Below are 72,089 nucleotides of genomic sequence, written 5' to 3' on the forward strand. Positions count from 1 at the left end.
GGAGGGAGTGAGGGGCCACAGCTTTGTGGGTGGCCCGGTGTGAGTGGGGTTCTGCTGGCCTTTCTGCAGGAGTTGCCAGGCTGCCGCCTGTAAAGAAGAGGATGTGTCACCCATACCTTCCGCTGGAATTTCTCTCCGGACAGAGGTGAGGAAGGAAAAAAGCAGTGGGGGCCGGGACAGGAGGGGTATCTCAGGCAGGTCAATGGAAAGCTTCTGGAAGAGCGCCAGGGTCCAGGACCAGTGTGCTGGCTGGCCTGCAAGCACCAAGTTGGCCTGCGTGCTGTCGCTGGTGTGGCTCCACGGTCCTTCCTCTAGGCTTTCAAGCCCTTGTACATATTCAGGTGTTTTACCTGGAAAGGGTGGGAACAGTTCAGCAGCAGCTGGCCTGGGGTTCAGCTCACATTTACTCACAGATGCCTCGGCACGGTCCCCCAGCTTTGCAATGAGGACGCTCCTTGCGTGGGGGGTGGGTTGCTGGCTGTATGGGAGATGATTCCCCACCTCTGACCAATTTCAGAATTGTTTACCAGTGGAACAAGTGCCCTGATAGGGTTTTCCCCTGTATAACTCGTGGGTTCAGGATTTTTTTTTCTTTTATGGTTCAAGTTAGATTTTATTCCTCTTTTATGTATTTATAGATATAAGCATGGAAATCATTCATTCCTATAAATACATCTGTGTGACGGGAAGAACTTTTTTCTGTTTTATTTTTAAATTTTATTTTTTAAAATTTTGAAATTTAATTTTATTTATGTTTTTATACAGCAGGTTATTATTAGTTATGTATTTTATGCATATACATGTTTACAGGTCAATCCCAATCTCCCAACTCATCCCACCACCACCACCCCATGGCTTCCCACACTTGGTGTCCATACATTTGTTCTCTACGTCTGTGTCTCTATTTCTTCCCTGCAAACCAGTTCATCTGTACCATTTTTAGGCTCCACATATATGCATTAATATACAATATTTGTTTTCCTCTTTCTGACTTACTTCATTCTGTATGACAGTCTCTCGTTCCATCGATGTCTCTACAAATGACCCAGTTTCATTCCTTTTTATGGCCGAGTAATATTCCATTTTATATATGTACCACATCTTTATCCACTCATCTGTCTGTGGGCATTTAAGTTGCTTCCATTACCTGGCTATTGTAAATAGTGCTGCAACGAACATTGTGCTGAATGTGCCTTTTTGAAATACGGTTTTCTCTGGGTATATGCCCAGAAGTGGGATTGCTGGATCAGATGGTAATTCTATTTCTAATTTTTTTAAGGAAACTCCATACTGTTCTCCATAGTGACTGTATCAATTTACATTCCCACCAATAGTGGAAGAGGGCTCCTTTTGTCCACACCCTCCCCAGAATTGGTTGTTTGTAGATTTTCTGATGATGCCGATTCTAAAAGGTGTGAGGTGATACCTCATTGTAGTTTTGATTTGCATTTCTCTAATAATTAGTGCTGTTGAGCAGCTTTTCTGTGCGTCTTGGCCATCTCTGTGTCTCCTTTGAAGAAACGTCTCTTTAGATCTTCTGCCCATTTTTTTTGGGTTGTTTGTTTTTTTAATATTAAGCTGCATGAGCTGTTTATATATATTGGAGATTAAACCTCTGTCCATTGATTCGTCTGCAATGATTTTCGCCCATTCTGAGGGATGCCTTTTTCCATTCCCGAGTTTTTTAACAAAAAAGGAAAGAAAGGAAAAGAAGCAGAACACTAATGTGCGTAAAATATGCCTTTTGAAACGGTCGTTTTGAAATATGGACGTCCTTTGAAGTTTTTGGTCGATATGTGACCCCAGGATTTGTTTTCAGGGCAGGTGTCATTTACAGGCATGCAATGATTTTGAATATCAACTGACCATTAGCGTTGGGATTAAAGCTGCTGTTGTGTGAAACGGCCACAAGGTGGCAGCAGTTCACCCTTACCCAATCTGGTTACTAGGGCAAGAGAGCCTCAGTGGAAGTGGTGTTCTAGATTGGAGTTTAGAATGGAATGTACCAGGAGAAAGCCGCTCACGTTTGTCTCACTACTTCTTGTTCGTGTTTTTAATTTAATTTTTTATTTTTTATTACAGCAAGTTTGATTACAATGTTTGGCTTGTTGTAGGTGTGGAAGATGTGGTTCTTTTACACATATACAGATGACTGTTCTTCCTGGGATCCTTTTCCCATGTACGTTATGACAGAATGTTGAGTAGTCCTCTCTTGGTATTCTGTAGGTCTTTGGTGATTATGTATGTCACCTGTGTTTGTATATGTCTGTTAACCCCGATATCGTAATGAAACCAATCCTCACACCTTTCCATTGGTGAACCATAAGTTTGTTTCATGAATCTGTGATTGCCCTTCTCCGTGGAAATATCTGCCCTGGTATCCATTTTTAGGTAACACCTATAAGTGATATGATAGGATATGTGTCTTTCACTTTCTGACTTACTACAAGTCACGTGATTACTTCTAGACTCATCTACGGTGCTGCAAATGGCATTGTGTCCTTTTTTCCCTTGGCTTCTCTTCTGCCTTAGCGGGGTCCATTTTCAACAATGTGATTCCCTGAGGGTTGTGGATTAGCTGACCTGGGCAGCCTTACCCTGCCGGCCCGCCCTCCCCAGGTGTGCCTCGTTGAGGTCAATATAAACAGAGCTCCAGGCAGCAATAGCCCCTGAAGCTGTGCCTGACTCCATATTCTCTGCCCCGTCAGCAGTCTCGGGGCTGTGCTGGTGGGAGGGAGTGAGGGGCCACAGCTTTGTGGGTGGCCCGGTGTGAGTGGGGTTCTGCTGGCCTTTCTGCAGGAGTTGCCAGGCTGCCGCCTGTAAAGAAGAGGATGTGTCACCCATAACTTCCGCTGGAATTTCTCTCCGGACAGAGGTGAGGAAGGAAAAAAGCAGTGGGGGCCGGGACAGGAGGGGTATCTCAGGCAGGGCAATGGAAAGCTTCTGGAAGAGCGCCAGGGTACAGGACCAGTGGGCTGGCTGGCCTGCAGGCACCAAGTTGGCCTGCGTGCTGTCGCTGGTGTGGCTCCACGGTCCTTCCTCTAGGCTTTCAAGCCCTTGTACATATTCAGGTGTTTTACCTGGAAAGGGTGGGAACAGTTCAGCAGCAGCTGGCCTGGGGCTCAGCTCACGTTTACTCACAGATGCCTCGGCACGGTCCCCCAGCTTTGCAATGAGGACGATCCTTGCGTGGGGGGTGGGTGGCTGGCTGTATGGGAGATGGTTCCCCACCTCTGACCAATTTCAGAATTGTTTACCGCTGGAGCAAGTGTCGTGATAGGGTTTTCCTCTGTATAACTCGTGGGTTCAATTTTTTTTTTCTTTTATGGTTCAAGTTAGATTTTATTCCTCTTTTATGTATTTATAAATATAAGCATGGAAATCATTCATTCCTATAAATACATCTGTGTGACGGGAAGAACTTTTTTCTGTTTTATTTCTAAATTTTATTTTTTAAAATTTTGAAATTTAATTTCATTTATGTTTTTATACAGCAGGTTATTATTAGTTATGTATTTTATGCATATACATGTATACAGGTCAATCCCAATCTCCCAACTCATCCCACCACCACCACCCCATGGCTTCCCACCCTTGGTGTCCATACGTTTGTTCTCTACGTCTGTGTCTCTATTTCTTCCCTGCAAACCAGTTCATCTGTACCATTTATAGGCTCCACATATATGCATTAATATACAATATTTGTTTTCCTCTTTCTGACTTACTTCATTCTGTATGACAGTCTCTCAATCCATCGATGTCTCTACAAATGACCCAGTTTCATTCCTTTTTATGGCCGAGTAATATTCCATTTTATATATGTACCACATCATTATCCACTCATCTGTCTGTGGGCATTTAGGTTGCTTCCATTACCTGGCTATTGTAAATAGTGCTGCAACGAACATTGTGCTGAATGTGCCTTTTTGAAATACGGTTTTCTCTGGGTATATGCACAGAAGTGGGATTGCTGGATCAGATGGTAATTCTATTTCTAATTTTTTTAAGGAAACTCCATACTGTTCTCCATAGTGACTGTATCAATTTACATTCCCACCAATAGTGGAAGAGGGCTCCTTTTGTCCACACCCTCCCCAGAATTGGTTGTTTGTATATTTTCTGATGATGCCGATTCTAACAGCTGTGAGGTGATACCTCATTGTAGTTTTGATTTGCATTTCTCTAATAATTAGTGCTGTTGAGCAGCTTTTCATGTGCGTCTTGGCCATCTCTGTGTCTCCTTTGAAGAAACGTCTCTTTAGATCTTGTGCCCATTTTTTGGGGTTGTTTGTTTTTTTAATATTAAGCTGCATGAGCTGTTTATATATATTGGAGATTAAACCTGTGTCCATTGATTCATTTGCAACGATTTTCACCCATCCTGAGGGATGCCTTTTTCCATTCCCGTTTTTTTTAACAAAAAAGGAAAGAATGGAAAAGAAGCAGAACACTAATGTGCGTAAAATATGCCTTTTGAAACGGTCGTTTTGAAATATGGACGTCCTTTGAATTTTTTGGTCGATATGTGACCCCAGGATTTGTTTTCAGGGCAGGTGTCATTTACAGGCCTGCAATGATTTTGAATATCAACTGACGATTAGCGTTGGGATTAAAGCTGCTGTTGTGTGATACGGCCACAAGGTGGCAGCAGTTCACCCTTACCAAATCTGGTTACTAGGGCAAGAGAGCCTCAGTGGAAGTGGTGTTCTAGATTGGAATTTAGAATGGAATGTACCAGGAGAAAGCCGCTCACGTTTGTCTCACTACTTCATGTTCGTGTTTTTAATTTAATTTTTTATTTTTTATTACAGCAAGTTTGATTACAATGTTTGGCTTGTTGTAGGTGTGGAAGATGTGGTTCTTTTACACATATACAGATGACTGTTATTCCTGGGATCCTTTTCCCATGTACGTTATGACAGAATGTTGAGTAGTCCTCTCTTGGTATTCTGTAGGTCTTTGGTGATTATGTATGTCACCTGTGTTTGTATATGTCTGTTAACCCCGATATCGTAATGAAACCAATCCTCACACCTTTCCATTGGTGAACCATAAGTTTGTTTAATGAATCTGTGATTGCCCTTCTCCGTGGAAATATCTGCCCTGGTATCCACTTTTAGGTAACACCTATAGGTGATATGATATGATATGTGTCTTTCACTTTCTGACTTACTACAAGTCACGTGATTACTTCTAGACTCATCTACGGTGCTGCAAATGGCATTGTGTCCTTTTTTCCCTTGGCTTCTCTTCTGCCTTAGCGGGGTCCATTTTCAACAATGTGATTCCCTGAGGGTTGTGGATTAGCTGACCTGGGCAGCCTTACCCTGCCGGCCCGCCCTCCCCAGGTGTGCCTCGTTGAGGTCAATATAAACAGAGCTCCAGGCAGCAATAGCCCCTGAAGCTGTGCCTGACTCCATATTCTCTGCCCCGTCAGCAGTCTCGGGGCTGTGCTGGTGGGAGGGAGTGAGGGGCCACAGCTTTGTGGGTGGCCCGGTGTGAGTGGGGTTCTGCTGGCCTTTCTGCAGGAGTTGCCATGCTGCCGCCTGTAAAGAAGAGGATGTGTCACCCATACATTCTGCTGGAATTTCTCTCCGGACAGAGGTGAGGAAGGAAAAAAGCAGTGGGGGCCGGGACAGGAGGGGTATCTCAGGCAGGGCAATGGAAAGCTTCTGGAAGAGCGCCCGGGGCCAGGACCAACCTGGCTGGCCTGCAGGCACCAAGTTGTCCTGCGTGCTGTCACTGGTGTGGCTCCACGGTCCTTCCTCTAGGCTTTCAAGCCCTTGTACATATTCAGGTGTTTTACCTGGAAAGGGTGGGAACAGTTCAGCAGCAGCTGGCCTGGGGCTCAGCTCACGTTTACTCACAGATGCCTCGGCACGGTCCCTCAGCTTTGCAATGAGGACGCTCCTTGCGTGGGGGGTGGGTTGCTGGCTGTATGGGAGATGCTTCCCCACCTCTGACCAATTTCAGAATTGTTTACCACTGGAGCAAGTGCCCTGATAGGGTTTTCCCCTGTATAACTCGTGGGTTCAGGATTTTTTTTTTCTTTTATGGTTCAAGTTAGATTTTATTCCTCTTTTATGTATTTATAGATATAAGCATGGAAATCATTCATTCCTATAAATACATCTGTGTGACGGGAAGAACTTTTTTCTGTTTTATTTTTAAATTTTATTTTTTAAAATTTTGAAATTTAATTTTATTTATGTTTTTATACAGCAGGTTATTATTAGTTATGTATTTTATGCATATACATGTATACAGGTCAATCCCAATCTCCCAACTCATCCCACCACCACCACCCCATGGCTTCCCACACTTGGTGTCCATACGTTTGTTCTCTACGTCTGTGTCTCTATTTCTTCCCTGCAAACCAGTTCATCTGTACCATTTTTAGGCTCCACATATATGCATTAATATACAATATTTGTTTTCCTCTTTCTGACTTACTTCATTCTGTATGACAGTCTCTCGATCCATCGATGTCTCTACAAATGACCCAGTTTCATTCCTTTTTATGGCCGAGTAATATTCCATTTTATATATGTACCACATCTTTATCCACTCATCTGTCTGTGGGCATTTAGGTTGCTTCCATTACCTGGCTATAGTAAATAGTGCTGCAACGAACATTGTGCTGAATGTGCCTTTTTGAAATACGGTTTTCTCTGGGTATATGCCCAGAAGTGGGATTGCTGGATCAGATGGTAATTCTATTTCTAATTTTTTAAAGGAAACTCCATACTGTTCTCCATAGTGACTGTATCAATTTACATTCCCACCAATAGTGGAAGAGGGCTCCTTTTGTCCACACCCTCCCCAGAATTGGTTGTTTGTATATTTTCTGATGATGCCGATTCTAACAGGTGTGAGGTGATACCTCATTGTAGTTTTGATTTGCATTTCTCTAATAATTAGTGCTGTTGAGCAGCTTTTCATGTGCGTCTTGGCCATCTCTGTGTCTCCTTTGAAGAAACGTCTCTTTAGATCTTCTGCCCATTTTTTTTGGGTTGTTTGTTTTTTTAATATTAAGCTGCATGAGCTGTTTATATATATTGGAGATTAAACCTGTGTCCATTGATTCATTTGCAACGATTTTCACCCATCCTGAGGGATGCCTTTTTCCATTCCCGTTTTTTTTAACAAAAAAGGAAAGAAAGGAAAAGAAGCAGAACACTAATGTGCGTAAAATATGCCTTTTGAAACGGTCGTTTTGAAATATGGACGTCCTTTGAATTTTTTGGTCGATATGTGACCCCAGGATTTGTTTTCAGGGCAGGTGTCATTTACAGGCATGCAATGATTTTGAATATCAACTGACCATTAGCGTTGGGATTAAAGCTGCTGTTGTGTGAAACGGCCACAAGGTGGCAGCAGTTCACCCTTACCAAATCTGGTTACTAGGGCAAGGGAGCCTCAGTGGAAGTGGTGTTCTAGATTGGAGTTTAGAATGGAATGTACCAGGAGAAAGCCGCTCATGTTTGTCTCACTACTTCTTGTTCGTGTTTTTAATTTAATTTTTTATTTTTTATTACAGCAAGTTTGATTACAATGTTTGGCTTGTTGTAGGTGTGGAAGATGTGGTTCTTTTACACATATACAGATGACTGTTCTTCCTGGGATTCTTTTCCCATGTACGTTATGACAGAATGTTGAGTAGTCCTCTCTTGGTATTCTGTAGGTCTTTGGTGATTATATATGTCACCTGTGTTTGTATATGTCTGTTAACCCCGATATCGTAATGAAACCAATCCTCACACCTTTCCATTGGTGAACCATAAGTTTGTTTAATGAATCTGTGATTGCCCTTCTCCGTGGAAATATCTGCCCTGGTATCCACTTTTAGGTAACACCTATAGGTGATATGATATGATATGTGTCTTTCACTTTCTGAATTACTACAAGTCACGTGATTACTTCTAGACTCATCTACGGTGCTGCAAATGGCATTGTGTCCTTTTTTCCCTTGGCTTCTCTTCTGCCTTAGCGGGGTCCATTTTCAACAATGTGATTCCCTGAGGGTTGTGGATTAGCTGACCTGGGCAGCCTTACCCTGCCGGCCCGCCCTCCCCAGGTGTGCCTCGTTGAGGTCAATATAAACAGAGCTCCAGGCAGCAATAGCCCCTGAAGCTGTGCCTGACTCCATATTCTCTGCCCCGTCAGCAGTCTCGGGGCTGTGCTGGTGGGAGGGAGTGAGGGGCCACAGCTTTGTGGGTGGCCCGGTGTGAGTGGGGTTGTGCTGGCATTTCTGCAGGAGTTGCCAGGCTGCCGCCTGTAAAGAAGAGGATGTGTCACCCATACCTTCCGCGGGAATTTCTCTCCGGACAGAGGAGAGGAAGGAAAAAAGCAGTGGGGGCCGGGACAGGAGGGGTATCTCAGGCAGGGCAATGGAAAGCTTCTGGAAGAGTGCCCGGGGCCAGGACCAACCTGGCTGGCCTGCAGGCACCAAGATGGCCTGCGTGCTGTCGCTGGTGTGGCTCCACTGTCCTTCCTCTAGGCTTTCAAGCCCTTGTACATATTCAGGTGTTTTACCTGGAAAGGGTGGGAACAGTTCAGCAGCAGCTGGCCTGGGGCTCAGCTCACGTTTACTCACAGATGCCTCGGCACGGTCCCCCAGCTTTGCAATGAGGACGCTCCTTGCGTGGGGGGTGGGTTGCTGGCTGTATGGGAGATGATTCCCCACCTCTGACCAATTTCAGAATTGTTTACCACTGGAGCAAGTGCCCTGATAGGGTTTTCCCCTGTATAACTCGTGGATTCAGGATTTTTTTTTCTTTTATGGTTCAAGTTAGATTTTATTCCTCTTTTATGTATTTATAGATATAAGCGTGGAAATCATTCATTCCTATAAATACATCTGTGTGACGGGAAGAAATTTTTTCTGTTTTATTTTTAAATTTTATTTTTTAAAATTTTGAAATTTAATTTTATTTATGTTTTTATACAGCAGGTTATTATTAGTTATGTATTTTATGCATATACATGTATACAGGTCAATCCCAATCTCCCAACTCATCCCACCACCACCACCCCATGGCTTCCCACACTTGGTGTCCATACGTTTGTTCTCTACGTCTGTGTCTCTATTTCTTCCCTGCAAACCAGTTCATCTGTACCATTTTTAGGCTCCACATATATGCATTAATATACAATATTTGTTTTCCTCTTTCTGACTTACTTCATTCTGTATGACAGTCTCTCGATCCATCGATGTCTCTACAAATGACCCAGTTTCATTCCTTTTTATGGCCGAGTAATATTCCATTTTATATATGTACCACATCTTTATCCACTCATCTGTCTGTGGGCATTTAGGTTGCTTCCATTACCTGGCTATTGTAAATAGTGCTGCAACGAACATTGTGCTGAATGTGCCTTTTTGAAATACGGTTTTCTCTGGGTATATGCCCAGAAGTGGGATTGCTGGATCAGATGGTAATTCTATTTCTAATTTTTTTAAGGAAACTCCATACTGTTCTCCATAGTGACTGTATCAATTTACATTCCCACCAATAGTGGAAGAGGGCTCCTTTTGTCCACACCCTCCCCAGAATTGGTTGTTTGTATATTTTCTGATGATGCCGATTCTAAAAGGTGTGAGGTGATACCTCATTGTAGTTTTGATTTGCATTTCTCTAATAATTAGTGCTGTTGAGCAGCTTTTCTGTGCGTCTTGGCCATCTCTGTGTCTCCTTTGAAGAAACGTCTCTTTAGATCTTCTGCCCATTTTTTTGGGTTGTTTGTTTTTTTAATATTAAGCTGCATGAGCTGTTTATATATATTGGAGATTAAACCTCTGTCCATTGATTCGTCTGCAATGATTTTCGCCCATTCTGAGGGATGCCTTTTTCCATTCCCGTGTTTTTTAACAAAAAAGGAAAGAAAGGAAAAGAAGCAGAACACTAATGTGCGTAAAATATGCCTTTTGAAACGGTCGTTTTGAAATATGGACGTCCTTTGAATTTTTTGGTCGATATGTGACCCCAGGATTTGTTTTCAGGGCAGGTGTCATTTACAGGCCTGCAATGATTTTGAATATCAACTGACGATTAGCGTTGGGATTAAAGCTGCTGTTGTGTGATACGGCCACAAGGTGGCAGCAGTTCACCCTTACCAAATCTGGTTACTAGGGCAAGAGAGCCTCAGTGGAAGTGGTGTTCTAGATTGGAATTTAGAATGGAATGTACCAGGAGAAAGCCGCTCACGTTTGTCTCACTACTTCTTGTTCGTGTTTTTAATTTAATTTTTTATTTTTTATTACAGCAAGTTTGATTACAATGTTTGGCTTGTTGTAGGTGTGGAAGATGTGGTTCTTTTACACATATACAGATGACTGTTATTCCTGGGATCCTTTTCCCATGTACGTTATGACAGAATGTTGAGTAGTCCTCTCTTGGTATTCTGTAGGTCTTTGGTGATTCTGTATGTCACCTGTGTTTGTATATGTCTGTTAACCCCGATATCGTAATGAAACCAATCCTCACACCTTTCCATTGGTGAACCATAAGTTTGTTTAATGAATCTGTGATTGCCCTTCTCCGTGGAAATATCTGCCCTCGTATCCACTTTTAGGTAACACCTATAGGTGATATGATATGATATGTGTCTTTCACTTTCTGACTTACTACAAGTCACGTGATTACTTCTAGACTCATCTACGGTGCTGCAAATGGCATTGTGTCCTTTTTTCCCTTGGCTTCTCTTCTGCCTTAGCGGGGTCCATTTTCAACAATGTGATTCCCTGAGGGTTGTGGATTAGCTGACCTGGGCAGCCTTACCCTGCCGGCCCGCCCTCCCCAGGTGTGCCTCGTTGAGGTCAATATAAACAGAGCTCCAGGCAGCAATAGCCCCTGAAGCTGTGCCTGACTCCATATTCTCTGCCCCGTCAGCAGTCTCGGGGCTGTGCTGGTGGGAGGGAGTGAGGGGCCACAGCTTTGTGGGTGGCCCGGTGTGAGTGGGGTTCTGCTGGCCTTTCTGCAGGAGTTGCCATGCTGCCGCCTGTAAAGAAGAGGATGTGTCACCCATACATTCTGCTGGAATTTCTCTCCGGACAGAGGTGAGGAAGGAAAAAAGCAGTGGGGGCCGGGACAGGAGGGGTATCTCAGGCAGGGCAATGGAAAGCTTCTGGAAGAGCGCCCGGGGCCAGGACCAACCTGGCTGGCCTGCAGGCACCAAGTTGTCCTGCGTGCTGTCACTGGTGTGGCTCCACGGTCCTTCCTCTAGGCTTTCAAGCCCTTGTACATATTCAGGTGTTTTACCTGGAAAGGGTGGGAACAGTTCAGCAGCAGCTGGCCCGGGGCTCAGCTCACGTTTACTCACAGATGCATCGGCACGGTCCCCCAGCTTTGCAATGAGGACGCTCCTTGCGTGGGGGGTGGGTTGCTGGCTGTATGGGAGATGATTCCCCACCTCTGACCAATTTCAGAATTGTTTACCACTGGAGCAAGTGCCCTGATAAGGTTTTCCCCTGTATAACTCGTGGATTCAGGATTTTATTTTCTTTTATGGTTCAAGTTAGATTTTATTCCTCTTTTATGTATTTATAGATATAAGCATGGAAATCATTCATTCCTATAAATACATCTGTGTGACGGGAAGAAATTTTTTCTGTTTTATTTTTAAATTTTATTTTTTAAAATTTTGAAATTTAATTTTATTTATGTTTTTATACAGCAGGTTATTATTAGTTATGTATTTTATGCATATACATGTATACAGGTCAATCCCAATCTCCCAACTCATCCCACCACCACCACCCCATGGCTTCCCACACTTGGTGTCCATACGTTTGTTCTCTACGTCTGTGTCTCTATTTCTTCCCTGCAAACCAGTTCATCTGTACCATTTTTAGGCTCCACATATATGCATTAATATACAATATTTGTTTTCCTCTTTCTGACTTACTTCATTCTGTATGACAGTCTCTCGATCCATCGATGTCTCTACAAATGACCCAGTTTCATTCCTTTTTATGGCCGAGTAATATTCCATTTTATATATGTACCACATCTTTATCCACTCATCTGTCTGTGGGCATTTAGGTTGCTTCCATTACCTGGCTATTGTAAATAGTGCTGCAACGAACATTGTGCTGAATGTGCCTTTTTGAAATACGGTTTTCTCTGGGTATATGCCCAGAAGTGGGATTGCTGGATCAGATGGTAATTCTATTTCTAATTTTTTTAAGGAAACTCCATACTGTTCTCCATAGTGACTGTATCAATTTACATTCCCACCAATAGTGGAAGAGGGCTCCTTTTGTCCACACCCTTCCCAGAATTGGTTGTTTGTAGATTTTCTGATGATGCCGATTCTAAAAGGTGTGAGGTGATACCTCATTGTAGTTTTGATTTGCATTTCTCTAATAATTAGTGCTGTTGAGAAGCTTTTCTGTGCGTCTTGGCCATCTCTGTGTCTCCTTTGAAGAAACGTCTCTTTAGATCTTCTGCCCATTTTTTTGGGTTGTTTGTTTTTTTAATATTAAGCTGCATGAGCTGTTTATATATATTGGAGATTAAACCTCTGTCCATTGATTCGTCTGCAATGATTTTCGCCCATTCTGAGGGATGCCTTTTTCCATTCCCGTGTTTTTTAACAAAAAAGGAAAGAAAGGAAAAGAAGCAGAACACTAATGTGCGTAAAATATGCCTTTTGAAACGGTCGTTTTGAAATATGGACGTCCTTTGAATTTTTTGGTCGATATGTGACCCCAGGATTTGTTTTCAGGGCAGGTGTCATTTACAGGCATGCAATGATTTTGAATATCAACTGACCATTAGCGTTGGGATTAAAGCTGCTGTTGTGTGAAACGGCCACAAGGTGGCAGCAGTTCACCCTTACCCAATCTGGTTACTAGGGCAAGAGAGCCTCAGTGGAAGTGGTGTTCTAGATTGGAGTTTAGAATGGAATGTACCAGGAGAAAGCCGCTCACGTTTGTCTCACTACTTCTTGTTCGTGTTTTTAATTTAATTTTTTATTTTTTCTTACAGCAAGTTTGATTACAATGTTTGGCTTGTTGTAGGTGTGGAAGATGTGGTTCTTTTACACATATACAGATGACTGTTCTTCCTGGGATCCTTTTCCCATGTACGTTATGACAGAATGTTGAGTAGTCCTCTCTTGGTATTCTGTAGGTCTTTGGTGATTATGTATGTCACCTGTGTTTGTATATGTCTGTTAACCCCGATATCGTAATGAAACCAATCCTCACACCTTTCCATTGGTGAACCATAAGTTTGTTTCATGAATCTGTGATTGCCCTTCTCCGTGGTAATATCTGCCCTGGTATCCATTTTTAGGTAACACCTATAAGAGATATGATAGCATATGTGTCTTTCACTTTCTGACTTACTACAAGTCACGTGATTACTTCTAGACTCATCTACGGTGCTGCAAATGGCATTGTGTCCTTTTTTCCCTTGGCTTCTCTTCTGCCTTAGCGGGGTCCATTTTCAACAATGTGATTCCCTGAGGGTTGTGGATTAGCTGACCTGGGCAGCCTTACCCTGCCGGCCCGCCCTCCCCAGGTGTGCCTCGTTGAGGTCAATATAAACAGAGCTCCAGGCAGCAATAGCCCCTGAAGCTGTGCCTGACTCCATATTCTCTGCCCCGTCAGCAGTCTCGGGGCTGTGCTGGTGGGAGGGAGTGAGGGGCCACAGCTTTGTGGGTGGCCCGGTGTGAGTGGGGTTCTGCTGGCCTTTCTGCAGGAGTTGCCAGGCTGCCGCCTGTAAAGAAGAGGATGTGTCACCCATACCTTCCGCTGGAATTTCTCTCCGGACAGAGGTGAGGAAGGAAAAAAGCAGTGGGGGCCGGGACAGGAGGGGTATCTCAGGCAGGGCAATGGAAAGCTTCTGGAAGAGCGCCAGGGTCCAGGACCAGTGGGCTGGCTGGCCTGCAGGCACCAAGTTGGCCTGCGTGCTGTCGCTGGTGTGGCTCCACGGTCCTTCCTCTAGCTTTCAAGCCCTTGTACATATTCAGGAGTTTTACCTGGAAAGGGTGGGAACAGTTCAGCAGCAGCTGGCCTGGGGCTCAGCTCACGTTTACTCACAGATGCCTCGGCACGGTCCCCCAGCTTTGCAATGAGGACGCTCCTTGCGTGGGGGGTGGGTGACTGGCTGTATGGGAGATGGTTCCCCACCTCTGACCAATTTCAGAATTGTTTACCGCTGGAGCAAGTGTCGTGATAGGGTTTTCCTCTGTATAACTCGTGGGTTCAATTTTTTTTTTCTTTTATGGTTCAAGTTAGATTTTATTCCTCTTTTATGTATTTATAAATATAAGCATGGAAATAATTCATTCCTATAAATACATCTGTGTGACGGGAAGAACTTTTTTCTGTTTTATTTTTAAATTTTATTTTTTAAAATTTTGAAATTTAATTTCATTTATGTTTTTATACAGCAGGTTATTATTAGTTATGTATTTTATGCATATACATGTATACAGGTCAATCCCAATCTCCCAACTCATCCCACCACCACCACCCCATGGCTTCCCACCCTTGGTGTCCATACGTTTGTTCTCTACGTCTGTGTCTCTATTTCTTCCCTGCAAACCAGTTCATCTGTACCATTTTTAGGCTCCACATATATGCATTAATATACAATATTTGTTTTCCTCTTTCTGACTTACTTCATTCTGTATGACAGTCTCTCAATCCATTGATGTCTCTACAAATGACCCAGTTTCATTCCTTTTTATGGCCGAGTAATATTCCATTTTATATATGTACCACATCTTTATCCACTCATCTGTCTGTGGGCATTTAGGTTGCTTCCATTACCTGGCTATTGTAAATAGTGCTGCAACGAACATTGTGCTGAATGTGCCTTTTTGAAATACGGTTTTCTCTGGGTATATGCCCAGAAGTGGGATTGCTGGATCAGATGGTAATTCTATTTCTAATTTTTTTAAGGAAACTCCGTACTGTTCTCCATAGTGACTGTATCAATTTACATTCCCACCAATAGTGGAAGAGGGCTCCTTTTGTCCACACCCTCCCCAGAATTGGTTGTTTGTATATTTTCTGATGATGCCGATTCTAACAGCTGTGAGGTGATACCTCATTGTAGTTTTGATTTGCATTTCTCTAATAATTAGTGCTGTTGAGCAGCTTTTCATGTGCGTCTTGGCCATCTCTGTGTCTCCTTTGAAGAAACGTCTCTTTAGATCTTCTGCCCATTTTTTTTGGGTTGTTTGTTTTTTTAATATTAAGCTGCATGAGCTGTTTATATATATTGGAGATTAAACCTGTGTCCATTGATTCATTTGCAACGATTTTCACCCATCCTGAGGGATGCCTTTTTCCATTCCCGTTTTTTTTAACAAAAAAGGAAAGAAAGGAAAAGAAGCAGAACACTAATGTGCGTAAAATATGCCTTTTGAAATGGTCGTTTTGAAATATGGACGTCCTTTGAATTTTTTGGTCGATATGTGACCCCAGGATTTGTTTTCAGGGCAGGTGTCATTTACAGGCCTGCAATGATTTTGAATATCAACTGACGATTAGCGTTGGGATTAAAGCTGCTGTTGTGTGATACGGCCACAAGGTGGCAGCAGTTCACCCTTACCAAATCTGGTTACTAGGGCAAGAGAGCCTCAGTGGAAGTGGTGTTCTAGATTGGAATTTAGAATGGAATGTACCAGGAGAAAGCCGCTCACGTTTGTCTCACTACTTCTTGTTCGTGTTTTTAATTTAATTTTTTATTTTTTATTACAGCAAGTTTGATTACAATGTTTGGCTTGTTGTAGGTGTGGAAGATGTGGTTCTTTTACACATATACAGATGACTGTTATTCCTGGGATCCTTTTCCCATGTACGTTATGACAGAATGTTGAGTAGTCCTCTCTTGGTATTCTGTAGGTCTTTGGTGATTATGTATGTCACCTGTGTTTGTATATGTCTGTTAACCCCGATATCGTAATGAAACCAATCCTCACACCTTTCCATTGGTGAACCATAAGTTTGTTTAATGAATCTGTGATTGCCCTTCTCCGTGGAAATATCTGCCCTGGTATCCACTTTTAGGTAACACCTATAAGTGATATGATAGGATATGTGTCTTTCACTTTCTGACTTACTACAAGTCACGTGATTACTTCTAGACTCATCTACGGTGCTGCAAATGGCATTGTGTCCTTTTTTCCCTTGGCTTCTCTTCTGCCTTAGCGGGGTCCATTTTCAACAATGTGATTCCCTGAGGGTTGTGGATTAGCTGACCTGGGCAGCCTTACCCTGCCGGCCCGCCCACCCCAGGTGTGCCTCGTTGAGGTCAATATAAACAGAGCTCCAGGCAGCAATAGCCCTTGAAGCTGTGCCTGACTCCATATTCTCTGCCCCGTCAGCAGTCTCGGGGCTGTGCTGGTGGGAGGGAGTGAGGGGCCACAGCTTTGTGGGTGGCCCGGTGTGAGTGGGATTCTGCTGGCCTTTCTGCAGGAGTTGCCAGGCTGCCGCCTGTAAAGAAGAGGATGTGTCACCCATACATTCCGCTGGAATTTTTCTCCGGACAGAGGTGAGGAAGGAAAAAAGCAGTGGGGGCCGGGACAGGAGGGGTATCTCAGGCAGGGCAATGGAAAACTTCTGGAAGAGTGTCCGGGTCCAGGACCAACCTGGCTGGCCTGCAGGCACCAAGATGGCCTGCGTGCTGTCGCTGGTGTTGCTCCACGGTCCTTCCTCTAGGCTTTCAAGCCCTTGTACATATTCAGGTGTTTTACCTGGAAAGGGTGGGAACAGTTCAGCAGCATCTGGCCCGGGGCTCAGCTCACATTTACTCACAGATGCATCGGCACGGTCCCCCAGCTTTGCAATGAGGACGCTCCTTGCGTGGGGGGTGGGTTGCTGGCTGTATGGGAGATGATTCCCCACCTCTGACCAATTTCAGAATTGTTTACCACTGGAGCAAGTGCCCTGATAGGGTTTTCCCCTGTATAACTCGTGGATTCAGGATTTTATTTTCTTTTATGGTTCAAGTTAGATTTTATTCCTCTTTTATGTATTTATATATATAAGCATGGAAATCATTCATTCCTATAAATACATCTGTGTGACGGGAAGAAATTTTTTCTGTTTTATTTTTAAATTTTATTTTTTAAAATTTTGAAATTTAATTTTATTTATGTTTTTATACAGCAGGTTATTATTAGTTATGTATTTTATGCATATACATGTATACAGGTCAATCCCAATCTCCCAACTCATCCCACCACCACCACCCCATGGCTTCCCACACTCGGTGTCCATACGTTTGTTCTCTACGTCTGTGTCTCTATTTCTTCCCTGCAAACCAGTTCATCTGTACCATTTTTAGGCTCCACATATATGCATTAATATACAATATTTGTTTTCCTCTTTCTGACTTACTTCATTCTGTATGACAGTCTCTCGATCCATCGATGTCTCTACAAATGACCCAGTTTCATTCCCTTTTATGGCCGAGTAATATTCCATTTTATATATGTACCACATCTTTATCCACTCATCTGTCTGTGGGCATTTAGGTTGCTTCCATTACCTGGCTATTGTAAATAGTGCTGCAACGAACATTGTGCTGAATGTGCCTTTTTGAAATACGGTTTTCTCTGGGTATATGCCCAGAAGTGGGATTGCTGGATCAGATGGTAATTCTATTTCTAATTTTTTTAAGGAAACTCCATACTGTTCTCCATAGTGACTGTATCAATTTACATTCCCACCAATAGTGGAAGAGGGCTCCTTTTGTCCACACCCTTCCCAGAATTGGTTGTTTGTAGATTTTCTGATGATGCCGATTCTAAAAGGTGTGAGGTGATACCTCATTGTAGTTTTGATTTGCATTTCTCTAATAATTAGTGCTGTTGAGAAGCTTTTCTGTGCGTCTTGGCCATCTCTGTGTCTCCTTTGAAGAAACGTCTCTTTAGATCTTCTGCCCATTTTTTTGGGTTGTTTGTTTTTTTAATATTAAGCTGCATGAGCTGTTTATATATATTGGAGATTAAACCTCTGTCCATTGATTCGTCTGCAATGATTTTCGCCCATTCTGAGGGATGCCTTTTTCCATTCCCGTGTTTTTTAACAAAAAAGGAAAGAAAGGAAAAGAAGCAGAACACTAATGTGCGTAAAATATGCCTTTTGAAACGGTCGTTTTGAAATATGGACGTCCTTTGAATTTTTTGGTCGATATGTGACCCCAGGATTTGTTTTCAGGGCAGGTGTCATTTACAGGCATGCAATGATTTTGAATATCAACTGACCATTAGCGTTGGGATTAAAGCTGCTGTTGTGTGAAACGGCCACAAGGTGGCAGCAGTTCACCCTTACCCAATCTGGTTACTAGGGCAAGAGAGCCTCAGTGGAAGTGGTGTTCTAGATTGGAGTTTAGAATGGAATGTACCAGGAGAAAGCCGCTCACGTTTGTCTCACTACTTCTTGTTCGTGTTTTTAATTTAATTTTTTATTTTTTATTACAGCAAGTTTGATTACAATGTTTGGCTTGTTGTAGGTGTGGAAGATGTGGTTCTTTTACACATATACAGATGACTGTTCTTCCTGGGATCCTTTTCCCATGTACGTTATGACAGAATGTTGAGTAGTCCTCTCTTGGTATTCTGTAGGTCTTTGTTGATTATGTATGTCACCTGTGTTTGTATATGTCTGTTAACCCCGATATCGTAATGAAACCAATCCTCACACCTTTCCATTGGTGAACCATAAGTTTGTTTCATGAATCTGTGATTGCCCTTCTCCGTGGTAATATCTGCCCTGGTATCCATTTTTAGGTAACACCTATAAGTGATATGATAGGATATGTGTCTTTCACTTTCTGACTTACTACAAGTCACGTGATTACTTCTAGACTCATCTACGGTGCTGCAAATGGCATTGTGTCCTTTTTTCCCTTGGCTTCTCTTCTGCCTTAGCGGGGTCCATTTTCAACAATGTGATTCCCTGAGGGTTGTGGATTAGCTGACCTGGGCAGCCTTACCCTGCCGGCCCGCCCACCCCAGGTGTGCCTCGTTGAGGTCAATATAAACAGAGCTCCAGGCAGCAATAGCCCTTGAAGCTGTGCCTGACTCCATATTCTCTGCCCCGTCAGCAGTCTCGGGGCTGTGCTGGTGGGAGGGAGTGAGGGGCCACAGCTTTGTGGGTGGCCCGGTGTGAGTGGGATTCTGCTGGCCTTTCTGCAGGAGTTGCCAGGCTGCCGCCTGTAAAGAAGAGGATGTGTCACCCATACATTCCGCTGGAATTTTTCTCCGGACAGAGGTGAGGAAGGAAAAAAGCAGTGGGGGCCGGGACAGGAGGGGTATCTCAGGCAGGGCAATGGAAAACTTCTGGAAGAGTGTCCGGGTCCAGGACCAACCTGGCTGGCCTGCAGGCACCAAGATGGCCTGCGTGCTGTCGCTGGTGTTGCTCCACGGTCCTTCCTCTAGGCTTTCAAGCCCTTGTACATATTCAGGTGTTTTACCTGGAAAGGGTGGGAACAGTTCAGCAGCATCTGGCCCGGGGCTCAGCTCACATTTACTCACAGATGCATCGGCACGGTCCCCCAGCTTTGCAATGAGGACGCTCCTTGCGTGGGGGGTGGGTTGCTGGCTGTATGGGAGATGATTCCCCACCTCTGACCAATTTCAGAATTGTTTACCACTGGAGCAAGTGCCCTGATAGGGTTTTCCCCTGTATAACTCGTGGATTCAGGATTTTATTTTCTTTTATGGTTCAAGTTAGATTTTATTCCTCTTTTATGTATTTATAGATATAAGCATGGAAATCATTCATTCCTATAAATACATCTGTGTGACGGGAAGAAATTTTTTCTGTTTTATTTTTAAATTTTATTTTTTAAAATTTTGAAATTTAATTTTATTTATGTTTTTATACAGCAGGTTATTATTAGTTATGTATTTTATGCATATACATGTATACAGGTCAATCCCAATCTCCCAACTCATCCCACCACCACCACCCCATGGCTTCCCACACTTGGTGTCCATACGTTTGTTCTCTACGTCTGTGTCTCTATTTCTTCCCTGCAAACCAGTTCATCTGTACCATTTTTAGGCTCCACATATATGCATTAATATACAATATTTGTTTTCCTCTTTCTGACTTACTTCATTCTGTATGACAGTCTCTCGATCCATCGATGTCTCTACAAATGACCCAGTTTCATTCCCTTTTATGGCCGAGTAATATTCCATTTTATATATGTACCACATCTTTATCCACTCATCTGTCTGTGGGCATTTAGGTTGCTTCCATTACCTGGCTATTGTAAATAGTGCTGCAACGAACATTGTGCTGAATGTGCCTTTTTGAAATACGGTTTTCTCTGGGTATATGCCCAGAAGTGGGATTGCTGGATCAGATGGTAATTCTATTTCTAATTTTTTTAAGGAAACTCCATACTGTTCTCCATAGTGACTGTATCAATTTACATTCCCACCAATAGTGGAAGAGGGCTCCTTTTGTCCACACCCTTCCCAGAATTGGTTGTTTGTAGATTTTCTGATGATGCCGATTCTAAAAGGTGTGAGGTGATACCTCATTGTAGTTTTGATTTGCATTTCTCTAATAATTAGTGCTGTTGAGAAGCTTTTCTGTGCGTCTTGGCCATCTCTGTGTCTCCTTTGAAGAAACGTCTCTTTAGATCTTCTGCCCATTTTTTTGGGTTGTTTGTTTTTTTAATATTAAGCTGCATGAGCTGTTTATATATATTGGAGATTAAACCTCTGTCCATTGATTCGTCTGCAATGATTTTCGCCCATTCTGAGGGATGCCTTTTTCCATTCCCGTGTTTTTTAACAAAAAAGGAAAGAAAGGAAAAGAAGCAGAACACTAATGTGCGTAAAATATGCCTTTTGAAACGGTCGTTTTGAAATATGGACGTCCTTTGAATTTTTTGGTCGATATGTGACCCCAGGATTTGTTTTCAGGGCAGGTGTCATTTACAGGCATGCAATGATTTTGAATATCAACTGACCATTAGCGTTGGGATTAAAGCTGCTGTTGTGTGAAACGGCCACAAGGTGGCAGCAGTTCACCCTTACCCAATCTGGTTACTAGGGCAAGAGAGCCTCAGTGGAAGTGGTGTTCTAGATTGGAGTTTAGAATGGAATGTACCAGGAGAAAGCCGCTCACGTTTGTCTCACTACTTCTTGTTCGTGTTTTTAATTTAATTTTTTATTTTTTATTACAGCAAGTTTGATTACAATGTTTGGCTTGTTGTAGGTGTGGAAGATGTGGTTCTTTTACACATATACAGATGACTGTTCTTCCTGGGATCCTTTTCCCATGTACGTTATGACAGAATGTTGAGTAGTCCTCTCTTGGTATTCTGTAGGTCTTTGGTGATTATGTATGTCACCTGTGTTTGTATATGTCTGTTAACCCCGATATCGTAATGAAACCAATCCTCACACCTTTCCATTGGTGAACCATAAGTTTGTTTCATGAATCTGTGATTGCCCTTCTCCGTGGTAATATCTGCCCTGGTATCCATTTTTAGGTAACACCTATAAGAGATATGATAGCATATGTGTCTTTCACTTTCTGACTTACTACAAGTCACGTGATTACTTCTAGACTCATCTACGGTGCTGCAAATGGCATTGTGTCCTTTTTTCCCTTGGCTTCTCTTCTGCCTTAGCGGGGTCCATTTTCAACAATGTGATTCCCTGAGGGTTGTGGATTAGCTGACCTGGGCAGCCTTACCCTGCCGGCCCGCCCTCCCCAGGTGTGCCTCGTTGAGGTCAATATAAACAGAGCTCCAGGCAGCAATAGCCCCTGAAGCTGTGCCTGACTCCATATTCTCTGCCCCGTCAGCAGTCTCGGGGCTGTGCTGGTGGGAGGGAGTGAGGGGCCACAGCTTTGTGGGTGGCCCGGTGTGAGTGGGGTTCTGCTGGCCTTTCTGCAGGAGTTGCCAGGCTGCCGCCTGTAAAGAAGAGGATGTGTCACCCATACCTTCCGCTGGAATTTCTCTCCGGACAGAGGTGAGGAAGGAAAAAAGCAGTGGGGGCCGGGACAGGAGGGGTATCTCAGGCAGGGCAATGGAAAGCTTCTGGAAGAGCGCCAGGGTCCAGGACCAGTGGGCTGGCTGGCCTGCAGGCACCAAGTTGGCCTGCGTGCTGTCGCTGGTGTGGCTCCACGGTCCTTCCTCTAGGCTTTCAAGCCCTTGTACATATTCAGGAGTTTTACCTGGAAAGGGTGGGAACAGTTCAGCAGCAGCTGGCCTGGGGCTCAGCTCACGTTTACTCACAGATGCCTCGGCACGGTCCCCCAGCTTTGCAATGAGGACGCTCCTTGCGTGGGGGGTGGGTGGCTGGCTGTATGGGAGATGGTTCCCCACCTCTGACCAATTTCAGAATTGTTTACCGCTGGAGCAAGTGTCGTGATAGGGTTTTCCTCTGTATAACTCGTGGGTTCAATTTTTTTTTTCTTTTATGGTTCAAGTTAGATTTTATTCCTCTTTTATGTATTTATAAATATAAGCATGGAAATAATTCATTCCTATAAATACATCTGTGTGACGGGAAGAACTTTTTTCTGTTTTATTTTTAAATTTTATTTTTTAAAATTTTGAAATTTAATTTCATTTATGTTTTTATACAGCAGGTTATTATTAGTTATGTATTTTATGCATATACATGTATACAGGTCAATCCCAATCTCCCAACTCATCCCACCACCACCACCCCATGGCTTCCCACCCTTGGTGTCCATACGTTTGTTCTCTACGTCTGTGTCTCTATTTCTTCCCTGCAAACCAGTTCATCTGTACCATTTTTAGGCTCCACATATATGCATTAATATACAATATTTGTTTTCCTCTTTCTGACTTACTTCATTCTGTATGACAGTCTCTCAATCCATTGATGTCTCTACAAATGACCCAGTTTCATTCCTTTTTATGGCCGAGTAATATTCCATTTTATATATGTACCACATCTTTATCCACTCATCTGTCTGTGGGCATTTAGGTTGCTTCCATTACCTGGCTATTGTAAATAGTGCTGCAACGAACATTGTGCTGAATGTGCCTTTTTGAAATACGGTTTTCTCTGGGTATATGCCCAGAAGTGGGATTGCTGGATCAGATGGTAATTCTATTTCTAATTTTTTTAAGGAAACTCCGTACTGTTCTCCATAGTGACTGTATCAATTTAGATTCCCACCAATAGTGGAAGAGGGCTCCTTTTGTCCACACCCTCCCCAGAATTGGTTGTTTGTATATTTTCTGATGATGCCGATTCTAACAGCTGTGAGGTGATACCTCATTGTAGTTTTGATTTGCATTTCTCTAATAATTAGTGCTGTTGAGCAGCTTTTCATGTGCGTCTTGGCCATCTCTGTGTCTCCTTTGAAGAAACGTCTCTTTAGATCTTCTGCCCATTTTTTTTGGGTTGTTTGTTTTTTTAATATTAAGCTGCATGAGCTGTTTATATATATTGGAGATTAAACCTGTGTCCATTGATTCATTTGCAACGATTTTCACCCATCCTGAGGGATGCCTTTTTCCATTCCCGTTTTTTTTAACAAAAAAGGAAAGAAAGGAAAAGAAGCAGAACACTAATGTGCGTAAAATATGCCTTTTGAAATGGTCGTTTTGAAATATGGACGTCCTTTGAATTTTTTGGTCGATATGTGACCCCAGGATTTGTTTTCAGGGCAGGTGTCATTTACAGGCCTGCAATGATTTTGAATATCAACTGACGATTAGCGTTGGGATTAAAGCTGCTGTTGTGTGATACGGCCACAAGGTGGCAGCAGTTCACCCTTACCAAATCTGGTTACTAGGGCAAGAGAGCCTCAGTGGAAGTGGTGTTCTAGATTGGAATTTAGAATGGAATGTACCAGGAGAAAGCCGCTCACCTTTGTCTCACTACTTCTTGTTCGTGTTTTTAATTTAATTTTTTATTTTTTATTACAGCAAGTTTGATTACAATGTTTGGCTTGTTGTAGGTGTGGAAGATGTGGTTCTTTTACACATATACAGATGACTGTTATTCCTGGGATCCTTTTCCCATGTACGTTATGACAGAATGTTGAGTAGTCCTCTCTTGGTATTCTGTAGGTCTTTGGTGATTATGTATGTCACCTGTGTTTGTATATGTCTGTTAACCCCGATATCGTAATGAAACCAATCCTCACACCTTTCCATTGGTGAACCATAAGTTTGTTTAATGAATCTGTGATTGCCCTTCTCCGTGGAAATATCTGTCCTGGTATCCACTTTTAGGTAACACCTATAAGTGATATGATAGGATATGTGTCTTTCACTTTCTGACTTACTACAAGTCACGTGATTACTTCTAGACTCATCTACGGTGCTGCAAATGGCATTGTGTCCTTTTTTCCCTTGGCTTCTCTTCTGCCTTAGCGGGGTCCATTTTCAACAATGTGATTCCCTGAGGGTTGTGGATTAGCTGACCTGGGCAGCCTTACCCTGCCGGCCCGCCCTCCCCAGGTGTGCCTCGTTGAGGTCAATATAAACAGAGCTCCAGGCAGCAATAGCCCCTGAAGCTGTGCCTGACTCCATATTCTCTGCCCCGTCAGCAGTCTCGGGGCTGTGCTGGTGGGAGGGAGTGAGGGGCCACAGCTTTGTGGGTGGCCCGGTGTGAGTGGAGTTCTGCTGGCCTTTCTGCAGGAGTTGCCATGCTGCCGCCTGTAAAGAAGAGGATGTGTCACCCATACATTCTGCTGGAATTTCTCTCCGGACAGAGGTGAGGAAGGAAAAATGCAGTGGGGGCCGGGACAGGAGGGGTATCTCAGGCAGGGCAATGGAAAGCTTCTGGAAGAGCGCCAGGGTCCAGGACCACGCTGGCTGGCCTGCAGGCACCAAGTTGTCCTGCGTGCTGTCACTGGTGTGTCTCCACGGTCCTTCCTCTAGGCTTTCAAGCCCTTGTACATATTCAGGTGTTTTACCTGGAAAGGGTGGGAACAGTTCAGCAGCAGCTGGCCTGGGGCTCAGCTCACGTTTACTCACAGATGCCTCGGCACGGTCCCTCAGCTTTGCAATGAGGACGCTCCTTGCGTGGGGGGTGGGTTGCTGGCTGTATGGGAGATGCTTCCCCACCTCTGACCAATTTCAGAATTGTTTACCACTGGAGCAAGTGCCCTGATAGGGTTTTCCCCTGTATAACTCGTGGGTTCAGGATTTTTTTTTTCTTTTATGGTTCAAGTTAGATTTTATTCCTCTTTTATGTATTTATAGATATAAGCATGGAAATCATTCATTCCTATAAATACATCTGTGTGACTGGAAGAAGTTTTTTCTGTTTTATTTTTAAATTTTATTTTTTAAAATTTTGAAATTTAATTTTATTTATGTTTTTATACAGCAGGTTATTATTAGTTATGTATTTTATGCATATACATGTATACAGGTCAATCCCAATCTCCCAACTCATCCCACCACCACCACCCCATGGCTTCCCACACTTGGTGTCCATACGTTTGTTCTCTACGTCTGTGTCTCTATTTCTTCCCTGCAAACCAGTTCATCTGTACCATTTTTCGGCTCCACATATATGCATTAATATACAATATTTGTTTTCCTCTTTCTGACTTACTTCATTCTGTATGACAGTCTCTCGATCCATCGATGTCTCTACAAATGACCCAGTTTCATTCCTTTTTATGGCCGAGTAATATTCCATTTTATATATGTACCACATCTTTATCCACTCATCTGTCTGTGGGCATTTAGGTTGCTTCCATTACCTGGCTATTGTAAATAGTGCTGCAACGAACATTGTGCTGAATGTGCCTTTTTGAAATACGGTTTTCTCTGGGTATATGCCCAGAAGTGGGATTGCTGGATCAGATGGTAATTCTATTTCTAATTTTTTAAGGAAACTCCATACTGTTCTCCATAGTGACTGTATCAATTTACATTCCCACCAATAGTGGAAGAGGGCTCCTTTTGTCCACACCCTCCCCAGAATTGGTTGTTTGTATATTTTCTGATGATGCCGATTCTAACAGCTGTGAGGTGATACCTCATTGTAGTTTTGATTTGCATTTCTCTAATAATTAGTGCTGTTGAGCAGCTTTTCATGTGCATCTTGGCCATCTCTGTGTCTCCTTTGAAGAAACGTCTCTTTAGATCTTCTGCCCATTTTTTGGGGTTGTTTGTTTTTTTAATATTAAGCTGCATGAGCTGTTTATATATATTGGAGATTAAACCTGTGTCCATTGATTCATTTGCAACGATTTTCACCCATCCTGAGGGATGCCTTTTTCCATTCCCGTTTTTTTTAACAAAAAAGGAAAGAAAGGAAAAGAAGCAGAACACTAATGTGCGTAAAATATGCCTTTTGAAATGGTCGTTTTGAAATATGGACGTCCTTTGAATTTTTTGGTCGATATGTGACCCCAGGATTTGTTTTCAGGGCAGGTGTCATTTACAGGCCTGCAATGATTTTGAATATCAACTGACGATTAGCGTTGGGATTAAAGCTGCTGTTGTGTGATACGGCCACAAGGTGGCAGCAGTTCACCCTTACCAAATCTGGTTACTAGGGCAAGAGAGCCTCAGTGGAAGTGGTGTTCTAGATTGGAATTTAGAATGGAATGTACCAGGAGAAAGCCGCTCACCTTTGTCTCACTACTTCTTGTTCGTGTTTTTAATTTAATTTTTTATTTTTTATTACAGCAAGTTTGATTACAATGTTTGGCTTGTTGTAGGTGTGGAAGATGTGGTTCTTTTACACATATACAGATGACTGTTATTCCTGGGATCCTTTTCCCATGTACGTTATGACAGAATGTTGAGTAGTCCTCTCTTGGTATTCTGTAGGTCTTTGGTGATTATGTATGTCACCTGTGTTTGTATATGTCTGTTAACCCCGATATCGTAATGAAACCAATCCTCACACCTTTCCATTGGTGAACCATAAGTTTGTTTAATGAATCTGTGATTGCCCTTCTCCGTGGAAATATCTGTCCTGGTATCCACTTTTAGGTAACACCTATAAGTGATATGATAGGATATGTGTCTTTCACTTTCTGACTTACTACAAGTCACGTGATTACTTCTAGACTCATCTACGGTGCTGCAAATGGCATTGTGTCCTTTTTTCCCTTGGCTTCTCTTCTGCCTTAGCGGGGTCCATTTTCAACAATGTGATTCCCTGAGGGTTGTGGATTAGCTGACCTGGGCAGCCTTACCCTGCCGGCCCGCCCTCCCCAGGTGTGCCTCGTTGAGGTCAATATAAACAGAGCTCCAGGCAGCAATAGCCCCTGAAGCTGTGCCTGACTCCATATTCTCTGCCCCGTCAGCAGTCTCGGGGCTGTGCTGGTGGGAGGGAGTGAGGGGCCACAGCTTTGTGGGTGGCCCGGTGTGAGTGGAGTTCTGCTGGCCTTTCTGCAGGAGTTGCCATGCTGCCGCCTGTAAAGAAGAGGATGTGTCACCCATACATTCTGCTGGAATTTCTCTCCGGACAGAGGTGAGGAAGGAAAAATGCAGTGGGGGCCGGGACAGGAGGGGTATCTCAGGCAGGGCAATGGAAAGCTTCTGGAAGAGCGCCAGGGTCCAGGACCACGCTGGCTGGCCTGCAGGCACCAAGTTGTCCTGCGTGCTGTCACTGGTGTGTCTCCACGGTCCTTCCTCTAGGCTTTCAAGCCCTTGTACATATTCAGGTGTTTTACCTGGAAAGGGTGGGAACAGTTCAGCAGCAGCTGGCCTGGGGCTCAGCTCACGTTTACTCACAGATGCCTCGGCACGGTCCCTCAGCTTTGCAATGAGGACGCTCCTTGCGTGGGGGGTGGGTTGCTGGCTGTATGGGAGATGCTTCCCCACCTCTGACCAATTTCAGAATTGTTTACCACTGGAGCAAGTGCCCTGATAGGGTTTTCCCCTGTATAACTCGTGGGTTCAGGATTTTTTTTTTCTTTTATGGTTCAAGTTAGATTTTATTCCTCTTTTATGTATTTATAGATATAAGCATGGAAATCATTCATTCCTATAAATACATCTGTGTGACTGGAAGAAGTTTTTTCTGTTTTATTTTTAAATTTTATTTTTTAAAATTTTGAAATTTAATTTTATTTATGTTTTTATACAGCAGGTTATTATTAGTTATGTATTTTATGCATATACATGTATACAGGTCAATCCCAATCTCCCAACTCATCCCACCACCACCACCCCATGGCTTCCCACACTTGGTGTCCATACGTTTGTTCTCTACGTCTGTGTCTCTATTTCTTCCCTGCAAACCAGTTCATCTGTACCATTTTTCGGCTCCACATATATGCATTAATATACAATATTTGTTTTCCTCTTTCTGACTTACTTCATTCTGTATGACAGTCTCTCGATCCATCGATGTCTCTACAAATGACCCAGTTTCATTCCTTTTTATGGCCGAGTAATATTCCATTTTATATATGTACCACATCTTTATCCACTCATCTGTCTGTGGGCATTTAGGTTGCTTCCATTACCTGGCTATTGTAAATAGTGCTGCAACGAACATTGTGCTGAATGTGCCTTTTTGAAATACGGTTTTCTCTGGGTATATGCCCAGAAGTGGGATTGCTGGATCAGATGGTAATTCTATTTCTAATTTTTTAAGGAAACTCCATACTGTTCTCCATAGTGACTGTATCAATTTACATTCCCACCAATAGTGGAAGAGGGCTCCTTTTGTCCACACCCTCCCCAGAATTGGTTGTTTGTATATTTTCTGATGATGCCGATTCTAACAGCTGTGAGGTGATACCTCATTGTAGTTTTGATTTGCATTTCTCTAATAATTAGTGCTGTTGAGCAGCTTTTCATGTGCATCTTGGCCATCTCTGTGTCTCCTTTGAAGAAACGTCTCTTTAGATCTTCTGCCCATTTTTTGGGGTTGTTTGTTTTTTTAATATTAAGCTGCATGAGCTGTTTATATATATTGGAGATTAAACCTGTGTCCATTGATTCATTTGCAACGATTTTCACCCATCCTGAGGGATGCCTTTTTCCATTCCCGTTTTTTTTAACAAAAAAGGAAAGAAAGGAAAAGAAGCAGAACACTAATGTGCGTAAAATATGCCTTTTGAAATGGTCGTTTTGAAATATGGACGTCCTTTGAATTTTTTGGTCGATATGTGACCCCAGGATTTGTTTTCAGGGCAGGTGTCATTTACAGGCCTGCAATGATTTTGAATATCAACTGACGATTAGCGTTGGGATTAAAGCTGCTGTTGTGTGATACGGCCACAAGGTGGCAGCAGTTCACCCTTACCAAATCTGGTTACTAGGGCAAGAGAGCCTCAGTGGAAGTGGTGTTCTAGATTGGAATTTAGAATGGAATGTACCAGGAGAAAGCCGCTCACCTTTGTCTCACTACTTCTTGTTCGTGTTTTTAATTTAATTTTTTATTTTTTATTACAGCAAGTTTGATTACAATGTTTGGCTTGTTGTAGGTGTGGAAGATGTGGTTCTTTTACACATATACAGATGACTGTTATTCCTGGGATCCTTTTCCCATGTACGTTATGACAGAATGTTGAGTAGTCCTCTCTTGGTATTCTGTAGGTCTTTGGTGATTATGTATGTCACCTGTGTTTGTATATGTCTGTTAACCCCGATATCGTAATGAAACCAATCCTCACACCTTTCCATTGGTGAACCATAAGTTTGTTTAATGAATCTGTGATTGCCCTTCTCCGTGGAAATATCTGTCCTGGTATCCACTTTTAGGTAACACCTATAAGTGATATGATAGGATATGTGTCTTTCACTTTCTGACTTACTACAAGTCACGTGATTACTTCTAGACTCATCTACGGTGCTGCAAATGGCATTGTGTCCTTTTTTCCCTTGGCTTCTCTTCTGCCTTAGCGGGGTCCATTTTCAACAATGTGATTCCCTGAGGGTTGTGGATTAGCTGACCTGGGCAGCCTTACCCTGCCGGCCCGCCCTCCCCAGGTGTGCCTCGTTGAGGTCAATATAAACAGAGCTCCAGGCAGCAATAGCCCCTGAAGCTGTGCCTGACTCCATATTCTCTGCCCCGTCAGCAGTCTCGGGGCTGTGCTGGTGGGAGGGAGTGAGGGGCCACAGCTTTGTGGGTGGCCCGGTGTGAGTGGAGTTCTGCTGGCCTTTCTGCAGGAGTTGCCATGCTGCCGCCTGTAAAGAAGAGGATGTGTCACCCATACATTCTGCTGGAATTTCTCTCCGGACAGAGGTGAGGAAGGAAAAATGCAGTGGGGGCCGGGACAGGAGGGGTATCTCAGGCAGGGCAATGGAAAGCTTCTGGAAGAGCGCCAGGGTCCAGGACCACGCTGGCTGGCCTGCAGGCACCAAGTTGTCCTGCGTGCTGTCACTGGTGTGTCTCCACGGTCCTTCCTCTAGGCTTTCAAGCCCTTGTACATATTCAGGTGTTTTACCTGGAAAGGGTGGGAACAGTTCAGCAGCAGCTGGCCTGGGGCTCAGCTCACGTTTACTCACAGATGCCTCGGCACGGTCCCTCAGCTTTGCAATGAGGACGCTCCTTGCGTGGGGGGTGGGTTGCTGGCTGTATGGGAGATGCTTCCCCACCTCTGACCAATTTCAGAATTGTTTACCACTGGAGCAAGTGCCCTGATAGGGTTTTCCCCTGTATAACTCGTGGGTTCAGGATTTTTTTTTTCTTTTATGGTTCAAGTTAGATTTTATTCCTCTTTTATGTATTTATAGATATAAGCATGGAAATCATTCATTCCTATAAATACATCTGTGTGACTGGAAGAAGTTTTTTCTGTTTTATTTTTAAATTTTATTTTTTAAAATTTTGAAATTTAATTTTATTTATGTTTTTATACAGCAGGTTATTATTAGTTATGTATTTTATGCATATACATGTATACAGGTCAATCCCAATCTCCCAACTCATCCCACCACCACCACCCCATGGCTTCCCACACTTGGTGTCCATACGTTTGTTCTCTACGTCTGTGTCTCTATTTCTTCCCTGCAAACCAGTTCATCTGTACCATTTTTCGGCTCCACATATATGCATTAATATACAATATTTGTTTTCCTCTTTCTGACTTACTTCATTCTGTATGACAGTCTCTCGATCCATCGATGTCTCTACAAATGACCCAGTTTCATTCCTTTTTATGGCCGAGTAATATTCCATTTTATATATGTACCACATCTTTATCCACTCATCTGTCTGTGGGCATTTAGGTTGCTTCCATTACCTGGCTATTGTAAATAGTGCTGCAACGAACATTGTGCTGAATGTGCCTTTTTGAAATACGGTTTTCTCTGGGTATATGCCCAGAAGTGGGATTGCTGGATCAGATGGTAATTCTATTTCTAATTTTTTAAGGAAACTCCATACTGTTCTCCATAGTGACTGTATCAATTTACATTCCCACCAATAGTGGAAGAGGGCTCCTTTTGTCCACACCCTCCCCAGAATTGGTTGTTTGTATATTTTCTGATGATGCCGATTCTAACAGCTGTGAGGTGATACCTCATTGTAGTTTTGATTTGCATTTCTCTAATAATTAGTGCTGTTGAGCAGCTTTTCATGTGCATCTTGGCCATCTCTGTGTCTCCTTTGAAGAAACGTCTCTTTAGATCTTCTGCCCATTTTTTGGGGTTGTTTGTTTTTTTAATATTAAGCTGCATGAGCTGTTTATATATATTGGAGATTAAACCTGTGTCCATTGATTCATTTGCAACGATTTTCACCCATCCTGAGGGATGCCTTTTTCCATTCCCGTTTTTTTTAACAAAAAAGGAAAGAATGGAAAAGAAGCAGAACACTAATGTGCGTAAAATATGCCTTTTGAAACGGTCGTTTTGAAATATGGACGTCCTTTGAATATTTTGGTCGATATGTGACCCCAGGATTTGTTTTCAGGGCAGGTGTCATTTACAGGCCTGCAATGATTTTGAATATCAACTGACGATTAGCGTTGGGATTAAAGCTGCTGTTGTGTGATACGGCCACAAGGTGGCAGCAGTTCACCCTTACCAAATCTGGTTACTAGGGCAAGAGAGCCTCAGTGGAAGTGGTGTTCTAGATTGGAATTTAGAATGGAATGTACCAGGAGAAAGCCGCTCACGTTTGTCTCACTACTTCTTGTTCGTGTTTTTAATTTAATTTTTTATTTTTTATTACAGCAAGTTTGATTACAATGTTTGGCTTGTTGTAGGTGTGGAAGATGTGGTTCTTTTACACATATACAGATGACTGTTCTTCCTGGGATCCTTTTCCCATGTACGTTATGACAGAATGTTGAGTAGTCCTCTCTTGGTATTCTGTAGGTCTTTGGTGATTATGTATGTCACCTGTGTTTGTATATGTCTGTTAACCCCGATATCGTAATGAAACCAATCCTCACACCTTTCCATTGGTGAACCATAAGTTTGTTTAATGAATCTGTGATTGCCCTTCTCCGTGGAAATATCTGCCCTGGTATCCACTTTTAGGTAACACCTATAGGTGATATGATATGATATGTGTCTTTCACTTTCTGACTTACTACAAGTCACGTGATTACTTCTAGACTCATCTACGGTGCTGCAAATGGCATTGTGTCCTTTTTTCCCTTGGCTTCTCTTCTGCCTTAGTGGGGTCCATTTTCAACAATGTGATTCCCTGAGGGTTGTGGATTAGCTGACCTGGGCAGCCTTACCCTGCCGGCCCGCCCTCCCCAGGTGTGCCTCGTTGAGGTCAATATAAACAGAGCTCCAGGCAGCAATAGCCCCTGAAGCTGTGCCTGACTCCATATTCTCTGCCCCGTCAGCAGTCTCGGGGCTGTGCTGGTGGGAGGGAGTGAGGGGCCACAGCTTTGTGGGTGGCCCGGTGTGAGTGGGGTTCTGCTGGCCTTTCTGCAGGAGTTGCCATGCTGCCGCCTGTAAAGAAGAGGATGTGTCACCCATACATTCTGCTGGAATTTCTCTCCGGACAGAGGTGAGGAAGGAAAAAAGCAGTGGGGGCCGGGACAGGAGGGGTATCTCAGGCAGGGCAATGGAAAGCTTCTGGAAGAGTGTCCGGGTCCAGGACCAACCTGGCTGGCCTGCAGGCACCAAGATGGCCTGCGTGCTGTCGCTGGTGTGGCTCCACGGTCCTTCCTCTAGGCTTTCAAGCCCTTGTACATATTCAGGTGTTTTACCTGGAAAGGGTGGGAACAGTTCAGCAGCAGCTGGCCCGGGGCTCAGCTCACATTTACTCACAGATGCCTCGGCACGGTCCCCCAGCTTTGCAATGAGGACGCTCCTTGCGTGGGGGGTGGGTTGCTGGCTGTATTGGAGATGATTCCCCACCTCTGACCAATTTCAGAATTGTTTACCACTGGAGCAAGTGCCCTGATAGGGTTTTCCCCTGTATAACTCGTGGATTCAGGATTTTTTTTTCTTTTATGGTTCAAGTTAGATTTTATTCCTCTTTTATGTATTTATAGATATAAGCATGGAAATCATTCATTCCTATAAATACATCTGTGTGACGGGAAGAAATTTTTTCTGTTTTATTTTTAAATTTTATTTTTTAAAATTTTGAAATTTAATTTTATTTATGTTTTTATACAGCAGGTTATTATTAGTTATGTATTTTATGCATATACATGTATACAGGTCAATCCCAATCTCCCAACTCATCCCACCACCACCACCCCATGGCTTCCCACACTTGGTGTCCATACGTTTGTTCTCTACGTCTGTGTCTCTATTTCTTCCCTGCAAACCAGTTCATCTGTACCATTTTTAGGCTCCACATATATGCATTAATATACAATATTTGTTTTCCTCTTTCTGACTTACTTCATTCTGTATGACAGTCTCTCGATCCATCGATGTCTCTACAAATGACCCAGTTTCATTCCTTTTTATGGCCGAGTAATATTCCATTTTATATATGTACCACATCTTTATCCACTCATCTGTCTGTGGGCATTTAGGTTGCTTCCATTACCTGGCTATTGTAAATAGTGCTGCAACGAACATTGTGCTGAATGTGCCTTTTTGAAATACGGTTTTCTCTGGGTATATGCCCAGAAGTGGGATTGCTGGATCAGATGGTAATTCTATTTCTAATTTTTTTAAGGAAACTCCATACTGTTCTCCATAGTGACTGTATCAATTTACATTCCCACCAATAGTGGAAGAGGGCTCCTTTTGTCCACACCCTCCCCAGAATTGGTTGTTTGTAGATTTTCTGATGATGCCGATTCTAAAAGGTGTGAGGTGATACCTCATTGTAGTTTTGATTTGCATTTCTCTAATAATTAGTGCTGTTGAGCAGCTTTTCTGTGCGTCTTGGCCATCTCTGTGTCTCCTTTGAAGAAACGTCTCTTTAGATCTTCTGCCCATTTTTTTGGGGTTGTTTGTTTTTTTAATATTAAGCTGCATGAGCTGTTTATATATATTGGAGATTAAACCTCTGTCCATTGATTCGTCTGCAATGATTTTCGCCCATTCTGAGGGATGCCTTTTTCCATTCCCGTGTTTTTTAACAAAAAAGGAAAGAAAGGAAAAGAAGCAGAACACTAATGTGCGTAAAATATGCCTTTTGAAACGGTCGTTTTGAAATATGGACGTCCTTTGAATTTTTTGGTCGATATGTGACCCCAGGATTTGTTTTCAGGGCAGGTGTCATTTACAGGCCTGCAATGATTTTGAATATCAACTGACCATTAGCGTTGGGATTAAAGCTGCTGTTGTGTGAAACGGCCACAAGGTGGCAGCAGTTCACCCTTACCCAATCTGGTTACTAGGGCAAGAGAGCCTCAGTGGAAGTGGTGTTCTAGATTGGAGTTTAGAATGGAATGTGCCAGGAGAAAGCCGCTCACGTTTGTCTCACTACTTCTTGTTCGTGTTTTTAACTTAATTTTTTATTTTTTATTACAGCAAGTTTGATTACAATGTTTGGCTTGTTGTAGGTGTGGAAGATGTGGTTCTTTTACACATATACAGATGACTGTTCTTCCTGGGATTCTTTTCCCATGTACGTTATGACAGAATGTTGAGTAGTCCTCTCTTGGTATTCTGTAGGTCTTTGGTGATTATATATGTCACCTGTGTTTGTATATGTCTGTTAACCCCGATATCGTAATGAAACCAATCCTCACACCTTTCCATTGGTGAACCATAAGTTTGTTTCATGAATCTGTGATTGCCCTTCTCCGTGGAAATATCTGCCCTGGTATCCATTTTTAGGTAACACCTATAAGTGATATGATAGGATATGTGTCTTTCACTTTCTGACTTACTACAAGTCACGTGATTACTTCTAGACTCATCTACGGTGCTGCAAATGGCATTGTGTCCTTTTTTCCCTTGGCTTCTCTTCTGCCTTAGCGGGGTCCATTTTCAACAATGTGATTCCCTGAGGGTTGTGGATTAGCTGACCTGGGCAGCCTTACCCTGCCGGCCCGCCCTCCCCAGGTGTGCCTCGTTGAGGTCAATATAAACAGAGCTCCAGGCAGCAATAGCCCCTGAAGCTGTGCCTGACTCCATATTCTCTGCCCCGTCAGCAGTCTCGGGGCTGTGCTGGTGGGAGGGAGTGAGGGGCCACAGCTTTGTGGGTGGCCCGGTGTGAGTGGGGTTCTGCTGGCCTTTCTGCAGGAGTTGCCAGGCTGCCGCCTGTAAAGAAGAGGATGTGTCACCCATAACTTCCGCTGGAATTTCTCTCCGGACAGAGGTGAGGAAGGAAAAAAGCAGTGGGGGCCGGGACAGGAGGGGTATCTCAGGCAGGGCAATGGAAAGCTTCTGGAAGAGCGCCCGGGGCCAGGACCACCCTGGCTGGCCTGCAGGCACCAAGTTGGCCTGCGTGCTGTCGCTGGTGTGGCTCCACGGTCCTTCCTCTAGGCTTTCAAGCCCTTGTACATATTCAGGTGTTTTACCTGGAAAGGGTGGGAACAGTTCAGCAGCAGCTGGCCTGGGGCTCAGCTCACGTTTACTCACAGATGCCACGGAACGGTCCCCCAGCTTTGCAATGAGGACGCTCCTTGCGTGGGGGGTGGGTTGATGGCTGTATGGGAGATGGTTCCCCACCTCTGACCAATTTCAGAATTGTTTGCCACTGGAGCAAGTGCCCTGATAGGGTTTTCCTCTGTATAACTCGTGGGTTCAGGTTTTTTTTTCCTTTTATGGTTCAAGTTAGATTTTATTCCTCTTTTATGTATTTATAGATATAAGCATGGAAATAATTCATTCCTATAAATACATCTGTGTCACGGGAAGAAATTTTTTCTGTTTTATTTTTAAATTTTATTTTTTAAAATTTTGAAATTTAATTTTATTTATTTTTTTTATACAGCACGTTATTATTAGTTATGTATTTTATGCATATACATGTACACAGGTCTATCCCAAACTCCCAACTCATCCCACCACCACCACCCCATGGCTTCCCACACTTGGTGTCCTTACGTTTGTTCTCTACCTCTGTGTCTCTATTTCTTCCCTGCAAACCAGTTCATCTGTACCATTTTTAGGCTCCACATATATGCATTAATATACAATATTTGTTTTCCTCTTTCTGACTTACTTCATTCTGTATGACAGTCTCTCGATCCATCGATGTCTCTACAAATGACCCAGTTTCATTCCTTTTTATGGCCGAGTAATATTCCATTTCATATATGTACCACATCTTTATCCATTCATCTGTCTGTGGGCATTTAGGTTGCTTCCATTACCTGGCTATTGTAAATAGTGCTGCAATAAACATTGTGGTGAATGTGCCTTTTTGATTTACGGTTTTCTCTGGGTATATACCCAGAAGTGGGATAGCTGGGTCAGATGGTAATTCTATTTCTAGTTTTTTTAAGGAAACTCCATACTGTTCTCCATAGTGACTGTATCAATTTACATTCCCACCAATAGTGGAAGAGGGCTCCTTTTGTCCACACCCTCCCCAGAATTGGTTGTTTGTAGATTTTCTGATGATGCCGATTCTAACAGGTGTGAGGTGAATCCTCATTGTAGTTTTGATTTGCATTTCTCTGATAATTAGTGCTGTTGAGCAGCTTTTCATGTGCGTCTTGGCCATCTCTGTGTCTCCTTTGAAGAAACGTCTCCTTAGATCTTCTGCCCATTTTTTTGGGTTGTTTGTTTTTTAATATTAAGCTGCATGAGCTGTTTATATATATTGGAGATTAAACCTCTGTCCATTGATTCGTCTGCAACGATTTTCGCCCATTCTGAGGGATGCCTTTTTCCATTCCCGTGTTTTTTAACAAAAAAGGAAAGAAAGGAAAAGAAGCAGAACACTAATGTGCGTAAAATATGCCTTTTGAAACGGTCGTTTTGAAATATGGACGTCCTTTGAATTTTTTGGTCGATATGTGACCCCAGGATTTGTTTTCAGGGCAGGTGTCATTTACAGGCCTGCAATGATTTTGAATATCAACTGACCATTAGCGATGGGATTAAAGCTGCTGTTGTGTGAAACGGCCACAAGGTGGCAGCAGTTCACCCTTACCAAATCTGGTTACTAGGGCAAGAGAGCCTCAGTGGAAGTGGTGTTCTAGATTGGAGTTTAGAATGGAATGTGCCAGGAGAAAGCCCCTCACGTTTGTCTCACTACTTCTTGTTCGTGTTTTTAATTTAATTTTTTATTTTTTCTTACAGCAATTTTGATTACAATATTTGGCTTGTTGTAGGTGTGGAAGATGTGGTTCTTTTACACATATACACATGTCTGTTCTTCCTGGGATCCTTTTCCCATGTACGTTATGACAGAATGTTGAGTAGTCCTCTCTTGGTATTCTGTAGGTCTTTGGTGATTATATATGTCACCTGTGTTTGTAGATGTCTGTTAACCCCGATATCGTAATGAAACCAATCCTCACACCTTTCCTTTGGTGAACCATAAGTTTGTTTAATGAATCTGTGATTGCCCTTCTCCGTGGAAATAGCTGCCCTGGTATCCATTTTTAGGTAACACGTATAAGTGATATGATATGATATGTGTCTTTCACTTTCTGACTTACTACAAGTCACGTGATTACTTCTAGACTCATCTACGGTGCTGCAAATGGCATTGTGTCCTTTTTTCCCTTGGCTTCTCTTCTGCCTTAGCGGGGTCCATTTTCAACAATGTGATTCCCTGAGGGTTGTGGATTAGCTGACCTGGGCAGCCTTACCCTGCCGGCCCGCCCACCCCAGCTGTGCCTCGTTGAGGTCAATATAAACAGAGCTCCAGGCAGCAATAGCCCCTGAAGCTGTGCCTGACTCCATATTCTCTGCCCCGTCAGCAGTCTCGGGGCTGTGCTGGTGGGCGGGAGTGAGGGGCCACAGCTTTGTGGGTGGCCCGGTGTGAGTGGGGTTCTGCTGGTCTTTCTGCAGGAGTTGCCAGGCTGCCGCCTGTAAAGAAGAGGTTGTGTCACCCATACCTTCTGCTGGAATTTATCTCCGGACAGAGGTGAGGAAGGAAAAAAGCAGTGGGGTCCGGGACAGGAGGGGTATATCAGGCAGGGCAATGGAAAGCTTCTGGAAGAGCGCCCGGGGCCAGGACCACCCTGGCTGGCCTGCAGGCACCAAGTTGGCCTGCGTGCTGTCGCTGGTGTGGCTCCACGGTCCTTCCTCTAGGCTTTCAAGCCCTTGTACATATTCAGGTGTTTTACCTGGAAAGGGTGGGAACAGTTCAGCAGCAGCTGGCCTGGGGCTCAGCTCACGTTTACTCACAGATGCCTCGGCACGGTCCCCCAGCTTTGCAATGAGGACGCTCCTTGCGTGGGGGGTGGGTTGATGGCTGTATGGGAGATGGTTCCCCACCTCTGACCAATTTCAGAATTGTTTACCACTGGAGCAAGTGCCCTGATAGGGTTTTCCTCTGTATAACTCGTGGGTTCAGGTTTTTTTTTCTTTTATGGTTCAAGTTAGATTTTATTCCTCTTTTATGTATTTATAGATATAAGCATGGAAATAATTCATTCCTATAAATACATCTGTGTGACGGGAAGAACTTTTTTCTGTTTTATTTTTAAATTTTATTTTTTAAAATTTTGAAATTTAATTTTATTTATTTTTTTATACAGCACGTTATTATTAGTTATGTATTTTATGCATATACATGTACACAGGTCAATCCCAAAATCCCAACTCATCCCACCACCACCACCCCATGGCTTCCCACACTTGGTGTCCATACGTTTGTTCTCTACCTCTGTGTCTCTATTTCTTCCCTGCAAACCAGTTCATCTGTACCATTTCTAGGCTCCACATATATGCATTAATATACAATATTTGTTTTCCTCTTTCTGACTTACTTCATTCTGTATGACAGTCTCTCGATCTATCGATGTCTCTACAAATGACCCAGTTTCATTCCTTTTTATGGCCGAGTAATATTCCATTTTATATATGTACCACATCTTTATCCACTCATCTGTCTGTGGGCATTTAGGTTGCTTCCATTACCTGGCTATTGTAAATAGTGCTGCAACGAACATTGTGCTGAATGTGCCTTTTTGAAATACGGTTTTCTCTGGGTATATGCCCAGAAGTGGGATTGCTGGATCAGATGGTAATTCTATTTCTAATTTTTTAAAGGAAACTCCATACTGTTCTCCATAGTGACTGTATCAATTTACATTCCCACCAATAGTGGAAGAGGGCTCCTTTTGTCCACACCCTCCCTAGAATTGGTTGTTTGTATAGTTTCTGATGATGCCGATTCTAACAGGTGTGAGGTGATACCTCATTGTAGTTTTGATTTGCATTTCTCTAATAATTAGTGCTGTTGAGCAGCTTTTCATGTGCGTCTTGGCCATCTCTGTGTCTCCTTTGAAGAAACGTCTCTTTAGATCTTCTGCCCATTTTTTTGGGTTGTTTGTTTTTTTTAATATTAAGCTGCATGAGCTGTTTATATATATTGGAGATTAAACCTGTGTCCATTGATTCATTTGCAACGATTTTCGCCCATCCTGAGGGATGCCTTTTTCCATTCCCGTTTTTTATAACAAAAAAGGAAAGAAAGGAAAAGAAGCAGAACACTAATGTGCGTAAAATATGCCTTTTGAAACGGTCGTTTTGAAATATGGACGTCCTTTGAATTTTTTGGTCGATATGTGACCCCAGGATTTGTTTTCAGGGCAGGTGTCATTTACAGGCCTGCAATGATTTTGAATATCAACTGACCATTAGCGTTGGGATTAAAGCTGCTGTTGTGTGAAACGGCCACAAGGTGGCAGCAGTTCACCCTTACCAAATCTGGTTACTAGGGCAAGAGAGCCTCAGTGGAAGTGGTGTTCTAGATTGGAGTTTAGAATGGAATGTACCAGGAGAAAGCCGCTCACGTTTGTCTCACTACTTCTTGTTCGTGTTTTTAATTTAATTTTTTATTTTTTATTACAGCAAGTTTGATTACAATGTTTGGCTTGTTGTAGGTGTGGAAGATGTGGTTCTTTTACACATATACAGATGACTGTTCTTCCTGGGATTCTTTTCCCATGTACGTTATGACAGAATGTTCAGTAGTCCTCTCTTGGTATTCTGTAGGTCTTTGGTGATTATATATGTCACCTGTGTTTGTATATGTCTGTTAACCCCGATATCGTAATGAAACCAATCCTCACAACTTTCCATTGGTGAACCATAAGTTTGTTTCATGAATCTGTGATTGCCCTTCTCCGTGGAAATATCTGCCCTGGTATCCACTTTTAGGTAACACCTATAGGTGATATGATATGATATGTGTCTTTCACTTTCTGACTTACTACAAGTCACGTGATTACTTCTAGACTCATCTACGGTGCTGCAAATGGCATTGTGTCCTTTTTTCCCTTGGCTTCTCTTCTGCCTTAGCGGGGTCCATTTTCAACAATGTGATTCCCTGAGGGTTGTGGATTAGCTGACCTGGGCAGCCTTACCCTGCCGGCCCGACCTCCCCAGGTGTGCCACGTTGAGGTCAATATAAACAGAGCTCCAGGCAGCAATAGCCCCTGAAGCTGTGCCTGACTCAATATTCTCTGCCCCGTCAGCAGTCTCGGGGCTGTGCTGGTGGGAGGGAGTGAGGGGCCACAGCTTTGTGGGTGGCCCGGTGTGAGTGGGGTTCTGCTGGCCTTTCTGCAGGAGTTGCCAGGCTGCCGCCTGTAAAGAAGAGGATGTGTCACCCATACCTTCCGCTGGAATTTCTCTCTGGACAGAGGTGAGGAAGGAAAAAAGCAGTGGGGGCCGGGACAGGAGGGGTATCTCAGGCAGGGCAATGGAAAGCTTCTGGAAGAGCGCCAGGGTCCAGGACCAGTGGGCTGGCTGGCCTGCAGGCACCAAGTTGGCCTGCGTGCTGTCGCTGGTGTGGCTCCACGGTCCTTCCTCTAGGCTTTCAAGCCCTTGTACATATTCAGGTGTTTTACCTGGAAAGGGTGGGAACAGTTCAGCAGCAGCTGGCCTGGGGCTCAGCTCACGTTTACTCACAGATGCCTCGGCACCGTCCCCCAGCTTTGCAATGAGGACGCTCCTTGCGTGGGGGGTGGGTGGCTGGCTGTATGGGAGATGGTTCCCCACCTCTGACCAATTTCAGAATTGTTTACCGCTGGAGCAAGTGTCGTGATAGGGTTTTCCTCTGTATAACTCGTGGGTTCAATTTTTCTTTTCTTTTATGGTTCAAGTTAGATTTTATTCCTCTTTTATGTATTTATAAATATAAGCATGGAAATAATTCATTCCTATAAATACATCTGTGTGACGGGAAGAAATTTTTTCTGTTTTATTTTTAAATTTTATTTTTTAAAATTTTGAAATTTAATTTCATTTATGTTTTTATACAGCAGGTTATTATTAGTTATGTATTTTATGCATATACATGTATACAGGTCAATCCCAATCTCCCAACTCATCCCACCACCACCACCCCATGGCTTCCCACACTTGGTGTCCATACGTTTGTTCTCTACGTCTGTGTCTCTATTTCTTCCCTGCAAACCAGTTCATCTGTACCATTTTTAGGCTCCACATATATGCATTAATATACAATATTAGTTTGACTCTTTCTGACTTACTTCATTCTGTATGACAGTCTCTCGATCCATCGATGTCTCTACAAATGACCCAGTTTCATTCCTTTTTATGGCCGAGTAATATTCCATTTTATATACGTACCACATCTTTATCCACTCATCTGTCTGTGGGCATTTAGGTTGCTTCCATTACCTGGCTATTGTAAATAGTGCTGCAACGAACATTGTGCTGAATGTGCCTTTTTGAAATACGGTTTTCTCTGGGTATATGCCCAGAAGTGGGATTGCTGGATCAGATGGTAATTCTATTTCTAATTTTTTTAAGGAAACTCCATACTGTTCTCCATAGTGACTGTATCAATTTACATTCCCACCAATAGTGGAAGAGGGCTCCTTTTGTCCACACCCTCCCCAGAATTGGTTGTTTGTATATTTTCTGATGATGCCGATTGTAACAGCTGTGAGGTGATACCTCATTGTAGTTTTGATTTGCATTTCTCTAATAATTAGTGCTGTTGAGCAGCTTTTCATGTGCGTCTTGGCCATCTCTGTGTCTCCTTTGAAGAAACGTCTCTTTAGATCTTCTGCCCATTTTTTTTGGGTTGTTTGTTTTTTTAATATTAAGCTGCATGAGCTGTTTATATATATTGGAGATTAAACCTGTGTCCATTGATTCATTTGCAACGATTTTCACCCATCCTGAGGGATGCCTTTTTCCATTCCCGTTTTTTTTAACAAAAAAGGAAAGAAAGGAAAAGAAGCAGAACACTAATGTGCGTAAAATATGCCTTTTGAAACCGTCGTTTTGAAATATGGACGTCCTTTGAATTTTTTGGTCGATATGTGACCCCAGGATTTGTTTTCAGGGCAGGTGTCATTTACAGGCCTGCAATGATTTTGAATATCAACTGACCATTAGCGTTGGGATTAAAGCTGCTGTTGTGTGAAACGGCCACAAGGTGGCAGCAGTTCACCCTTACCAAATCTGGTTACTAGGGCAAGAGAGCCTCAGTGGAAGTGGTGTTCTAGATTGGAGTTTAGAATGGAATGTACCAGGAGAAAGCCGCTCACGTTTGTCTCACTACTTCTTGTTCGTGTTTTTAATTTAATTTTTTATTTTTTATTACAGCAAGTTTGATTACAATGTTTGGCTTGTTGTAGGTGTGGAAGATGTGGTTCTTTTACACATATACAGATGACTGTTCTTCCTGGGATTCTTTTCCCATGTACGTTATGACAGAATGTTGAGTAGTCCTCTCTTGGTATTCTGTAGGTCTTTGGTGATTATATATGTCACCTGTGTTTGTATATGTCTGTTAACCCCGATATCGTAATGAAACCAATCCTCACACCTTTCCATTGGTGAACCATAAGTTTGTTTCATGAATCTGTGATTGCCCTTCTCCGTGGAAATATCTGCCCTGGTATCCACTTTTAGGTAACACCTATAGGTGATATGATATGATATGTGTCTTTCACTTTCTGACTTACTACAAGTCACGTGATTACTTCTAGACTCATCTACGGTGCTGCAAATGGCATTGTGTCCTTTTTTCCCTTGGCTTCTCTTCTGCCTTAGCGGGGTCCATTTTCAACAATGTGATTCCCTGAGGGTTGTGGATTAGCTGACCTGGGCAGCCTTACCCTGCCGGCCCGCCCTCCCCAGGTGTGCCTCGTTGAGGTCAATATAAACAGAGCTCCAGGCAGCAATAGCCCCTGAAGCTGTGCCTGACTCCATATTCTCTGCCCCGTCAGCAGTCTCGGGGCTGTGCTGGTGGGAGGGAGTGAGGGGCCACAGCTTTGTGGGTGGCCCGGTGTGAGTGGGGTTCTGCTGGCCTTTCTGCAGGAGTTGCCAGGCTGCCACCTGTAAAGAAGAGGATGTGTCACCCATACCTTCCGCTGGAATTTCTCTCTGGACAGAGGTGAGGGAGGAAAAAAGCAGTGGGGGCCGGGACAGGAGGGGTATCTCAGGCAGGGCAATGGAAAGCTTCTGGAAGAGCGCCAGGGTCCAGGACCAGTGGGCTGGCTGGCCTGCAGGCACCAAGTTGGCCTGCGTGCTGTCGCTGGTGTGGCTCCACGGTCCTTCCTCTAGGCTTTCAAGCCCTTGTACATATTCAGGTGTTTTACCTGGAAAGGGTGGGAACAGTTCAGCAGCAGCTGGCCTGGGGCTCAGCTCACGTTTACTCACAGATGCCTCGGCACGGTCCCCCAGCTTTGCAATGAGGACGCTCCTTGCGTGGGGGGTGTGTGGCTGGCTGTATGGGAGATGGTTCCCCACCTCTGACCAATTTCAGAATTGTTTACCGCTGGAGCAAGTGTCGTGATAGGGTTTTCCTCTGTATAACTCGTGGGTTCAATTTTTCTTTTCTTTTATGGTTCAAGTTAGATTTTATTCCTCTTTTATGTATTTATAAATATAAGCATGGAAATAATTCATTCCTATAAATACATCTGTGTGACGGGAAGAACTTTTTTCTGTTTTATTTTTAAATTTTATTTTTTAAAATTTTGAAATTTAATTTCATTTATGTTTTTATACAGCAGGTTATTATTAGTTATGTATTTTATGCATATACATGTATACAGGTCAATCCCAATCTCCCAACTCATCCCACCACCACCACCCCATGGCTTCCCACACTTGGTGTCCATACGTTTGTTCTCTACGTCTGTGTCTCTATTTCTTCCCTGCAAACCAGTTCATCTGTACCATTTTTAGGCTCCACATATATGCATTAATATACAATATTAGTTTGACTCTTTCTGACTTACTTCATTCTGTATGACAGTCTCTCGATCCATCGATGTCTCTACAAATGACCCAGTTTCATTCCTTTTTATGGCCGAGTAATATTCCATTTTATATACGTACCACATCTTTATCCACTCATCTGTCTGTGGGCATTTAGGTTGCTTCCATTACCTGGCTATTGTAAATAGTGCTGCAACGAACATTGTGCTGAATGTGCCTTTTTGAAATACGGTTTTCTCTGGGTATATGCCCAGAAGTGGGATTGCTGGATCAGATGGTAATTCTATTTCTAATTTTTTTAAGGAAACTCCATACTGTTCTCCATAGTGACTGTATCAATTTACATTCCCACCAATAGTGGAAGAGGGCTCCTTTTGTCCACACCCTCCCCAGAATTGGTTGTTTGTATATTTTCTGATGATGCCGATTGTAACAGCTGTGAGGTGATACCTCATTGTAGTTTTGATTTGCATTTCTCTAATAATTAGTGCTGTTGAGCAGCTTTTCATGTGCGTCTTGGCCATCTCTGTGTCTCCTTTGAAGAAACGTCTCTTTAGATCTTCTGCCCATTTTTTTTGGGTTGTTTGTTTTTTTAATATTAAGCTGCATGAGCTGTTTATATATATTGGAGATTAAACCTGTGTCCATTGATTCATTTGCAACGATTTTCACCCATCCTGAGGGATGCCTTTTTCCATTCCCGTTTTTTTTAACAAAAAAGGAAAGAAAGGAAAAGAAGCAGAACACTAATGTGCGTAAAATATGCCTTTTGAAACCGTCGTTTTGAAATATGGACGTCCTTTGAATTTTTTGGTCGATATGTGACCCCAGGATTTGTTTTCAGGGCAGGTGTCATTTACAGGCCTGCAATGATTTTGAATATCAACTGACCATTAGCGTTGGGATTAAAGCTGCTGTTGTGTGAAACGGCCACAAGGTGGCAGCAGTTCACCCTTACCAAATCTGGTTACTAGGGCAAGAGAGCCTCAGTGGAAGTGGTGTTCTAGATTGGAGTTTAGAATGGAATGTACCAGGAGAAAGCCGCTCACGTTTGTCTCACTACTTCTTGTTCGTGTTTTTAATTTAATTTTTTATTTTTTATTACAGCAAGTTTGATTACAATGTTTGGCTTGTTGTAGGTGTGGAAGATGTGGTTCTTTTACACATATACAGATGACTGTTCTTCCTGGGATTCTTTTCCCATGTACGTTATGACAGAATGTTGAGTAGTCCTCTCTTGGTATTCTGTAGGTCTTTGGTGATTATATATGTCACCTGTGTTTGTATATGTCTGTTAACCCCGATATCGTAATGAAACCAATCCTCACACCTTTCCATTGGTGAACCATAAGTTTGTTTCATGAATCTGTGATTGCCCTTCTCCGTGGAAATATCTGCCCTGGTATCCACTTTTAGGTAACACCTATAGGTGATATGATATGATATGTGTCTTTCACTTTCTGACTTACTACAAGTCACGTGATTACTTCTAGACTCATCTACGGTGCTGCAAATGGCATTGTGTCCTTTTTTCCCTTGGCTTCTCTTCTGCCTTAGCGGGGTCCATTTTCAACAATGTGATTCCCTGAGGGTTGTGGATTAGCTGACCTGGGCAGCCTTACCCTGCCGGCCCGCCCTCCCCAGGTGTGCCTCGTTGAGGTCAATATAAACAGAGCTCCAGGCAGCAATAGCCCTTGAAGCTGTGCCTGACTCCATATTCTCTGCCCCGTCAGCAGTCTCGGGGCTGTGCTGGTGGGAGGGAGTGAGGGGCCACAGCTTTGTGGGTGGCCCGGTGTGAGTGGGGTTCTGCTGGCCTTTCTGCAGGAGTTGCCATGCTGCCGCCTGTAAAGAAGAGGATGTGTCACCCATACATTCTGCTGGAATTTCTCTCCGGACAGAGGTGAGGAAGGAAAAAAGCAGTGGGGGCCGGGACAGGAGGGGTATCTCAGGCAGGGCAATGGAAAGCTTCTGGAAGAGCGCTCGGGGCCAGGACCAACCTCGCTGGCCTGCAGGCACCAAGTTGTCCTGCGTGCTGTCGCTGGTGTGGCTCCACGGTCCTTCCTCTAGGCTTTCAAGCCCTTGTACATATTCAGGTGTTTTACCTGGAAAGGGTGGGAACAGTTCAGCAGCAGCTGGCCTGGGGCTCAGCTCACCTTTACTCACAGATGCCTCGGCACGGTCCCCCAGCTTTGCAATGAGGACGCTCCTTGCGTGGGGGGTGGGTTGCTGGCTGTATGGGAGATGATTCCCCACCTCTGACCAATTTCAGAATTGTTTACCACTGGAGCAAGTGTCCTGATAGGTTTTTCCCCTGTATAACTCGTGGGTTCAGGATTTTTTTTTCTTTTATGGTTCAAGTTAGATTTTATTCCTCTTTTATGTATTTATAGATATAAGCATGGAAATCATTCATTCCTATAAATATATCTGTGTGACGGGAAGAACTTTTTTCTGTTTTATTTTTAAATTTTATTTTTTAAAATTTTGAAATTTAATTTCATTTATGTTTTTATACAGCAGGTTATTATTAGTTATGTATTTTATGCATATACATGTATACAGGTCAATCCCAATCTCCCAACTCATCCCACCACCACCACCCCATGGCTTCCCACACTTGGTGTCCATACGTTTGTTCTCTACGTCTGTGTCTCTATTTCTTCCCTGCAAACCAGTTCATCTGTACCATTTTTAGGCTCCACATATATGCATTAATATACAATATTTGTTTTCCTCTTTCTGACTTACTTCATTCTGTATGACAGTCTCTCGATCCATCGATGTCTCTACAAATGACCCAGTTTCATTCCTTTTTATGGCCGAGTAATATTCCATTTTATATATGTACCACATCTTTATCCACTCATCTGTCTGTGGGCATTTAGGTTGCTTCCATTACCTGGCTATTGTAAATAGTGCTGCAACGAACATTGTGCTGAATGTGCCTTTTTGAAATACGGTTTTCTCTGGGTATATGCCCAGAAGTGGGATTGCTGGATCAGATGGTAATTCTATTTCTAATTTTTTAAAGGAAACTCCATACTGTTCTCCATAGTGACTGTATCAATTTACATTCCCACCAATAGTGGAAGAGGGCTCCTTTTGTCCACACCCTCCCTAGAATTGGTTGTTTGTATAGTTTCTGATGATGCCGATTCTAACAGGTGTGAGGTGATACCTCATTGTAGTTTTGATTTGCATTTCTCTAATAATTAGTGCTGTTGAGCAGCTTTTCATGTGCGTCTTGGCCATCTCTCTGTCTCCTTTGAAGAAACGTCTCTTTAGATCTTCTGCCCATTTTTTTGGGTTGTTTGTTTTTTTAATATTAAGCTGCATGAGCTGTTTATATATATTGGAGATTAAACCTGTGTCCATTGATTCATTTGCAACGATTTTCGCCCATCCTGAGGGATGCCATTTTCCATTCCCGTTTTTTATAACAAAAAAGGAAAGAAAGGAAAAGAAGCAGAACACTAATGTGCGTAAAATATGCCTTTTGAAACGGTCGTTTTGAAATATGGACGTCCTTTGAATTTTTTGGTCGATATGTGACCCCAGGATTTGTTTTCAGGGCAGGTGTCATTTACAGGCATGCAATGATTTTGAATATCAACTGACCATTAGCGTTGGGATTAAAGCTGCTGTTGTGTGAAACGGCCACAAGGTGGCAGCAGTTCACCCTTACCAAATCTGGTTACTAGGGCAAGAGAGCCTCAGTGGAAGTGGTGTTCTAGATTGGAGTTTAGAATGGAATGTACCAGGAGAAAGCCGCTCACGTTTGTCTCACTACTTCTTGTTCGTGTTTTTAATTTAATTTTTTATTTTTTATTACAGCAAGTTTGATTACAATGTTTGGCTTGTTGTAGGTGTGGAAGATGTGGTTCTTTTACACATATACAGATGACTGTTCTTCCTGGGATTCTTTTCCCATGTACGTTATGACAGAATGTTGAGTAGTCCTCTCTTGGTATTCTGTAGGTCTTTGGTGATTATATATGTCACCTGTGTTTGTATATGTCTGTTAACCCCGATATCGTAATGAAACCAATCCTCACACATTTCCATTGGTGAACCATAAGTTTGTTTTATGAATCTGTGATTGCCCTTCTCCGTGGAAATATCTGCCCTGGTATCCATTTTTAGGTAACACCTATAGGTGATATGATATGATATGTGTCTTTCACTTTCTGACTTACTACAAGTCACGTGATTACTTCTAGACTCATCTACGGTGCTGCAAATGGCATTGTGTCCTTTTTTCCCTTGGCTTCTCTTCTGCCTTAGCGGGGTCCATTTTCAACAATGTGATTCCCTGAGGGTTGTGGATTAGCTGACCTGGGCAGCCTTACCCTGCCGGCCCGCCCTCCCCAGGTGTGCCTCGTTGAGGTCAATATAAACAGACCTCCAGGCAGCAATAGCCCCTGAAGCTGTGCCTGACTCCATATTCTCTGCCCCGTCAGCAGTCTCGGGGCTGTGCTGGTGGGAGGGAGTGAGGGGCCACAGCTTTGTGGGTGGCCCGGTGGGAGTGGGGTTCTGCTGGCCTTTCTGCAGGAGTTGCCAGGCTGCCACCTGTAAAGAAGAGGATGTGTCACCCATACCTTCCGCTGGAATTTCTCTCCGGACAGAGGTGAGGAAGGAAAAAAGCAGTGGGGGCCGGGACAGGAGGGGTATCTCAGGCAGGGCAATGGAAAGCTTCTGGAAGAGCGCCCGGGGCCAGGACCAACCTGGCTGGCCTGCAGGCACCAAGTTGGCCTTCGTGCTGTCGCTGGTGTGGCTCCACGGTCCTTCCTCTAGGCTTTCAAGCCCTTGTACATATTCAGGTGTTTTACCTGGAAAGGGTGGGAACAGTTCAGCAGCAGCTGGCCTGGGGCTCAGCTCACCTTTACTCACAGATGCCTCGGCACGGTCCCCCAGCTTTGCAATGAGGACGCTCCTTGCATGGGGGGTGGGTTGCTGGCTGTATGGGAGATGATTCCCCACCTCTGACCAATTTCAGAATTGTTTACCACTGGAGCAAGTGCCCTGATAGGGTTTACCCCTGTATAACTCGTGGGTTCAGGATTTTTTTTTCTTTTATGGTTCAAGTTAGGTTTTATTCCTCTTTTATGTATTTATAGATATAAGCATGGAAATCATTCATTCCTATAAATACATCTGTGTGACGGGAAGAACTTTTTTCTGTTTTATTTTTAAATTTTATTTTTTTAAATTTTGAAATTTAATTTTATTTATGTTTTTATACAGCAGGTTATTATTAGTTATGTATTTTATGCATATACATGTATACAGGTCAATCCCAATCTCCCAACTCATCCCACCACCACCACCCCATGGCTTCCCACACTTGGTGTCCATACGTTTGTTCTCTACGTCTGTGTCTCTATTTCTTCCCTGCAAACCAGTTCATCTGTACCATTTTTAGGCTCCACATATATGCATTAATATACAATATTGGTTTTCCTCTTTCTGACTTACTTCATTCTGTATGACAGTCTCTCGATCCATCGATGTCTCTACAAATGACCCAGTTTCATTCCTTTTTATGGCCGAGTAATATTCCATTTTATATATGTACCACATCTTTATCCACTCATCTGTCTGTGGGCATTTAGGTTGCTTCCATTACCTGGCTATTGTAAATAGTGCTGCAACGAACATTGTGCTGAATGTGCCTTTTTGAAATACGGTTTTCTCTGGGTATATGCCCAGAAGTGGGATTGCTGGATCAGATGGTAATTCTATTTCTAATTTTTTTAAGGAAACTCCATACTGTTCTCCATAGTGACTGTATCAATTTACATTCCCACCAATAGTGGAAGAGGGCTCCTTTTGTCCACACCCTCCCCAGAATTGGTTGTTTGTAGATTTTCTGATGATGCCGATTCTAAAAGGTGTGAGGTGATACCTCATTGTAGTTTTGATTTGCATTTCTCTAATAATTAGTGCTGTTGAGCAGCTTTTCTGTGCGTCTTGGCCATCTCTGTGTCTCCTTTGAAGAAACGTCTCTTTAGATCTTCTGCCCATTTTTTTTGGGTTGTTTGTTTTTTTAATATTAAGCTGCATGAGCTGTTTATATATATTGGAGATTAAACCTCTGTCCATTGATTCGTCTGCAACGATTTTCGCCCATTCTGAGGGATGCCTTTTTCCATTCCCGTGTTTTTTAACAAAAAAGGAAAGAAAGGAAAAGAAGCAGAACACTAATGTGCGTAAAATATGCCTTTTGAAACGGTCGTTTTGAAATATGGACGTCCTTTGAATTTTTTGGTCGATATGTGACCCCAGGATTTGTTTTCAGGGCAGGTGTCATTTACAGGCATGCAATGATTTTGAATATCAACTGACCATTAGCGTTGGGATTAAAGCTGCTGTTGTGTGAAACGGCCACAAGGTGGCAGCAGTTCACCCTTACCAAATCTGGTTACTAGGGCAAGAGAGCCTCAGTGGAAGTAGTGTTCTAGATTGGAGTTTAGAATGGAATGTACCAGGAGAAAGCCGCTCACGTTTGTCTCACTACTTCTTGTTCGTGTTTTTAATTTAATTTTTTATTTTTTATTACAGCAAGTTTGATTACAATGTTTGGCTTGTTGTAGGTGTGGAAGATGTGGTTCTTTTACACATATACAGATGACTGTTATTCCTGGGATCCTTTTCCCATGTACGTTATGACAGAATGTTGAGTAGTCCTCTCTTGGTATTCTGTAGGTCTTTGGTGATTATATATGTCACCTGTGTTTGTATATGTCTGTTAACCCCGATATCGTAATGAAACCAATCCTCACACCTTTCCATTGGTGAACCATAAGTTTGTTTCATGAATCTGTGATTGCCCTTCTCCGTGGAAATATCTGCCCTGGTATCCACTTTTAGGTAACACCTATAGGTGATATGATATGATATGTGTCTTTCACTTTCTGACTTACTACAAGTCACGTGATTACTTCTAGACTCATCTACGGTGCTGCAAATGGCATTGTGTCCTTTTTTCCCTTGGCTTCTCTTCTGCCTTAGCGGGGTCCATTTTCAACAATGTGATTCCCTGAGGGTTGTGGATTAGCTGACCTGGGCAGCCTTACCCTGCCGGCCCGCCCTCCCCAGGTGTGCCTCGTTGAGGTCAATATAAACAGAGCTCCAGGCAGCAATAGCCCCTGAAGCTGTGCCTGACTCCATATTCTCTGCCCCGTCAGCAGTCTCGGGGCTGTGCTGGTGGGAGGGAGTGAGGGGCCACAGCTTTGTGGGTGGCCCGGTGTGAGTGGGGTTCTGCTGGCCTTTCTGCAGGAGTTGCCATGCTGCCGCCTGTAAAGAAGAGGATGTGTCACCCATACATTCCGCTGGAATTTCTCTCCGGACAGAGGTGAGGAAGGAAAAAAGCAGTGGGGGCCGGGACAGGAGGGGTATCTCAGGCAGGGCAATGGAAAGCTTCTGGAAGAGCGCCAGGGTCCAGGACCAGTGGGCTGGCTGGCCTGCAGGCACCAAGTTGGCCTGCGTGCTGTCGCTGGTGTGGCTCCACGGTCCTTCCTCTAGGCTTTCAAGCCCTTGTACATATTCAGGTGTTTTACCTGGAAAGGGTGGGAACAGTTCAGCAGCAGCTGGCCTGGGGCTCAGCTCACCTTTACTCACAGATGCCTCGGCACGGTCCCCCAGCTTTGCAATGAGGACGCTCCTTGCGTGGGGGGTGGGTGGATGGCTGTTTGGGAGATGGTTCCCCACCTCTGACCAATTTCAGAATTGTTTACCGCTGGAGCAAGTGCCATGATAGGGTTTTCCTCTGTATAACTCGTGGGTTCAATTTTTTTTTCTTTTATGGTTCAAGTTAGATTTTATTCCTCTTTTATGTATTTATAAATATAAGCATGGAAATAATTCATTCCTATAAATACATCTGTGTGACGGGAAGAACTTTTTTCTGTTTTATTTTTAAATTTTATTTTTTAAAATTTTGAAATTTAATTTCATTTATGTTTTTATACAGCAGGTTATTATTAGTTATGTATTTTATGCATATACATGTATACAGGTCAATCCCAATCTCCCAACTCATCCCACCACCACCACCCCATGGCTTCCCACACTTGGTGTCCATACGTTTGTTCTCTACGTCTGTGTCTCTATTTCTTCCCTGCAAACCAGTTCATCTGTACCATTTTTAGGCTCCACATATATGCATTAATATACAATATTGGTTTTCCTCTTTCTGACTTACTTCATTCTGTATGACAGTCTCTCGATCCATCGATGTCTCTACAAATGACCCAGTTTCATTCCTTTTTATGGCCGAGTAATATTCCATTTTATATATGTACCACATCTTTATCCACTCATCTGTCTGTGGGCATTTAGGTTGCTTCCATTACCTGGCTATTGTAAATAGTGCTGCAACGAACATTGTGCTGAATGTGCCTTTTTGAAATACGGTTTTCTCTGGGTATATGCCCAGAAGTGGGATTGCTGGATCAGATGGTAATTCTATTTCTAATTTTTTAAAGGAAACTCCATACTGTTCTTCATAGTGACTGTATCAATTTACATTCCCACCAATAGTGGAAGAGGGCTCCTTTTGTCCACACCCTCCCCAGAATTGGTTGTTTGTAGATTTTCTGATGATGCCGATTCTAACAGGTGTGAGGTGATACCTCATTGTAGTTTTGATTTGCATTTCTCTAATAATTAGTGCTGTTGAGCAGCTTTTCATGTGCGTCTTGGCCATCTCTCTGTCTCCTTTGAAGAAACGTCTCTTTAGATCTTCTGCCCATTTTTTTTGGGTTGTTTGTTTTTTTAATATTAAGCTGCATGAGCTGTTTATATATATTGGAGATTAGACCTGTGTCCATTGATTCATTTGCAACGATTTTCACCCATCCTGAGGGATGCCTTTTTCCATTCCCGTTTTTTATAACAAAAAAGGAAAGAAAGGAAAAGAAGCAGAACACTAATGTGCGTAAAATATGCCTTTTGAAACAGTCGTTTTGAAATATGGACGTCCTTTGAATTTTTTGGTCGATATGTGACCCCAGGATTTGTTTTCAGGGCAGGTGTCATTTACAGGCATGCAATGATTTTGAATATCAACTGACCATTAGCGTTGGGATTAAAGCTGCTGTTGTGTGAAACGGCCACAAGGTGGCAGCAGTTCACCCTTACCAAATCTGGTTACTAGGGCAAGAGAGCCTCAGTGGAAGTGGTGTTCTAGATTGGAGTTTAGAATGGAATGTACCAGGAGAAAGCCGCTCACGTTTGTCTCACTACTTCTTGTTCGTGTTTTTAATTTAATTTTTTATTTTTTATTACAGCAAGTTTGATTACAATGTTTGGCTTGTTGTAGGTGTGGAAGATGTGGTTCTTTTACACATATACAGATGACTGTTCTTCCTGGGATTCTTTTCCCATGTACGTTATGACAGAATGTTGAGTAGTCCTCTCTTGGTATTCTGTAGGTCTTTGGTGATTATATATGTCACCTGTGTTTGTATATGTCTGTTAACCCCGATATCGTAATGAAACCAATCCTCACACCTTTCCATTGGTGAACCATAAGTTTGTTTCATGAATCTGTGATTGCCCTTCTCCGTGGAAATATCTGCCCTGGTATCCATTTTTAGGTAACACCTATAGGTGATATGATATGATATGTGTCTTTCACTTTCTGACTTACTACAAGTCACGTGATTACTTCTAGACTCATCTACGGTGCTGCAAATGGCATTGTGTCCTTTTTTCCCTTGGCTTCTCTTCTGCCTTAGCGGGGTCCATTTTCAACAATGTGATTCCCTGAAGGTTGTGGATTAGCTGACCTGGGCAGCCTTACCATGCCGGCCCGCCCTCCCCAGGTGTGCCTCGTTGAGGTCAATATAAACAGAGCTCCAGGCAGCAATAGCCCCTGAAGCTGTGCCTGACTCCATATTCTCTGCCCCGTCAGCAGTCTCGGGGCTGTTCTGGTGGGAGTGAGTGAGGGGCCACAGCTTTGTGGGTGGCCCGGTGTGAGTGGGGTTCTGCTGGCCTTTCTGCAGGAGTTGCCATGCTGCCGCCTGTAAAGAAGAGGATGTGTCACCCATACATTCCGCTGGAATTTCTCTCCGGACAGAGGTGAGGAAGGAAAAAAGCAGTGGGGGCCGGGACAGGAGGGGTATCTCAGGCAGGGCAATGGAAAGCTTCTGGAAGAGCGCCAGGGTCCAGGACCAGTGGGCTGGCTGGCCTGCAGGCACCAAGTTGGCCTGCGTGCTGTCGCTGGTGTGGCTCCACGGTCCTTCCTCTAGGCTTTCAAGCCCTTGTACATATTCAGGTGTTTTACCTGGAAAGGGTGGGAACAGTTCAGCAGCAGCTGGCCTGGGGCTCAGCTCACGTTTACTCACAGATGCCTCGGCACGGTCCCCCAGCTTTGCAATGAGGATGCTCCTTGCGTGGGGGGTGTGTGGATGGCTGTTTGGGAGATGGTTCCCCACCTCTGACCAATTTCAGAATTGTTTACCGCTGGAGCAAGTGCCATGATAGGGTTTTCCTCTGTATAACTCGTGGGTTCAGGATTTTTTTTTCTTTTATGGTTCAAGTTAGATTTTATTCCTCTTTTATGTATTTATAAATATAAGCATGGAAATAATTCATTCCTATAAATACATCTGTGTGACGGGAAGAATTTTTATTGTTTTATTTTTAAATTTTATTTTTTAAAATTTTGAAATTTAATTTCATTTATGTATTTATACAGCAGGTTATTATTAGTTATGTATTTTATGCATATACATGTATACAGGTCAATCCCAATCTCCCAACTCATCCCACCACCACCACCCCATGGCTTCCCACACTTGGTGTCCATACGTTTGTTCTCTACGTCTGTGTCTCTATTTCTTCCCTGCAAACCAGTTCATCTGTACCATTTTTAGGCTCCACATATATGCATTAATATACAATATTTGTTTTCCTCTTTCTGACTTACTTCATTCTGTATGACAGTCACTCGATCCATCGATGTCTCTACAAATGACCCAGTTTCATTCCTTTTTATGGCCGAGTAATATTCCATTTTATATATGTACCACTTCTTTATCCACTCATCTGTCTGTGGGTATTTAGGTTGCTTCCATTACCTGGCTATTGTAAATAGTGCTGCAACGAACATTGTGCTGAATGTGCCTTTTTGAAATACGGTTTTCTCTGGGTATATGCCCAGAAGTGGGATTGCTGGATCAGATGGTAATTCTATTTCTAGTTTTTTTAAGGAAACTCCATACTGTTCTCCATAGTGACTGTATCAATTTACATTCCCACCAATAGTGGAAGACGGCTCCTTTTGTCCACACCCTCCCCAGAATTGGTTGTTTGTAGATTTTCTGATGATGCTGATTCTAACAGGTGTGAGGTGATACCTCATTGTAGTTTTGATTTGCATTTCTCTAATAATTAGTGCTGTTGTGCAGCTTTTCATGGGCGTCTTGGCCATCTCTCTGTCTCCTTTGAAGAAACGTCTCTTTAGATCTTCTGCCCATTTTTTTTGGGTTGTTTGTTTTTTTAATATTAAGCTGCATGAGCTGTTTATATATATTGGAGATTAAACCTGTGTCCATTGATTCATTTGCAACGATTTTCACCCATCCTGAGGGATGCCTTTTTCCATTCCCGCGTTTTTAACAAAAAAGGAAAGAAAGGAAAAGAAGCAGAACACTAATGTGCGTAAAATATGCCTTTTGGAACGGTCGTTTTGAAATATGGACGTCCTTTGAATTTTTTGGTCGATATGTGACCCCAGGATTTGTTTTCAGGGCAGGTGTCATTTACAGGCATGCAATGATTTTGAATATCAACTGACCATTAGCGTTGGGATTAAAGCTGCTGTTGTGTGAAACGGCCACAAGGTGGCAGCAGTTCACCCTTACCAAATCTGGTTACTAGGGCAAGAGAGCCTCAGTGGAAGTGGTGTTCTAGATTGGAGTTTAGAATGGAATGTACCAGGAGAAAGCCGCTCACGTTTGTCTCACTACTTCTTGTTCGTGTTTTTAATTTAATTTTTTATTTTTTATTACAGCAAGTTTGATTACAATGTTTGGCTTGTTGTAGGTGTGGAAGATGTGGTTCTTTTACACATATACAGATGACTGTTCTTCCTGGGATTCTTTTCCCATGTACGTTATGACAGAATGTTGAGTAGTCCTCTCTTGGTATTCTGTAGGTCTTTGGTGATTATATATGTCACCTGTGTTTGTATATGTCTGTTAACCCCGATATCGTAATGAAACCAATCCTCACACCTTTCCATTGGTGAACCATAAGTTTGTTTCATGAATCTGTGATTGCCCTTCTCCGTGGAAATATCTGCCCTGGTATCCACTTTTAGGTAACACCTATAGGTGATATGATATGATATGTGTCTTTCACTTTCTGACTTACTACAAGTCACATGATTACTTCTAGACTCATCTACGGTGCTGCAAATGGCATTGTGTCCTTTTTTCCCTTGGCTTCTCTTCTGCCTTAGCGGGGTCCATTTTCAACAATGTGATTCCCTGAGGGTTGTGGATTAGCTGACCTGGGCAGCCTTTCCCTGCCGGCCCACCCTCCCCAGGTGTGCCTCGTTGAGGTCAATATAAACAGAGCTCCAGGCAGCAATAGCCCCTGAAGCTGTGCCTGACTCCATATTCTCTGCCCCGTCAGCAGTCTCGGGGCTGTGCTGGTGGGAGGGAGTGAGGGGCCACAGCTTTGTGGGTGGCCCGGTGTGAGTGGGGTTCTGCTGGCCTTTCTGCAGGAGTTGCCATGCTGCCGCCTGTAAAGAAGAGGATGTGTCACCCATACATTCTGCTGGAATTTCTCTCCGGACAGAGGTGAGGAAGGAAAAAAGCAGTGGGGGCCGGGACAGGAGGGGTATCTCAGGCACGGCAATGGAAAGCTTCTGGAAGAGCGCTCGGGGCCAGGACCAACCTCGCTGGCCTGCAGGCACCAAGTTGTCCTGCGTGCTGTCGCTGGTGTGGCTCCACGGTCCTTCCTCTAGGCTTTCAAGCCCTTGTACATATTCATGTGTTTTACCTGGAAAGGGTGGGAACAGTTCAGCAGCAGCTGGCCTGGGGCTCAGCTCACGTTTACTCACAGATGCCTCGGCACGGTCCCCCAGCTTTGCAATGAGGATGCTCCTTGCGTGGGGGGTGTGTGGATGGCTGTTTGGGAGATGGTTCCCCACCTCTGACCAATTTCAGAATTGTTTACCGCTGGAGCAAGTGCCATGATAGGGTTTTCCTCTGTATAACTCGTGGGTTCAATTTTTTTTTCTTTTATGTTTCAAGTTAGATTTTATTCCTCTTTTATGTATTTATAAATATAAGCATGGAAATAATTCATTCCTATAAATACATCTGTGTGACGGGAAGAATTTTTATTGTTTTATTTTTAAATTTTATTTTTTAAAATTGTGAAATTTAATTTCATTTATGTATTTATACAGCAGGTTATTATTAGTTATGTATTTTATGCATATACATGTATACAGGTCAATCCCAATCTCCCAACTCATCCCACCACCACCACCCCATGGCTTCCCACACTTGGTGTCCATACGTTTGTTCTCTACGTCTGTGTCTCTATTTCTTCCCTGCAAACCAGTTCATCTGTACCATTTTAGGCTCCACATATATGCATTAATATACAATATTTGTTTTCCTCTTTCTGACTTACTTCATTCTGTATGACATTCACTCGATCCATCGATGTCTCTACAAATGACCCAGTTTCATTCCTTTTTATGGCCGAGTAATATTCCATTTTATATATGTACCACATCTTTATCCACTCATCTGTCTGTGGGTATTTAGGTTGCTTCCATTACCTGGCTATTGTAAATAGTGCTGCAACGAACATTGTGCTGAATGTGCCTTTTTGAAATACGGTTTTCTCTGGGTATATGCCCAGAAGTGGGATTGCTGGATCAGATGGTAATTCTATTTCTAATTTTTTAAAGGAAACTCCATACTGTTCTCCATAGTGACTGTATCAATTTACATTCCCACCAATAGTGGAAGAGGGCTCCTTTTGTCCACACCCTCCCCAGAATTGGTTGTTTGTATATTTTCTGATGATGCCGATTCTAACAGGTGTGAGGTGATACCTCATTGTAGTTTTGATTTGCATTTCTCTAATAATTAGTGCTGTTGTGCAGCTTTTCATGGGCGTCTTGGCCATCTCTGTGTCTCCTTTGAAGAAACGTCTCTTTAGATCTTCTGCCCATTTTTTTTGGGTTGTTTGTTTTTTTAATATTAAGCTGCATGAGCTGTTTATATATATTGGAGATTAAACCTGTGTCCATTGATTCATTTGCAACGATTTTCACCCATCCTGAGGGATGCCTTTTTCCATTCCCGTGTTTTTAACAAAAAAGGAAAGAAAGGAAAAGAAGCAGAACACTAATGTGCGTAAAATATGCCTTTTGGAACGGTCGTTTTGAAATATGGACGTCCTTTGAATTTTTTGGTCGATATGTGACCCCAGGATTTGTTTTCAGGGCAGGTGTCATTTACAGGCATGCAATGATTTTGAATATCAACTGACCATTAGCGTTGGGATTAAAGCTGCTGTTGTGTGAAACGGCCACAAGGTGGCAGCAGTTCACCCTTACCAAATCTGGTTACTAGGGCAAGAGAGCCTCAGTGGAAGTGGTGTTCTAGATTGGAGTTTAGAATGGAATGTACCAGGAGAAAGCCGCTCACGTTTGTCTCACTACTTCTTGTTCGTGTTTTTAATTTAATTTTTTATTTTTTCTTACAGCAAGTTTGATTACAATGTTTGGCTTGTTGTAGGTGTGGAAGATGTGGTTCTTTTACACATATACAGATGACTGTTCTTCCTGGGATTCTTTTCCCATGTACGTTATGACAGAATGTTGAGTAGTCCTCTCTTGGTATTCTGTAGGTCTTTGGTGATTATATATGTCACCTGTGTTTGTATATGTCTGTTAACCCCGATATCGTAATGAAACCAATCCTCACACCTTTCCATTGGTGAACCATAAGTTTGTTTCATGAATCTGTGATTGCCCTTCTCCGTGGAAATATCTGCCCTGGTATCCACTTTTAGGTAACACCTATAGGTGATATGATATGATATGTGTCTTTCACTTTCTGACTTACTACAAGTCACGTGATTACTTCTAGACTCATCTACGGTGCTGCAAATGGCATTGTGTCCTTTTTTCCCTTGGCTTCTCTTCTGCCTTAGCGGGGTCCATTTTCAACAATGTGATTCCCTGAGGGTTGTGGATTAGCTGACCTGGGCAGTCTTACCCTGCCGGCCCGCCCTCCCCAGGTGTGCCTCGTTGAGGTCAATATAAACAGAGCTCCAGGCAGCAATAGCCCCTGAAGCTGTGCCTGACTCCATATTCTCTGCCCCGTCAGCAGTCTCGGGGCTGTGCTGGTGGGAGGGAGTGAGGGGCCACAGCTTTGTGGGTGGCCCGGTGTGAGTGGGGTTCTGCTGCCCTTTCTGCAGGAGTTGCCATGCTGCCGCCTGTAAAGAAGAGGATGTGTCACCCATACATTCTGCTGGAATTTCTCTCCGGACAGAGGTGAGGAAGGAAAAAAGCAGTGGGGGCCGGGACAGGAGGGGTATCTCAGGCAGGGCAATGGAAAGCTTCTGGAAGAGCGCTCGGTGCCAGGACCAACCTCGCTGGCCTGCAGGCACCAAGTTGTCCTGCGTGCTGTCGCTGGTGTGGCTCCACGGTCCTTCCTCTAGGCTTTCAAGCCCTTGTACATATTCAGGTGTTTTACCTGGAAAGGGTGGGAACAGTTCAGCAGCAGCTGGCCTGGGGCTCAGCTCACCTTTACTCACAGATGCCTCGGCACGGTCCCTCAGCTTTGCAATGAGGACGCTCCTTGCGTGGGGGGTGGGTGGCTGGCTGTATGGGAGATGATTCCCCACCTCTGACCAATTTCAGAATTGTTTACCGCTGGAGCAAGTGTCGTGATAGGGTTTTCCTCTGTATAACTCGTGGGTTCAATTTTTTTTTCTTTTATGTTTCAAGTTAGATTTTATTCCTCTTTTATGTATTTATAAATATAAGCATGGAAATAATTCATTCCTATAAATACATCTGTGTGACGGGAAGAACTTTTTTCTGTTTTATTTTTAAATTTTATTTTTTAAAATTTTGAAATTTAATTTCATTTATGTTTTTATACAGCAGGTTATTATTAGTTATGTATTTTATGCATATACATGTATACAGGTCAATCCCAATCTCCCAACTCATCCCACCACCACCACCCCATGGCTTCCCACACTTGGTGTCCATACGTTTGTTCTCTACGTCTGTGTCTCTATTTCTTCCCTGCAAACCAGTTCATCTGTACCATTTTTAGGCTCCACATATATGCATTAATATACAATATTTGTTTTCCTCTTTCTGACTTACTTCATTCTGTATGACAGTCTCTCGATCCATCGATGTCTCTACAAATGACCCAGTTTCATTCCTTTTTATGGCCGAGTAATATTCCATTTTATATATGTACCACATCTTTATCCACTCATCTGTCTGTGGGCATTTAGGTTGCTTCCATTACCTGGCTATTGTAAATAGTGCTGCAACGAACATTGTGCTGAATGTGCCTTTTTGAAATACGGTTTTCTCTGGGTATATGCCCAGAAGTGGGATTGCTGGATCAGATGGTAATTCTATTTCTAATTTTTTTAAGGAAACTCCATACTGTTCTCCATAGTGACTGTATCAATTTACAGTCCCACCAATAGTGGAAGAGGGCTCCTTTTGTCCACACCCTCCCCAGAATTGGTTGTTTGTAGATTTTCTGATGATGCCGATTCTAAAAGGTGTGAGGTGATACCTCATTGTAGTTTTGATTTGCATTTCTCTAATAATTAGTGCTGTTGAGCAGCTTTTCTGTGCGTCTTGGCCATCTCTGTGTCTCCTTTGAAGAAACGTCTCTTTAGATCTTCTGCCCATTTTTTTTGGGTTGTTTGTTTTTTTAATATTAAGCTGCATGAGCTGTTTATATATATTGGAGATTAAACCTCTGTCCATTGATTCGTCTGCAACGATTTTCGCCCATTCTGAGGGATGCCTTTTTCCATTCCCGTGTTTTTTAACAAAAAAGGAAAGAAAGGAAAAGAAGCAGAACACTAATGTGCGTAAAATATGCCTTTTGAAACGGTCGTTTTGAAATATGGACGTCCTTTGAATTTTTTGGTCGATATGTGACCCCAGGATTTGTTTTCAGGGCAGGTGTCATTTACAGGCATGCAATGATTTTGAATATCAACTGACCATTAGCGTTGGGATTAAAGCTGCTGTTGTGTGAAACGGCCACAAGGTGGCAGCAGTTCACCCTTACCAAATCTGGTTACTAGGGCAAGAGAGCCTCAGTGGAAGTGGTGTTCTAGATTGGAGTTTAGAATGGAATGTACCAGGAGAAAGCCGCTCACATTTGTCTCACTACTTCTTGTTCGTGTTTTTAATTTAATTTTTTATTTTTTATTACAGCAAGTTTGATTACAATGTTTGGCTTGTTGTAGGTGTGGAAGATGTGGTTCTTTTACACATATACAGATGACTGTTATTCCTGGGATCCTTTTCCCATGTACGTTATGACAGAATGTTGAGTAGTCCTCTCTTGGTATTCTGTAGGTCTTTGGTGATTATGTATGTCACCTGTGTTTGTATATGTCTGTTAACCCCGATATCGTAATGAAACCAATCCTCACACCTTTCCATTGGTGAACCATAAGTTTGTTTAATGAATCTGTGATTGCCCTTCTCCGTGGAAATATCTGCCCTGGTATCCATTTTTAGGTAACACCTATAAGTGATATGATATGATATGTGTCTTTCACTTTCTGACTTACTACAAGTCACGTGATTACTTCTAGACTCATCTACGGTGCTGCAAATGGCATTGTGTCCTTTTTTCCCTTGGCTTCTCTTCTGCCTTAGCGGGGTCCATTTTCAACAATGTGATTCCCTGAGGGTTGTGGATTAGCTGACCTGGGCAGCCTTACCCTGCCGGCCCGACCTCCCCAGGTGTGCCACGTTGAGGTCAATATAAAAAGAGCTCCAGGCAGCAATAGCCCCTGACGCTGTGCCTGACTCAATATTCTCTGCCCCGTCAGCAATCTCGGGGCTGTGCTGGTGGGAGGGAGTGAGGGGCCACAGCTTTGTGGGTGGCCCGGTGTGAGTGGGGTTCTGCTGGCCTTTCTGCAGGAGTTGCCAGGCTGCCGCCTGTAAAGAAGAGGATGTGTCACCCATACCTTCCGCTGGAATTTCTCTCTGGACAGAGGTGAGGAAGGAAAAAAGCAGTGGGGGCCGGGACAGGAGGGGTATCACAGGCCGGGCAATGGAAAGCTTCTGGAAGAGCGCCAGGGTCCAGGACCAGTGGGCTGGCTGGCCTGCAGGCACCAAGTTGGCCTGCGTGCTGTCGCTGGTGTGGCTCCACGGTCCTTCCTCTAGGCTTTCAAGCCCTTGTACATATTCAGGTGTTTTACCTGGAAAGGGTGGGAACAGTTCAGCAGCAGCTGGCCTGGGGCTCAGCTCACGTTTACTCACAGATGCCTCGGCACGGTCCCCCAGCTTTGCAATGAGGACGCTCCTTACGTGGGGGGTGGGTGGCTGGCTGTATGGGAGATGGTTCCCCACCTCTGACCAATTTCAGAATTGTTTACCGCTGGAGCAAGTGTCGTGATAGGGTTTTCCTCTGTATAACTCGTGGGTTCAATTTTTTTTTCTTTTATGGTTCAAGTTAGATTTTATTCCTCTTTTATGTATTTATAAATATAAGCATGGAAATAATTCATTCCTATAAATACATCTGTGTGACGGGAAGAACTTTTTTCTGTTTTATTTTTAAATTTTATTTTTTAAAATTTTGAAATTTAATTTCATTTATGTTTTTATACAGCAGGTTATTATTAGTTATGTATTTTATGCATATACATGTATACAGGTCAATCCCAATCTCCCAACTCATCCCACCACCACCACCCCATGGCTTCCCACACTTGGTGTCCATACGTTTGTTCTCTACGTCTGTGTCTCTATTTCTTCCCTGCAAACCAGTTCATCTGTACCATTTTTAGGCTCCACATATATGCATTAATATACAATATTAGTTTTCCTCTTTCTGACTTTCTTCATTCTGTATGACAGTCTCTCGATCCATCGATGTCTCTACAAATGACCCAGTTTCATTCCTTTTTATGGCCGAGTAATATTCCATTTTATATACGTACCACAACTTTATCCACTCATCTGTCTGTGGGCATTTAGGTTGCTTCCATTACCTGGTTATTGTAAATAGTGCTGCAACGAACATTGTGCTGAATGTGCCTTTTTGAAATACGGTTTTCTCTGGGTATATGCCCAGAAGTGGGATTGCTGGATCAGATGGTAATTCTATTTCTAATTTTTTTAAGGAAACTCCATACTGTTCTCCATAGTGACTGTATCAATTTACATTCCCACCAATAGTGGAAGAGGGCTCCTTTTGTCCACACCCTCCCCAGAATTGGTTGTTTGTATATTTTCTGATGATGCCGATTCTAACAGGTGTGAGGTGATACCTCATTGTAGTTTTGATTTGCATTTCTCTAATAATTAGTGCTGTTGAGCAGCTTTTCATGGGCGTCTTGGCCATCTCTGTGTCTCCTTTGAAGAAACGTCTCTTTAGATCTTCTGCCCATTTTTTGGGGTTGTTTGTTTTTTTAATATTAAGCTGCATGAGCTGTTTATATATATTGGAGATTAAACCTGTGTCCATTGATTCATTTGCAACGATTTTCACCCATCCTGAGGGATGCCTTTTTCCATTCCCGTGTTTTTTAACAAAAAAGGAAAGAAAGGAAAAGAAGCAGAACACTAATGTGCGTAAAATATGCCTTTTGAAACGGTCGTTTTGAAATATGGACGTCCTTTGAATTTTTTGGTCGATATGTGACCCCAGGATTTGTTTTCAGGGCAGGTGTCATTTACAGGCCTGCAATGATTTTGAATATCAACTGACCATTAGCGTTGGGATTAAAGCTGCTGTTGTGTGAAACGGCCACAAGGTGGCAGCAGTTCACCCTTACCAAATCTGGTTACTAGAGCAAGAGAGCCTCAGTGGAAGTGGTGTTCTAGATTGGAGTTTAGAATGGAATGTACCAGGAGAAAGCCGCTCACGTTTGTCTCACTACTTCTTGTTCGTGTTTTTAATTTAATTTTTTATTTTTTCTTACAGCAAGTTTGATTACAATGTTTGGCTTGTTGTAGGTGTGGAAGATGTGGTTCTTTTACACATATACAGATGACTGTTCTTCCTGGGATTCTTTTCCCATGTACGTTATGACAGAATGTTGAGTAGTCCTCTCTTGGTATTCTGTAGGTCTTTGGTGATTATATATGTCACCTGTGTTTGTATATGTCTGTTAACCCCGATATCGTAATGAAACCAATCCTCACACCTTTCCATTGGTGAACCATAAGTTTGTTTCATGAATCTGTGATTGCCCTTCTCCGTGGAAATATCTGCCCTGGTATCCACTTTTAGGTAACACCTATAGGTGATATGATATGATATGTGTCTTTCACTTTCTGACTTACTACAAGTCACGTGATTACTTCTAGACTCATCTACGGTGCTGCAAATGGCATTGTGTCCTTTTTTCCCTTGGCTTCTCTTCTGCCTTAGTGGGGTCCATTTTCAACAATGTGATTCCCTGAGGGTTGTGGATTAGCTGACCTGGGCAGCCTTACCCTGCCGGCCCGCCCTCCCCAGGTGTGCCTCGTTGAGGTCAATATAAACAGAGCTCCAGGCAGCAATAGCCCCTGAAGCTGTGCCTGACTCCATATTCTCTGCCCCGTCAGCAGTCTCGGGGCTGTGCTGGTGGGAGGGAGTGAGGGGCCACAGCTTTGTGGGTGGCCCGGTGTGAGTGGGGTTCTGCTGGCCTTTCTGCAGGAGTTGCCATGCTGCCGCCTGTAAAGAAGAGGATGTGTCACCCATACATTCTGCTGGAATTTCTCTCCGGACAGAGGTGAGGAAGGAAAAAAGCAGTGGGGGCCGGGACAGGAGGGGTATCTCAGGCAGGGCAATGGAAAGCTTCTGGAAGAGCGCCCGGGGCCAGGACCAGTGGGCTGGCTGGCCTGCAGGCACCAAGTTGGCCTGCGTGCTGTCGCTGGTGTGGCTCCACGGTCCTTCCTCTAGGCTTTCAAGCCCTTGTACATATTCAGGTGTTTTACCTGGAAAGGGTGGGAACAGTTCAGCAGCAGCTGGCCTGGGGCTCAGCTCACCTTTACTCACAGATGCCTCGGCACGGTCCCCCAGCTTTGCAATGAGGACGCTCCTTGCGTGGGGGGTGGGTGGATGGCTGTTTGGGAGATGGTTCCCCACCTCTGACAAATTTCAGAATTGTTTACCGCTGGAGCAAGTGCCATGATAGGGTTTTCCTCTGTATAACTCGTGGGTTCAATTTTTTTTTCTTTTATGGTTCAAGTTAGATTTTATTCCTCTTTTATGTATTTATAAATATAAGCATGGAAATAATTCATTCCTATAAATACATCTGTGTGACTGGAAGAACTTTTTTCTGTTTTATTTTTAAATTTTATTTTTTAAAATTTTGAAATTTAATTTCATTTATGTTTTTATACAGCAGGTTATTATTAGTTATGTATTTTATGCATATACATGTATACAGGTCAATCCCAATCTCCCAACTCATCCCACCACCACCACCCCGTGGCTTCCCACACTTGGTGTCCATACGTTTGTTCTCTACGTCTGTGTCTCTATTTCTTCCCTGCAAACCAGTTCATCTGTACCATTTTTAGGCTCCACATATATGCATTAATATACAATATTAGTTTTCCTCTTTCTGACTTACTTCATTCTGTATGACAGTCTCTCGATCCTTCGATGTCTCTACAAATGACCCAGTTTCATTCCTTTTTATGGCCGAGTAATATTCCATTTTATATATGTACCACATCTTTATCCACTCATCTGTCTGTGGGCATTTAGGTTGCTTCCATTACCTGGCTATTGTAAATAGTGCTGCAACGAACATTGTGCTGAATGTGCCTTTTTGAAATACGGTTTTCTCTGGGTATATGCCCAGAAGTGGGATTGCTGGATCAGATGGTAATTCTATTTCTATTTTTTTAAAGGAATCTCCATACTGTTCTTCATAGTGACTGTATCAATTTACATTCCCACCAATAGTGGAAGAGGGCTCTTTTTGTCCACACCCTCCCCAGAATTGGTTGTTGCTATATTTTCTGATGATGCCGATTCTAACAGGTGTGAGGTGATACCTCATTGTAGTTTTGATTTGCATTTCTCTAATAATTAGTGCTGTTGAGCAGCTTTTCATGTGCGTCTTGGCCATCTCTCTGTCTCCTTTGAAGAAACGTCTCTTTAGATCTTCTGCCCATTTTTTTGGGTTGTTTGTTTTTTTAATATTAAGCTGCATGAGCTGTTTATATATATTGGAGATTAGACCTGTGTCCATTGATTCATTTGCAACGATTTTCACCCATCCTGAGGGATGCCTTTTTCCATTCCCGTTTTTTATAACAAAAAAGGAAAGAAAGGAAAAGAAGCAGAACACTAATGTGCGTAAAATATGCCTTTTGAAACGGTCGTTTTGAAATATGGACGTCCTTTGAATTTTTTGGTCGATATGTGACCCCAGGATTTGTTTTCAGGGCAGGTGTCATTTACAGGCATGCAATGATTTTGAATATCAACTGACCATTAGCGTTGGGATTAAAGCTGCTGTTGTGTGAAACGGCCACAAGGTGGCAGCAGTTCACCCTTACCAAATCTGGTTACTAGGGCAAGAGAGCCTCAGTGGAAGTGGTGTTCTAGATTGGAGTTTAGAATGGAATGTACCAGGAGAAAGCCGCTCACGTTTGTCTCACTACTTCTTGTTCGTGTTTTTCATTTAATTTTTTATTTTTTATTACAGCAAGTTTGATTACAATGTTTGGCTTGTTGTAGGTGTGGAAGATGTGGTTCTTTTACACATATACAGATGACTGTTCTTCCTGGGATTCTTTTCCCATGTACGTTATGGCAGAATGTTGAGTAGTCCTCTCTTGGTATTCTGTAGGTCTTTGGTGATTATATATGTCACCTGTGTTTGTATATGTCTGTTAACCCCGATATCGTAATGAAACCAATCCTCACACCTTTCCATTGGTGAACCATAAGTTTGTTTAATGAATCTGTGATTGCCCTTCTCCGTGGAAATATCTGCCCTGGTATCCATTTTTAGGTAACACCTATAAGTGATATGATATGATATGTGTCTTTCACTTTCTGACTTACTACAAGTCACGTGATTACTTCTAGACTCATCTACGGTGCTGCAAATGGCATTGTGTCCTTTTTTCCCTTGGCTTCTCTTCTGCCTTAGCGGGGTCCATTTTCAACAATGTGATTCCCTGAGGGTTGTGGATTAGCTGACCTGGGCAGCCTTACCCTGCCGGCCCGACCTCCCCAGGTGTGCCACGTTGAGGTCAATATAAAAAGAGCTCCAGGCAGCAATAGCCCCTGACGCTGTGCCTGACTCAATATTCTCTGCCCCGTCAGCAATCTCGGGGCTGTGCTGGTGGGAGGGAGTGAGGGGCCACAGCTTTGTGGGTGGCCCGGTGTGAGTGGGGTTCTGCTGGCCTTTCTGCAGGAGTTGCCAGGCTGCCGCCTGTAAAGAAGAGGATGTGTCACCCATACCTTCCGCTGGAATTTCTCTCTGGACAGAGGTGAGGAAGGAAAAAAGCAGTGGGGGCCGGGACAGGAGGGGTATCACAGGCCGGGCAATGGAAAGCTTCTGGAAGAGCGCCAGGGTCCAGGACCAGTGGGCTGGCTGGCCTGCAGGCACCAAGTTGGCCTGCGTGCTGTCGCTGGTGTGGCTCCACGGTCCTTCCTCTAGGCTTTCAAGCCCTTGTACATATTCAGGTGTTTTACCTGGAAAGGGTGGGAACAGTTCAGCAGCAGCTGGCCTGGGGCTCAGCTCACGTTTACTCACAGATGCCTCGGCACGGTCCCCCAGCTTTGCAATGAGGACGCTCCTTACGTGGGGGGTGGGTGGCTGGCTGTATGGGAGATGGTTCCCCACCTCTGACCAATTTCAGAATTGTTTACCGCTGGAGCAAGTGTCGTGATAGGGTTTTCCTCTGTATAACTCGTGGGTTCAATTTTTTTTTCTTTTATGGTTCAAGTTAGATTTTATTCCTCTTTTATGTATTTATAAATATAAGCATGGAAATAATTCATTCCTATAAATACATCTGTGTGACGGGAAGAACTTTTTTCTGTTTTATTTTTAAATTTTATTTTTTAAAATTTTGAAATTTAATTTCATTTATGTTTTTATACAGCAGGTTATTATTAGTTATGTATTTTATGCATATACATGTATACAGGTCAATCCCAATCTCCCAACTCATCCCACCACCACCACCCCATGGCTTCCCACACTTGGTGTCCATACGTTTGTTCTCTACGTCTGTGTCTCTATTTCTTCCCTGCAAACCAGTTCATCTGTACCATTTTTAGGCTCCACATATATGCATTAATATACAATATTAGTTTTCCTCTTTCTGACTTACTTCATTCTGTATGACAGTCTCTCGATCCATCGATGTCTCTACAAATGACCCAGTTTCATTCCTTTTTATGGCCGAGTAATATTCCATTTTATATACGTACCACAACTTTATCCACTCATCTGTCTGTGGGCATTTAGGTTGCTTCCATTACCTGGTTATTGTAAATAGTGCTGCAACGAACATTGTGCTGAATGTGCCTTTTTGAAATACGGTTTTCTCTGGGTATATGCCCAGAAGTGGGATTGCTGGATCAGATGGTAATTCTATTTCTAATTTTTTTAAGGAAACTCCATACTGTTCTCCATAGTGACTGTATCAATTTACATTCCCACCAATAGTGGAAGAGGGCTCCTTTTGTCCACACCCTCCCCAGAATTGGTTGTTTGTATATTTTCTGATGATGCCGATTCTAACAGGTGTGAGGTGATACCTCATTGTAGTTTTGATTTGCATTTCTCTAATAATTAGTGCTGTTGAGCAGCTTTTCATGGGCGTCTTGGCCATCTCTGTGTCTCCTTTGAAGAAACGTCTCTTTAGATCTTCTGCCCATTTTTTGGGGTTGTTTGTTTTTTTAATATTAAGCTGCATGAGCTGTTTATATATATTGGAGATTAAACCTGTGTCCATTGATTCATTTGCAACGATTTTCACCCATCCTGAGGGATGCCTTTTTCCATTCCCGTGTTTTTTAACAAAAAAGGAAAGAAAGGAAAAGAAGCAGAACACTAATGTGCGTAAAATATGCCTTTTGAAACGGTCGTTTTGAAATATTGACGTCCTTTGAATTTTTTGGTCGATATGTGACCCCAGGATTTGTTTTCAGGGCAGGTGTCATTTACAGGCCTGCAATGATTTTGAATATCAACTGACCATTAGCGTTGGGATTAAAGCTGCTGTTGTGTGAAACGGCCACAAGGTGGCAGCAGTTCACCCTTACCAAATCTGGTTACTAGAGCAAGAGAGCCTCAGTGGAAGTGGTGTTCTAGATTGGAGTTTAGAATGGAATGTACCAGGAGAAAGCCGCTCACGTTTGTCTCACTACTTCTTGTTCGTGTTTTTAATTTAATTTTTTATTTTTTCTTACAGCAAGTTTGATTACAATGTTTGGCTTGTTGTAGGTGTGGAAGATGTGGTTCTTTTACACATATACAGATGACTGTTCTTCCTGGGATTCTTTTCCCATGTACGTTATGAAAGAATGTTGAGTAGTCCTCTCTTGGTATTCTGTAGGTCTTTGGTGATTATATATGTCACCTGTGTTTGTATATGTCTGTTAACCCCGATATCGTAATGAAACCAATCCTCACACCTTTCCATTGGTGAACCATAAGTTTGTTTCATGAATCTGTGATTGCCCTTCTCCGTGGAAATATCTGCCCTGGTATCCACTTTTAGGTAACACCTATAGGTGATATGATATGATATGTGTCTTTCACTTTCTGACTTACTACAAGTCACGTGATTACTTCTAGACTCATCTACGGTGCTGCAAATGGCATTGTGTCCTTTTTTCCCTTGGCTTCTCTTCTGCCTTAGCGGGGTCCATTTTCAACAATGTGATTCCCTGAGGGTTGTGGATTAGCTGACCTGGGCAGCCTTACCCTGCCGGCCCGCCCTCCCCAGGTGTGCCTCGTTGAGGTCAATATAAACAGAGCTCCAGGCAGCAATAGCCCCTGAAGCTGTGCCTGACTCCATATTCTCTGCCCCGTCAGCAGTCTCGGGGCTGTGCTGGTGGGAGGGAGTGAGGGGCCACAGCTTTGTGGGTGGCCCGGTGTGAGTGGGGTTCTGCTGGCCTTTCTGCAGGAGTTGCCATGCTGCCGCCTGTAAAGAAGAGGATGTGTCACCCATACATTCCGCTGGAATTTCTCTCCGGACAGAGGTGAGGAAGGAAAAAAGCAGTGGGGGCCGGGACAGGAGGGGTATCTCAGGCAGGGCAATGGAAAGCTTCTGGAAGAGTGCCCGGGGCCAGGACCAGTGGGCTGGCTGGCCTGCAGGCACCAAGTTGGCCTGCGTGCTGTCGCTGGTGTGGCTCCACGGTCCTTCCTCTAGGCTTTCAAGCCCTTGTACATATTCAGGTGTTTTACCTGGAAAGGGTGGGAACAGTTCAGCAGCAGCTGGCCTGGGGCTCAGCTCACCTTTACTCACAGATGCCTCGGCACGGTCCCCCAGCTTTGCAATGAGGACGCTCCTTGCGTGGGGGGTGGGTGGATGGCTGTTTGGGAGATGGTTCCCCACCTCTGACAAATTTCAGAATTGTTTACCGCTGGAGCAAGTGCCATGATAGGGTTTTCCTCTGTATAACTCGTGGGTTCAATTTTTTTTTCTTTTATGGTTCAAGTTAGATTTTATTCCTCTTTTATGTATTTATAAATATAAGCATGGAAATAATTCATTCCTATAAATACATCTGTGTGACTGGAAGAACTTTTTTCTGTTTTATTTTTAAATTTTATTTTTTAAAATTTTGAAATTTAATTTCATTTATGTTTTTATACAGCAGGTTATTATTAGTTATGTATTTTATGCATATACATGTATACAGGTCAATCCCAATCTCCCAACTCATCCCACCACCACCACCCCGTGGCTTCCCACACTTGGTGTCCATACGTTTGTTCTCTACGTCTGTGTCTCTATTTCTTCCCTGCAAACCAGTTCATCTGTACCATTTTTAGGCTCCACATATATGCATTAATATACAATATTAGTTTTCCTCTTTCTGACTTACTTCATTCTGTATGACAGTCTCTCGATCCTTCGATGTCTCTACAAATGACCCAGTTTCATTCCTTTTTATGGCCGAGTAATATTCCATTTTATATATGTACCACATCTTTATCCACTCATCTGTCTGTGGGCATTTAGGTTGCTTCCATTACCTGGCTATTGTAAATAGTGCTGCAACG

Source organism: Mesoplodon mirus, assembly GCF_964341445.2.
Source record: "Mesoplodon mirus genome assembly, chromosome: 8".
NCBI classification, from domain to species: Eukaryota; Metazoa; Chordata; class Mammalia; order Artiodactyla; family Ziphiidae; genus Mesoplodon; species Mesoplodon mirus.